The sequence below is a fragment of the Notolabrus celidotus genome, chromosome 11 (genome assembly GCF_009762535.1).
Source record: "Notolabrus celidotus isolate fNotCel1 chromosome 11, fNotCel1.pri, whole genome shotgun sequence".
NCBI classification, from domain to species: domain Eukaryota; kingdom Metazoa; phylum Chordata; class Actinopteri; order Labriformes; family Labridae; genus Notolabrus; species Notolabrus celidotus.
Window position 1 is genome coordinate 28,580,301 of NC_048282.1, and position 72,089 is coordinate 28,652,389.

A 72,089-nucleotide genomic window follows, 5' to 3' on the forward strand; every position below is an offset into this window, starting at 1 on the left:
AACAACATCTGCTGCAAACATCCTCATGCAATTTCAAACTTGTTTGTCACTTATTATGTCTCTTCCTAGCTGTACATTTGAAGAACACTGCCAAGATTCAGACTAGTTGTCCATTCCTGATGATTCTCAGCAGAGCATAATGGTTTCCTACAAAGAGATGCTACTTTTAGTTTTCCAGTGTCTGAGCAAAATCTTACATCCTGTGGTAAGGGCCAATCTACACCACAGAGTCTGGCAATGTGATAGTCTAACCCCCTCTGTTATTATACCTAAAATGCAAAGCGTAGGGTTGAACAGCCACTTGGTTTTCAGTACTTGATTGAGAAATGCTACTACATGTTTCCATAAACTCCAAGTCATTTTTCATTCATAAAGCATGTGTACTTTACTGAGTTAACCTTAAAATGCTAGAGTTACACCCTTAACTTACCTATGTTATATTTCTTTAGGTGTCAAGTGTAGTCTGGGGATGCTGGGTTGTTTAGTATAGAATGATGTTGTACCTAATATTGACAATATATTGTTATATATTTAGCACACAAAGTTTATTTTGGGATACTTGTGTAGGTAATGAATGTATAAACAGGTCATGTGATATGTTGCTCTGTCCCCGCTGCACTCCCACTCTTTGTTTAATGTTTATGTTTTGTTTTATTTACAGAATGGTATGTCATCCTATTTGTCCCATGTGTATGTATGTATGTATGTATGTATGTATGTATGTATGTATGTATGTATGTATGTATGTATGTATGTATGTATGTATGTATGTATGTATGTATGTATGTATGTATGTATGTTTGGTTGTTAAAAAAGAGACAACTTAATAAATAAAGAAAATTATAAAAAATAAAGCATGTGTATTTTACTGAGTTAACCTGAAATACTAGAGTTACACCCTTAACTTACCTATGTTATATTTCTTTAGGTGTCAAGTGTAGTCTGAGGATGCTGGGTTGTTTGGTATAGAATGATGCAGTACCTAATATTGACAATATGTTGCTTAGAGTATATATTTAGCAGCTGCATACCCACAAAGTTTATTTGGATACTTGTGTAGGTAATGAATTCATAAACAGGTCATGTGATATGTTGCTCTTTCTTTCATGTTTATGTTTTGTTTTATTTACACAATGGTATGTCATCCTATTGGTCCCATATGTATGTATGCATGTTTGGTTGTTAAAAAAGAGACAACTTAATAAATAAAGAAAATTATAAAAAATAAAGCATGTGTATAAATATTCTATCTCTTTTAATATAATAACGCGTTTCTACATTTAAAAGAAAGGCGTCATGCCAGAGCTGCAGCGCCTCTGAGCTGTTTTAAAAATTCAGTGTGGAGAAAAAAACAAAAAGCCCTGCTGGTGGTGTCAAGGTGAGGGGAGATGTGTTTTTCTTCATCCCGGAGCCTCTCTGTCAGTCACCGCCTCACAGCCAATGGTAAGTTCTCCTCGGCCGGACCGACTCGCCGCTTCTCCTCCAGTCCCTCCTCGTGCTGTCCTCGCCGTGCACGCGCGTGGTACCCACGGTCGTGAGGAGGAGGAGGATGTTGCGCGTGAAGGGGAAATGGCTGCCGAAAACAAGCCGGAAGGTAAGAGAAATATAATGGGATTAATTTTACTAGTATGACCGCTGTGCGCTTTTAGAACAGCTGTAACTCTGTGCGGAGATGACGCACACGCGAGGACAAGTGGAGAAATTTTGGGGTGTAGGAAACGGCTCCGCTATTTTTTCCCTTTTCGTAAAGGCAGCTAAAACGTGGAGACATCACCTAGCCAGCTAATATTAGCTTGCATTCTAGCCAGCTACTATTCCCATCGTAGCCCACATTTAAAGCACGCCACGGGGACAGACAGTCAGCGTGGGTAAAGTGACGCGTTTACGGTTTATTTTGCTCCGGATTCTTGACGAACGAAACGCCATTCAAGTTGTTAACAACACGGCTAAGTTAATGACAACATGTCATTGGCATCGACTAACTTCTTCCCTTATTACCCAGCTTTAAAAAGCGGCGTGGTTCGGATAGTTCACCTGTCAACACGGCTCTCTTCTTCACGCGTAATCTGCAGCTTGGATGTGATTTAGAAATCTGTTTCTGAATGTATTACCCTAGTTTTTTGTTTTTTTTTTCATCATCTTGAAGAGGGTCGTTCAGTTCCCCCCTCCTTGAAGCGCGAGATTTTTTCTCTTTGGTATTCAGCGTGATACTAAAGTAATGTAATACTCTCCAAATGAGCGGATGTTATGTTTTCCAATTATACCACTTGGCCTATATTTTGGTGTGAGACGCGCGGACATGAAAACGTTGCTTCGCTTGCAGTGCCCTATCGCACTTGAAATGAAATGCCATCACAGCGGAGGAGACAGGGAGGATGGAGAGTAGGATTTCAAGCAGCCCTGCACAGTGCACTACTTTACACATAGGGACCAAATAATGACTTTTTCACCCCCTCGCGTCTTATTTCATACGCCTCACTTACCCAAGATGAGTCGCACTTACTTATCTCCTCTTTAGTGGGATTTTTTTTTTGTCACTGAAAATCTTATGCATAAGAGATCTGTACTCATCCTGATATGCCCATGGATTTTTTGGGTGAGTAATTAAACAATGCATTTATGAATATGAAGTCTTAAAGGGACTATTTTTCTACGCAGATGTCAGCTGTTTACTGTTTAGAGCCTGGATGATTTATGTAGGCAATTTACAGTCTGTTTCAAATGTTAGAGAGAGAACTGTTCCCAGATTAGTGACTTTAAAATGCTTTTTATACCACCTCACTGGGTCTACCTGTTTAAGTTATATTCATGTTGGTTTAATCTACCTGATTATATTTGTGCTTTGCTCACACTTATGTCATACTTTTTTAATTAAGGCTTCTAATGAGCTGAAGTTAGTAAAATGACAGATCATCAATACAGTATTCCCTTGCTTCTCCCCTTTAATATTTGCTATGTTAATTGATTTAATTATAAAGCAAAGGCGTCACTCAAGACTTTAAAAATGTGCAGCAAAATTTGAGAAACAGAACAACCAGCTGTTTCTCAGCTTCTCAAAACAGATTTTTTTTTCACACCTAGAAACTGCGTCAAAGTGTGATGTCAGCATCCTCAAACGTGCTTTCTTCTTGATGTAGAATTACTTCAATGCTTCAAATGAGTGTAAACAAATTGCTTCTGTCCATGTGAGGGGAAACGATAAAAGACTTCAGTTATTTGGATGTCAGTGTGCCAACCATCAAACAGAGTCCCACCAGGGGGTGCTATTGAGCCACAGAATCTCCCTCCCCTATATGAAGGATGTGTCTGTGGATATGACAAAAAAAAAAAAGGAAGACATCTGGTTTTATGATAATAATGACTTCACTGTGGTGTAAAGTCCTATTGTATCCATCTACATAGCTGAACCTCAACAAACAGGCTCCAGTTGTAAACGTGGATGTCTCTCCAAAGCAGGGAGCTCTGAGTGAAAAACCCTGACTTGGAAGTCCCATTGCTGAGCAGGTTAAGTTATTTTCAGTGTTCCTGTGAGGCCGGTCAGTGGAAAAAGGAGGAGGAGGAGCAAAGGGACCATAGAAAGAGAGAGAGAGAGTGAGAGGGAGGACGAGGGCTTCTTACTTTCATATAAATGTGATGTCGTCTTGTGCATACCGGGCCTTTAAAGCTTTTTACTCACAGCTGTCATGCTGAATCTCTTCTCCCGTGTCCAAGTTTTCAAACTTTTGCTTGTAAAATGATATAGAAAATGTTTTTTAAAAGTAGATCACAGCTCCACAATGTTTCCTCGGTAGCAGCCAAGCCAGCCGGACGGTCTTCCCTTAACCTTTTGTCCTTGTGGTATGCAGCCATGCTGATCCCTCTGAGTTGTTTGGCAGCTCTTATGATGGCCCATAACAACTGAGGGTTACATCTTGTGTTAAACCCAGGGGCCATGACCCAGTCTCACTCAGTGGTGTAATGTTTACATCCCGGGGTATTTCTACCCGGCCTAAATGATTGTCAGGGCCCTTGAGGTTATTTTTTTTTCTTCACACTCATAAAAAGCACTCTGGGTCCGTTACTTTAAGTACAAGGCCTGGAGGGCACTGGAAAAGCCAGGCTTGATACGTCTTACACTGAGGCTGCTCATGATAACACTACAGCCAGTGGTCTTATGAGTCCACAGGAGCTCACAGTAGCAGAAATACTGCTGTACACGAGCTCAAATTTGTAAGATAAAAAAAGACATTTTGCAAGGAGAAGCTGCAGCATTAACACTTTGATGATGCTGGGATTCAACAGAGAAGGAAGCTGTGTTAAAGTTAAATCTCTGAGGTGGGAATCTGGTTGTAACAGGATGTTTTTCAGGCTTAGCAGCAAACTCAGATTCATTTAAAATTAGGTAAATGCAAGACAAGTGATGTAGACAGCTAACTTACACAGAAAACTCACACAGGTGGGTTACACAGACGACAAAGTGCAAGATTCTTCTGCACAGAGTAGGTCAAATGTTGCTTTCTAAATTGCAGTGAGTGATGCCAATAGCCTCAGCTGTGCAGGGAGAAATATTTCCCCTTTTATTGTCCGAGCGTTAAGTTTCCTGATGTTATCATTTCACTCAAAGTTCAGGGTGAAGCGGTAGCAAAACATCAAGTAAGCATGCAGTCAGCCATTAACTTACAAAAGTGCTTGTGCAGCAATGGTATAAATATTTCTGGGCTGTTTTGTAAAGAAGGATGAATTTAACCTCCTCATGTTGTCGGACGACTTGCTCTCCCAGTTTTGTGTTGAATCAGGCCCCAATTCCTCTTTTTTCAGCTCTCAGCATTTTAATTGAATCCTTGAGGTGAGGGTAGATGGGACACCGGTCCGGTTTGTGGTCGCTGAGACGACTCTCTCCTAAACTCTGCCTTCACTGACTGATTTGCATGTTCGCCGCTGGCTGATTGTATTGATCCCAACGGTTTACAGCTGATAAAATAGGGAGTGTTATTGACCCGTATCAGACCAGGCCAGGTGTGCATTGACCCTGCAGTTTCTCTCATAGGTCATAGACGAACAACAAGGTTTTATGTGACACATTTATTCATCATTACAGTTACAGTCATAACTATTGATATGCTTCATATTTCTCTGAACAGCTCCTGTATGTTTTAAATGTATTTCATACCCTCTGTTGATGTTGTTGCATGGGGACTTTGCTCAGCTATCACAGGCTGCGAGATTGCTTCTTTTCCTCGATTTTCTCTACTTTTCTCTTTGCCTCCTGAAGGACTGAAGAAAGTTCGTAATCCGGATCGAATGTACAGATCAGCAGTGTGTTATGCTGGCCACGGTCCACCTAAGAGTATCAGTGATGACACAGAGACCAACAGTAAGAGCCAGTTATTAATACTGCATTGCTGCTCCGAGAGGCCACTAGCTGGCCAATCTATTATTCATTCATCGATTCATTTATTTACTTCTTGATTTCATCCGTTCCCCCCATGCCCAGCCCCTCCCTCCATCCCTCCATCCCTCCATCCCTCCACCCCTCTTCCTTCTTTTATTCTCCTCCAACACAACACCTCCTGCGGGCTGCTCTGTTGATTGAAGTGTCTGCTTTACGGGATCACGCTGTCAATAGCTGAAGTGTTGTCGTTAACTAAGAGTGATTGTTTCAGGTTGAGGCCAGGGGATCAGGACCTGAGCAGACCCTCAGAGAGAAAGCTTAGATTTTGAGCCATCAATTATGGCCTCTGTACTTGCCTCTTTGCTGCTTTTTTCCTTAACCTGCATTTGATAGAGGGGAAGGAATCAATCAAAGTTAACAATACGGCTTCTAAATCTCACGAAAATTAAACAGCGTGTGATGTGAAATATGAAGAAAAAGTTGCATCCTGTGAGATTTTTTCCCCCTCCTAATGCATTAATCTTTGCCTTTGCCTCCCTCGCATTACATTTCTGCTCTGTGAGAGCTGTAGACGAGGGCCAAAGAACAAAGACAACACAACATCATAGCTGACTTTTAAAACCAGCTTCTGTGGGAATTGCTTCAGCGCACTTAGCAGTCTGTGTACATGTGCTATTTTCTGTCACAACCCAAACAAAGATCAGTCAGAAATATAGGTCAAACTCTTGATTTTGTTTGAGGGGGATTTTTTCGTTTCGTTCCTCTTTTAGCCTCCATCTGCCTTCACCCACTGAAAAAAAAACTGTCCTCTGTGAGGCAGATTGTTTCTCGGCAGAAAAGGAGCCCTTCACTGTTAATAAATACGCCCGTCTCTTCACTGCTGGAAGACTCTGTTGATCTAGACTAGAGACCGGGTAATTAAGTGTGCTCATGTTTTGTCATTTCTAAACAGAGAGACTGAAATCACCCTCTAACCTCTTGTTAGACTCCTCGCTTGGTATTTATCACAGGGAGAGCTCTTCTGCACCAAATATTTTTGGTGTTGTCCTTAAAGAGAGCATGTCTTTTTTTAGAGCTTTAATAGCAGGGGACCGCTCCAGCACATCTATGAAACAAGGATGCACACAGTAAAAGGGACACGTTGATAGACTTCCCCTCATGTGTGACAGCTGTGACTGACAATACGTTTTGCCAGTCTTGCTTTTTTCCCTCGTGTTATTGCGTGGTATTACAGTATCCTGTACCCGTGTCAGACAGCCTGTTTAATGCGTTCAGCCTGGAGCTTTTTTTTTTTTTTTTTCTCCCTTCCTCTTGCTTCGCCAGGACACACACTGTAGCAGAATACAGCAGCCTCGAAAAAGCGGCAGGTAAAACCATTGATCTGAGCAATCGTCTGAGTAATTGTGGGAGTAGTTATGACACAGAAGGAAGGGCTTTGTTTGTGTGCATGTGTAAGCGAAAAGGGAGAAAGAAGTGGAGGAGAGCAGGAGCCAGAGAGAGGGAGTGAGGGGGAGAGACCTCACCTCTGCTCTCCTTGAGATGGGATTTTTATGGATGGCTGAGCTCGGTGAGGGCTGAGAACACATAAAGAGTCATTTTCAGTTTGTTGCAGGCAGTTAACCGTGTGTGCATGTTTGTTGAACTTCCAGTAATAGGCCTGGGCCTTTTTTTTTCAGCTGTTTGACTTTTTGACAGTCTTTCCTTATTATGCTATACTAATATAACCTCATGGAGCCACAGTGAGTCTAAAGTGTAGCTGTGGAGGGAAAGTAAACAAAGAATTCCTCAACCCTGTCTCCTAAAATATTACATTTGTGTATCGCTAAACTGATTCCCCAATTATGTTGTGGTGACAACTTAATCGCTGCATGGATTATGGCCACAGATAAAGTTTTTAGAATGAATTAAACAGTAAATTTTGGACCCTGCTGGCTCGCATGGAGGTTGTTTGTTTGGATGGTGGGTGTGCAGAGTGCAGGACTGACACAACAGAGTCCACATTACAGTCTGTAGTTCAGTTTTGGCAGCAAAAGAACTTTGGGAGAGTTAGGAGAAGTGCAAAGTTTTGGTTAGATTGTTGTAAAATGATGTCCAAAATTCATGCTGACCACTTCAGGACTAAAACATGACAGTATGATAATTAAAACAAAATGCTGGAGTCACAAGGAGTGTCAACTTTTGTTGGAATAGTGGCTACTTTGGATAAAACAAATGAAACATTAAGTCAGTTAATGTTATTTTTTAATATTTTTGTTGTCAAATATTTTTTGTGAATTTTTCCTTTTATGAGGTGGGTACAGAAAAAGGAAAAGGACATTTTAGATGCACAACAATAAACAACTACCTAACTTAAACAACTCATTCAATCACACTCATTCACACCACAAAAGATAAAATGGACAAGACAGTACAATCAATTGTCCAAAAGTATTAATAAGTGGAGAAATATTATTATTATTATTATTATTATTATTATTAATAATAATAATAATAATAATAATAATAATAATAATAATAATAATAATACAGAAAAAATATATATAAAAAAATAAATAAATAATAATAATAATAATAATAATAATAATAATAATAATAATAATAATAAAAATAATAATAATAATACAAGATTTTTTTTAAGTTATATTTTTGGGGGCATTTTTACCTTTTATTTATTTATTTATTTCATTTTTAATTTATAAGCATATTAATTAACATTTTTGTGCCAGATTTAGCCCAAAAAGGTCAAGATTAAACAATAAAATAAATACAAATAAAAAAGGCAGAGGAGAAACCAAAACACAAACAAAAAAGAAAAGAAGAAAAGAAAAGAAAAGAACAAATAACACCATACAATTAAAAATGACTAGAAGCTACATAAGGAGATGTCATGACAGTCTCTTGACAGGACAGCTGTAGAGAGACAGGACATGCGGGGGGAGCAGAGAGAGGGGGGGAAGACGTGCAGCAAATAGTCAAACCGGCAACCTCTGCGTCAAGGACTATAGCCTATGTATGTGGGGCGCTTAGACCGCTAGACCACCAGCGTCCCCCCGGTTAATGTTACTTTGATATGTGCATTATCAAAAGTTTTGCAACTAGCCTGATAAATGTAAACCATTTCTCAAATTTGTAATAGAAAACATCATTCAGAGGCATTATCTTTGCCCTGAGCGTATTAGGTGTTTCATATTAGGTGAGCATGAGAAAGGGAGCAGTTGGATCTGTTTAAATGTTTCTCACTCGGAGGGGAAAGCACCTTTTGCGTCGTTTACACCAGCTGTTGTGAGAGTTTCAGGTCAGACACTCATCCTTTCTGTTGCTGTAATTTCCTTGTAGCATAGCAACACCACAGTGAAGTTCAGGAAGACTTTTTGTTGCTTGTGGGCGGTTGTTAATTTCACTGTATGGAAGAGTGTTATCGAACAGGCTATAGGCCAAATGATAAAGATAATTGGTTTCCCAGTCCTACACTTACACATGGCTATTTTAAGTCTACGCCTCTACACGTCCCCATCAGGAGCCTTCAGGCTGCGGGGATACCGGCCCTTGGACTCTGGGCCGGTCGCCGCTATTACTGCCAGGGAAATTTGACACTGCTTTTATTGTAGTGTGTTGTAATAAAGCTCAGCCCAGGATCTCCCACATGAGACTTTGGTCTAATCAAATGCTCCATTCACTAGAAGGCCAAAGCTGCAGTCTCCTTGTAGAAGCATTATAAAGTTAATAATATAGATATTCAAGGTCTCTGCAAATGTAAGCAGTTTGAAATGAGTGATTCAGACTCATGTGTGGGGAGAACTACAGCAGAATGTAAGATATATTTCACACACCCAATGGGGAAGTTGTGTGTAAAGATAAATATGAAAAGAAAAATGTGAAACTAACTACATAATGCACATTTTGAGAGATTAATGTTTGCTTTAAAAATGTTAAATGAGCCTGTAAGTCATGACATTTGGCTGGAAATGATAGGTGACGTTAGCAAGAATTTACAGGCCTGACTCAATCACAGGAAGATATCTTAATATCATGAGCACACAGGGTGCTTCCTATAAATACTAATGCAACAGTCCTCTGCTGGTTAAACCCCCCCTCACACCCCCTCTCTCTCTACTTCCACTTCACTGTCATGCCTCACAAAATTGATCGCCTGTAATTGACGGCATGTCATCAGCTGATCGGTGCATCTCGGCTGTCTTGGCGCATCTCAGCTTTTAACATTTCACCACTTCCTTTGTTCAGTCCCTTTCTTTTCATTCATCTGCCTACATCTTAAAAAATGCTTTCACCGCGTGAACCTGCTGCTGCACCTTTGCCTTTGGTCTGAGCTTCAACTCCACGCTGTCGCTTGGTCTGGTCTGACACCCCGCCTCCTATAGATCTGCTTATTATACTCTGAGCATGTCCCATCCCACACACTCCAGCCTGAATGTTTGAATCCAAAAACGTGTTATATTTCTCATCATGTCCCTGCATTTCACTGGCTACGATTTCACATCAGTTTTAAGGAAATTGCATGCTTTCTCTCAAATCCCCTGCTGATGGAAGTACAATGATTTAAAAATAACAAGTGATATTATACTGTTTCTGTGAGTGCATAAGTGTGTGAGTGTTATTTCCTTTTTGATATAATGCAAGGATTTAGTGATCTAATGCCTATTGCTTCTTTAAAAGTAAGCTTACGGAACAGACATTATCAGCTGCTTGCAGGGATGTAAGGATGAGCGGCACCACATGTGCAATAATGGAGCTTAAATAAACTGTGTTTCCTTTAGTTCACAATCCTCACTTTATTGAAAAGTACGCCAAACAGGCAGAAATTTAAGAGAGTGTAAAGAATGATGGACTGGTGGCCATCATTAGGGCGAGATTTAGAATTTCGAAGCATCACAGGGAGCTCCTCTTTGCATATCATTGAAGCATTTTGTGCAGCTTTTACTTTGTGATATCTCCAGACAGTATCATTCACTACCACTTAAAACTTGTTGCTCGGCTTGGATTTATGCACACCAGACGAAGCAGAGTGCTCTTTTTCCCCGGTAGCTCCACATTTCTCACCCCAGTTTATGAAATATGTCTGAGCTAAGCTCATTTGGCTAACAGAGCTAATTTTGGAGCTAAACTCTTAGGGGCATTTTTTGGTCCAGCCCAGTGGATGGCCGTCATCCAACCTAATGATAACAGACATTGCCACGGGCCTAATTCAGTTTCACAGCACTTCTTACTGGACAGAGATGAGAGCCAAATGTTTATCCACAAGTCTGCCTGTTCCTCTGTGATTCAGCCCCCTCATGTTTCAGGTATAGCTGCAAAACGCACAGATCCCATTACACTGCTCCACACATCCTTAAGCCATATTAGCCACTAAACTGTTGTGGAAAATACATTCAGACTGTTACTTTGGATATGCACCGCCGGCAGCGATTTGTTGAATGATCTATAGCCAAAACATTAGCTTGCAATTTCTCCACAATGTGGGCACAGATTAAAAAGAAAAACTGTCACTCCCAGAGCGCTCTGAGACAGAGACGGAAGAGAGAGGGTTTTGCGTTCAGGGCTCAGATATTGATTAAAGATTTGTTTTTGTCAGCCTTTCCAGTCTCATGACCCTCGCTCTTGTCTCTAGGGTGGGGCTTGAGCAAGCTAGCATGACAGATACCCTTAAATTTGGCCCAAGTGTTTGCTTAGCAGCCAGGATCAGTGATAATCCAAACATCAGCACACAGAAATATATATCTTTATCCCTATTTGACAGAGGAGGGTGTGAATTATAAAAAGTGCATGCACAGGCTGCCTTATTTCAGCAAGAAAAATGACCAGGCAGTGATGGCAACATGAAAGCTGCAGACCTGTAGCCTTTGGTTGAATTGAGCTCCTCGCCTTGTTTGGCCTTTTGTATGTGAGCTCGCTCATCAAGACAGAGAATGTAATTGGCTCCAGCGTGCCAGCTCAGCTCAGCACATCCTCTCATGTAACAAGCTCTGGTATCAGCCTGTCTTGCACTTTAGTGTTTTACAACCAAATAGTAGTTTTTTGTGTATCCCTTGCTTGGCTAATGTACAAGCAGTCATTAAGCTTGCTGTTTGGACTCCAAAATACATATTAAAGCTTACAAGGGAATCCACGGGAAATGCAAAGAAGTGCAGTTCCTCTAAGGCTTTGATTAGCTCTAAAAAAAGAGCCAGATTTACATTTTCAAAGCCAAATTTTTGCAGGTAATTTGTTGTTTATACACTGATTAAATCAGACAGTTTTTTATTAGGAGCGTTTCTGTATTCTGTAAACCTTTTCCAAAAACTTGTATCCAAGCCATTCCCCTGTTGGTTGTTTCCAACTGATGCACATAATGTGGATTTCCATGCCACAGTGGACTGATCTTAAATCACTGAGAAATACTTCTTTGGATTGCTCACAGAGCTGGAAGGAAGAGCAGACGTACAGCAGCTGAAACATTATTAGCGTAGATAAATAGCAGCTGAAAGAACAAAACGGTTTAGAGTTATGAGAGTGTAACGCCGTAGAAAAGAAACCTCAGCACTCGACAAATGTTATGTTGAGTCCAACCTTTGTGTTCTTTGAGAGGCTCGTAAGTAATGTTCTCGTGGTGAAACAAGGCCCCTCTAAAGTTAGACAAGGACTCCCAGATTACAGAAGGCCAAACCTGAAGATCTTAAAAAATACGAGCAACATCTAAAAGACATGCTTTATTTAACAGCACAAAGCACAGAGCACTGTTGAAACATGAGAGCAGTTAGCCCTGTTCTTCAAAGAAACACACTTGTTCACGTGGGCCAGATAAAAGACACATTAGCTTTCCACATCATCTAATGTTAATGTGTATGAGGCTGCCCATAGGTTTGAAAAGCTCTCATGCATGCAGACTGTTTTGAATATAAGACTCGACAGCTTTCTGATTTGCCATTTTGACTCTTCTTAACATATTTTAGTGTTTATTTATTAGACAAGGTTTAGTACATCCCCACCAATCTGTCTTCAAAAAACAGTAATATTAATCATTGCAGAAATAAACAACTGTACCATTCCAATGAACACAATTTTTCAGAGAGGTCTGGATTAGAGATAGACCGATATGTTTCTTTCAGGGCCGATACCGATACCAATTATTAGTAGTCAAGGAGGCCGATAACTGATATTTGGAGCCGATATTCATTTGCAGTAAAAAGGGAAATATTGGCGTCAAAATTTTGAATAATACAAACTCCGAAACTTAACCCGAGCACACACTTTGGTTTAGGTGTATACTCTACTTGGAGTTACCTGGTGGTGCGGCTGCCAAAATAACCCAGTTTTGAATTTATCTCTTATTGGCTGTCAAAAAGGCAGATGCCGATATGCGTCAAAATGCCGAATATCGGGGCGCTGGTGGCCTAGCGGTCTAAGTGCCCCACATACAGAGGCTACAGTCCTCGTCGCAGGGGTCACCGGTTTGATTCCTGGCCAGTCGACCATTTCCTGCATGTCTTCCCCCGCTCTCTACTCCCCACATTTCCTGTCTATCTTCAGCTGTCCTATCCAATAAAGACAAAAAAAGACAAAAATATAACTAAAAAAAAAAAAAAAAAAAAAGCCAAATATCGGCGCCAATAATCGGCCCCGCTGATAATCGGTCTATCCCTAGTCTGGATCCATGTTTCCTGACGCCACCCAAATGATACACTTTTCAAATAGGATACCCACCAGCCAATCACAGTGTTCCATGCCATCTAAATTGGGCTGCAGGAGAACCACGCCCCTTTTTTAGAACAAGTTTTGTCAAAATGGGGTAAAGAGTAAGCATTATATACATGTGTTAATCATATCATAACAGAGCATCATATATGTTTCAATTGTGCTGAGAGTAAACAGAACTGTGTGTGTCACTTACTCGTCAAAATACCAAAAGCAGGATTCAAAGCTTTTACTTTGGATTCCCTCCAAAACATCCCTCCATTGGGGTGGAGCTTGGATGTGAATGTCACCAGAGGGCACACAGGGAAATGAAAAGAGAAATGCACTTTTATTTAGTCTAATTTTTGTGATACATCATCATTTATGAAACAGTTTGGAGTAGAAAAGCAACATACATTTTTTTTGAGTGTGTAAAACACATAATTTAGTCTCGACAGGGTTAAGAACAGATGGCCTCTTTTGGACATTTAAAAAATGTTGCAGCAAAAAAATAACACTAAAACGCACATGTCGTAATTGAAATTTATGGCTCGGTTGACTAGATGAGTTTGCGTTCATTATATTAAATATTTGCAAATCCTTTGCACTCAATGACTGTCTGCAATCCATGAGTTATAGACATCAACAAACACTTGGCATGTTCCCTGGTGATTCTCTGCCAGGCCTGTACTGCAGCCATATTCATTTCTTGCTTGTTTTGGGGCCTTTTTGCCTTCAGTCTGGTCTCCAGCAAATGAAACACATGCTCAGTTGGATTAAGGTCAGGTGACTGACTTGGCTCATCAAGAAGATTTTACTACAGTTTGAACATACAAATAACTTGGTTGCCTTTTCTGTATGTTTAGGCGCATTATGTCTTAATGAAGGCGTGCTATGGACACTCAAGGCAATGCAATCTTACATCAACACATTTGGAGTGCCAAAGAATGTTCTCTATTATCAATCAATCAATCAATCAATCAATCAATCAATCAAGCAATCAATCAAGCAATCAATCAATCAATCAATCAATTAATCTTTATGTGTATAGCGCCAAATCACAAACGTTCTCAAGACGCTTTTACAAACATAGCAGGTCTAGACCACTCTATGTTAAATTATTCAACATCAAGACAGGGTAGGACCAAGCGGCAACCTCCAGTCTTAAACTATGAAACCCTGCCTCTTTACGTCACACTATGCCTGGTTGAGTTCCGCATTTCCAATATGGCTGCCGCCTTCGATTGGCTTCAAAACAGCGCTCAGGAACAGATGGGTGACGTCACAGATACTACGTCCATCATTTACACTGTTTATGGGTAGGACTCAGTCTAACCCCACCTTAATCCATCATGAGCATTGCACCTCACAGTATTTAGCTAGTTACAGCGACGAGGAAAAACTTCCTTTAACAGGCAGAAACCTCGAGCAGAACCAGATTCATGTTAGACAGCCATCTGCCTCGACCGAGTTGGGGTTGGAAAGAGGGATAGAGGGAGATGAGAAGAGAGGGAGAGAGAGCGATGGTAGTGATGAGACTCTATTAAAGTATTCTGTGTAAGATAGCAGTTTTCAGAGTACCTATGCGTGGTCTTATTGGTGCACAGTCCACACAGGAAAGGGATTGTTTCCATAACAGTTCAAAATATAACTACCGCTGAAATTCCCCCAGCTCTGAAATGTGGTAGTGGTCTCAAAAGTCCTATAGGTCCAGCTTTATATTGTAGTTTTTGTTCCATACCAGACCCCCTGTGCTGGAGAAAGTATTGCAACCGCACTGTTTATCCATTAAAGACGCTTCAGATTCAGCTCATTAGTAAACCAGACTTTTAGATATATATGTTGCTGCAGGGGGTTTCCAACTGTGAGGAACGTAGCAGGGGGCAGAGGAAGAGACCTGAGGCAAAGGCTGCATGAGGTGAACAGCATAGGTGCATGTTGAGGTTTTGAGGTCAAATCCAGGACAGACATGATGCACTTTTTATACATTTAAGACTTTCCAGAGACCTCGGATTCTGTAATGATCTACACAAATTGCTGAAGTATAAATTTGCATAGGATAAAAACATGAAGCCACAGGTTTCCAAAGATCCATTGCAAATATTTGGGGGATCAGATGTCTCGTTTTTTGTTCAAGGTGGCCCACAGTGTTTGAATTTCAAAACCTCTGTGTTACAACAACACAAACCTTTGTATGCAAGAAGCTTGTGACTTTAATTGGCTTGTTAACATAGCTCATCATCTAATAAAACAGGTGAAAAGTTCTGCTATCCAGAGCGTAAGTAATGAACCAATTAAAAGATATACTTGATTATATAAAAAGTTAAGTACTTTTAAAATGCTTCTATGTCACAACTGGCTGCTGTAAAAAATAACAGCCGAGCATATTGAGCTCGTATGAGAATAACTTCATAGAAGAGTTGTGTTGTTTCACATTCGGCATGTTTACACGCACATTAGTAATCTGATCAGTCCCCCAGTTTTGTCCGTAACCTGATTTCAGAGCCGTCCATGAAAGGTTAGAGGATTAAGAGAAACTCAGTTAACACCTTGTTAGTCCTGCAGGGTTTACACAGGTTGCTCTGTTGCTTTGGGGGGTTGTTAGCTAACAAATACAAGACTGGCATTTCAAAGTAAAATGCATGTTGCAGTCGGGTCCCCTTTTTTATGTGCACTGCATACTGAACTGAGATGTGTTTTGCATAGTAAAGGAGTCCACGGCAGGCAGGAGTTGTAGAGGATATAACACTTTGTACACAGAGATTTTGTGCAATGACCGGTGTAATTATGAGGTTGTGAAATTAATAAAACCAAGTGAGAGATCTCCTTGCATCTGTCAAGATCCTCTATGCTATATATTCTAATCCTAAGTATTTTTGCCTGCTGGCAGATTGAGCAGACATGTCCTCCTACGGTAGATTTCTATCTTGTCTCTCTCGGTGACAAAATCCTCAACATACTTGAGGCATATTCCAATTCAGCTCTGTCTCAATGGTGTCATAGGAGGCTGTGCCAGAGGGCAACACTGAATCCTGAATAATCTGTGCAGAGACAGATTGCCATATGTATCTGCTGCTGCTGCTGTCTGTCGCTTGCAATGAGCAGATCTTCAGAGCACATTCTGTAGGAGGGAGTCGGCCGCATGTATATATATATATTGTGTGTGTGTGTTTGAGTGGATCCACCATGATGTCACAATAGTGAGTGGGTTTCAATATTGAATTGCTGTTCTTCATCCTTTATGGAAAATTAAACAAATGAGGACTCCAGACTAACTAAAGGCGCTTTATTTACATGCGACCTGTTATGTATTTTAAGCGTTTGCTGTGACGTCAGTAAAAACCGTCACAGTTTATTTGCTGAGCTCTGCACATTGTCTTCTTTCCAGTAGCTGTCTCTGCTGCTCAGGTTCAATGCAGTACATTTTGCTATCATTAGACCGAATAATGAACTGCTTACTCCACCTTTACCCACTTCATGTTAATCTAACAAACATGAACATACTCCCTGGGTATGCTAGTTACCATTCCCTAGCAGTTAGTGTTTGCCTCTCTCACTCTATTCTACTTGGTGTGTGAGATGTTCAGTTAATCATTTGCCTTCTGAAGACAATACTGAATAAATCAAGTTTATTTTCAGGGGCTAACATACACCACATAAGCTTAATTAGTAGCTGCTATACCTAGCTAGCCCCCATGTAGCTTGATGTTGTCTTACCAAGCAACAATTCTTCAAGTGTCCACTTGAGGCTGGATGCAAGAGCTAAGGAATCCTTGTTGGTTTTAAGAATGTTTATAATATGCCAATCATCTGTTACTGCTGAGTTGACAGGCAGGTGGGCGCGATGTAGCTTTTTGCTACACAGCTGAAAGCCAGCTTCAGCTCCATCTCATAGCCTGTGTTTATGACAATCAGAAGTAGGGATGTAAATTTCAAGTATTTTCCATGATCGATCTTTGGAAATGTTAACGATCAATTATCATTAGAAAAACATAAAAGTTTGCCATGTCAAAATCAATGCCAAATGCGTTTTTTCCCCTGAATCAAATTTTCCTTCACAACACAATGTATATAGCTGACAGTATTGAATAGCTACGGATCATATTGAGGTGTTCAAAATGTTAAACATGCTGAATATCAACATGTGGAGCAGGCTCATAATCTCAGCGGACATACAGTCATAAAAGTGAAGACTCAGACTACAACATGTGGATTTACTGCAACAAGGGAACAGAACAGAAACATATTTCAGACTCACAGTGTCCAGTTTTCTGTCTGCTCGTTCTTATTGAGAAAAATAAGCATGTGAACATGGTCAGGTGTCAGCCGGGAGCGCAACCGGGTCATGATCAGTCCGGCGGCGGAGAAAAAAAGCCCTCATGGAGACCTGTCACTCAGCCGCAGCCCCTCCGCTGTGCGTCTCTGCTGTGCGCAACACCTTTAGTCAGCTGATTCACATCGAAACATGCTTTAAACGTAAAACACCTTCCTGATAGCTGAACGAAATATGAGACCACATGATGTTTGTTCCACGTGATATGAAATCAAAACAAACATCATGTGTTCGAGTAAGTTCCTAACAGTCAATTGATCGATAGTCGATTCATTGTTGACATCCCTAATCAGAAGTTAGGCTGAGTAAGCATTGTCAATATAGTACCCGCCCTAGATTAGCCTCAAAGTTTCTACTCAGAAAACAACAGGTGACATTACAGAGACTACGTCTGTTATACTATATGTCTGTCTGTCTGTCTGTCTGTCTGTCTGTCTGTCTGTCTGTCTGTCTCCAAAGAAGCCTGAAAGCCAAGACTTCTTTAATATAAAAACACATCTGCTCACAGAAACACCTTACTTGTTTTTTAGGTACCTCTCTGATCATTCAGTTGCAGCGTGTTTTCCAGTTCTGACAGTGAAACCGCTGTGGTGGTACCTGTGAGCAGATGCTGTATGTGATTCTTAATTGGGCAAAGCGAATGGTTACAGCTACCTGTGCAGCCCATATAAAACAGTGTCTACATGCAGAATTATAAGTACAGATGGAAATGGCAAATACTACACATCTACTCCTGTGTTCCTCTGGGAGCGATGATGTTCCACCTTACGTATTACACTTATGGGCTCAGTGCCAGCTCTATCTCTGTGGACCCAGTGTGTTCATTCCCATTGAATTTTCCATATGGACATTTTCTGTGCGGTAGCACTTTCCTTTTGCTCTGATGTACAACAAGCTACAAACACTTTCTATATCCTCATAATCAAGAGCTCCACTGGCTTATTTGTATTGCCTTTAAAGTGGTATTTTGCTTTGGTTGAACTTTTTCTCTTTTTCTCTGTAGTCAACCGTTGAACCACTACCCCAGGGATCCATAGTCAGCACTCATATTCAGGCTTTACTCTCCTCTCTCTCCCTAAGCCCTCCCATATTTCCCCCTCCTATCCTTACAAACAGCTTTGTAGATGAATGTGGAGAATGTTGTTTTCTAGTAGTAATTCATTTTCAAGCTAAATTGCATTTCATATAAATGCTTTATTTATCCTTTAGCGCATTTATTTACATTCATTGCACACACATAAAAAAACAAATGATAGATTAATTTGCACGTGCTGGAACATTACCTGGATTAACTAAATCTGCATTCAGTTTATGCAGTGCAGTTTGTAATAGGTGTGGTATATACAAAGGAAATTAGATGCTCTCAGTCTTGGTGCATAGAGGAGAGGAATCAACTAGACATTAGAGGCAGATCCAAAGACAAGAGGACTCATGTTGCTTGTTTAGTTTGTTGAAATGATGGTGACATAATTCCTCAATGACTAAGTGTAACATAACTCACCACTCAACCTTTTTAATGATCCATGCACCTCGGATTTTTCATTTCAATGCCCCTGATATAACTTTTATATATTTGTACTTTTTATAAGTAGCCTTGTTTCCAACATTTAAAGCTCTTGTGCTTTTTTTTATCCTCTTATGAAAGAGACTGAAAGTAAAAGTGATGTCTCTTTATGAGCTATAAATGCAAACAACACCATCATAATGAAGGTCGACTAGTCTATACTGTTATTATTAATGCCTGATACTGCTGCTGCTGCTGCTGGGGGGTAGGTGTCAGATGAAGTGATAAAGAAGCAGCCATCTTTTTTTACATTCACTAACACAAAGAATTTCAATAAGTGACTCACATAAGATTGTAGCTGTTATAAAACACCACTAACACAATCAAGCAAAGAGATAAGAGGTCCAGGGGGGTCACCAAAATTGACTTAAAGATATAGTTTGCCACAGGAGCTTTAAAATGTCCCTCCATTATGACGCTGTGATTAAAATAAATGTTTTTTTCCTTGATTCGTATCATTTATGATAAGATCCCTGCTTAGAATAAGCTCATTTTGTATGCAAATTACTGCAAATATTGCCACTTAAGCCTATATCTGATGTTCTGATAAAAATAACACTCCCAGTCTATAATGGGATTATTCTTTATACTACAAATTCAACATGTGTTAGTCTCTGACAACAGATGTAATTCGTTCTCTCTTAAGCCATCTACATATTTGAACATAAAGAAAGCAATAGACTGAGATGCACGTTGAATTTATCCGTGCATCTTTACAGTTTACTGCTGCAGTATTTATATTTAGTGCGAACAAAATATAAAATGTAAATCACACATTGAAGGACATGTGTTATGATGTAAGCATCGGGTCTGGTAATTGCGATTATTTCCCTGAATACTAAACCACACTCTGGCGTGTGGCACACAGATTCCCATGCTAAATCCCCATACACTATAAAATCACTCAAGGGTGTTTATTGTGTCTAAATAATGAATAGACACAGCCTTTACAAGTTGACAGTGAAAAATTTCCGGTGAAGTCCCCTGATGGAATGCATTTCACAGTAAAATAATTTAGCTGAGCACAAAGTAAAATGTACGCAATATTCTATTCTTAAATTAATTTCCTAATTCAGTCGGGGATAGTTCTTTTCCTGTCAGCGTTTTCCTGCTGAGAGACTGATAGACTGATAAAGAGGGAGACGGGTGAGTCAATAAGGTATGAGGCCTGTGCTAAATATTCTGCTTTGTCTCGCTCTTGTTGCAGATGAACATGGACATTTGAAAATATACCTGCCCAAGAAGCTGCTTGAATGTCTACCAAAATGCACCTCGCTGCCAAAAGAGAGACACCGGTGGAACACTAATGAGGTAAGGCCAGTGCTCACTGTGTCATACCACTTTCTGATCATGCTGTCCCTTTGCAGAAGTTGGTGTTTTATTAGTACTCACTTTCAAAACAACAGAACTCCAAGGTCCTGATCTGCAAACATCACTGTCAAATACTGTTTTTAAGTGCTCAAATATTTACCTGCTAACTTGTGACATGTAATATAACAATATATAATGAGACACAAGGTAAGAGCTACTGGGTTTAGTTAACTATTTGATGTTCTTGCAGCAACTGGAATGGAATGTTTCCCCTGTGCATTTTTTATATACGACATTTAAAGGTGCAGTGTGTAGTTTTTAATGTCACTTAGAAGAGCCGACTTGATATTCATAAGACTGTTTAAATTACTGCATAAATAGAAATCATATATTTTTTGTTAACTCATAATAAGCCTTATATACACTACTGGTCAAAAGTTTTAGAAAACCCCAATTTTTCATTTTTTTTTGTTGAAAATTATGCAGTTCAATGTCTTATTGTGCTCTGAAATGAAAACATTGAACAAATAAACAATTGAATTTCAAAAATAAATCATGGAATCAATTCATAAACCAAAATGTAGTCTAAACGTTTGACTCATCGAAGTAGCCACCTTTGGCAGATATAACAGCTGAACACACTCGTGGCATTCTTTCTACAACTTCCAAGGCTTGACTAACCTCAATTGATGCAGAACAGCAAGCCTTTTCTTGTTCCCTGAAAAAGGCCTTTTCGTATAGTTCTGAAATATACATTATTTTTTCAGTTTTGGTTAATCTTACCTTTTTTTTTTGTACCTCTGGCAGTTCACCACTTACCTTTGTACCATTTCAAGCTATTCAATGGACTTGAACTGCTTGGATTTCAATAAAAAGGTGGAAACATTGGGGTGTTCTAAAACTTTTGACCAGTAGTGTATCTACTGTACATAGGAGCAGGTCCCCTTCCACTGAGGCTTCCACCTTGCACCGCTATGTTTCTACCGTAGCACAAAACAGACAAACTAGCAAGCGCATTTTTGATTCTTGTGGGTGGCCGCTGAAAATGCACCGTTTGGAAGACGAAGAAGAAAAAGACGGTTGTTATTGAAGTTTGTTGCAGTAAAGACATGACAAATCTAGCATCATACCTATCATGAACCCCGGGAGCTTTTTGGCCTTGAAAGCCTCTATCACTTCAGGAATTTCACCAACGGATGGGGTGAGCAACCTTAGCGTTTCAGTCTGGACTCTGACCGCTAGATATTACAAAAAATTCCTGTCTTCGCACTGTGCCTTTAAAGTGCAGCTTCAGAAAAATGTCATCCTTTTCAAAAATGTAATTGAAAACACAAATATAGTGTATTAGTATTGACTCAAAGCTATAAAACTGCCATAAAGAATTCACTCCTCTGATTAGTATTTGTATGAATGGTCTGCACTTAACAGCTTCAGTACAGTCTTTAGTCCAACATAAGAATCATTTTCAGAACTAACAAAAGCCTCCTCTTGATATCTTCACATGTAATCTAAGTCCGTTTTAAAGTGTCTGCCTGATCTTGTAGTTAATATTTACTCTGGGTTCATTCAGGAATAAAAGCCCTGTTTGGTATGAATCAAAGATGATTGTCAATTGCATGTTGACTGTGATTCAAACAACTTTCCCCGCTTCCCTATTTAGCAAGCATCACAAGGAGCTCTCGATGTAAACAGTGTTTAACACGGGCGCTGTGAAAGCTCAAGGTGTCGCACATTTCATATATGCATCACATTAAAGGAGATAAACACACCACTTTACATTTTCATTCCTTTGAAAGTCAAATCCTGAAATGGTTTGCTTTTGAAAGAGGACGTCACAGATGCCCTTTGGTTTGGTTTTCCATTTTCCCATTTAAAGAACAGATTTTTTTAAATGAGTTTTTTAATTCTTTTTTTTTGTATACTTAAGAGAACATTGGTCTTGTTTGAGGTTTTTCTGGAATTGCAAACATAATTAAATACATTTCAGATAGGAATAATGAATCTCCTGGGAAAAAAAATGAGCTGCAGAATTAGTTACTGACTCTTCAATCTTTACCTAGAGCGGGCAATTGAAAGGCTTGAGCATCAATTTATTATTTAACCTGAGAAGCAATTTTCAGAATGCAGGAAAAATAGTTAAACGTTTGAAAAGAAGTCGTCTTCAGAAGTCATATTTTAACATTACTTGACATTCGATCAATATGAAAGTTTGGTTTTTCAACACATGGACCACATTACGGTGTAGACAAACATGCACAACTCTGACACATGTTGTTACAGTGTGTTTACACAGCAGGGACTCACTGAACGCTGCTTCATTTGCCTCAGAACTCATTTGCCAACCTGCTCTTTTTCTCAGGGGACAGCTTGATGAATCACTTTTACTCTCCATTATTGATAGATGAAAAACTGTTTTTTTTCTGTCTCTGAGAAAAACTGTTTGTAATGACACCTAAACACACACTATGACAAATCTTAAAACCAATATGCAAAAACCAACCATCCGTGCTTTTGATTAACACATTGTGACCATTTAAATATAGTCATCTGCAGTGATGAAAGTTAATTGAGTGAAAAACAACCAGATGATAAGGCACCAGACAGTCTCAGATGTAACAGGAGATCCAAAAGACAATCTGTCACTGACAAACAGTTAAATATTATTTAACACAGGCACTTTTTATTTTAGATAAAAGATGAAGGGATTTATTTATCTCTGGTTTCAAAAATTACAGCCGCGATTGATACAGTGAGAAATACAGATAGTCTGTTATTGCTTTCTGTCTCCATCTGTCATATTTTTCTTACTAGCCTTGGCCCAGTTATCAAGAAATGTCTCACACTGGTGTGTTTCTAATTGGCTGATGTTGTAACTTGTTTGCCCTGTTGTCTGACCTGCATTGTGCTGCTAGCCGTCTAAATTAAACACTGTTTTGAAATTGATCTCAAAATGTAAATCCAGGCATTTAAGGATTGGATAAAACACTATCAGCTATGGTTGTTGTTAGAATGTTTTGTCGCTTACTACCAAATGTAATCATAAGACAGACGTATTTCAGGAAAAAGCACCGTGTTGTGTCACCAGGACGCAGATTTGCTGATATTCAACGGTCTGACTGGACGCTGGGAAAAGTAAGCAGAGGAGGCGGGGCCAGTAGTGTAGCGGTTTGCATGCCAGTAGTGTTTCCAGGGTTGTAGAGAGCAAGGCAACCTTTCCCAAATCAAGGACGTTCCTTTTTTATGCAGACCATGCAAATCAGAGTGTTTGTGCCTCATTGGTGGCAGACAGGCAGGAAGGGAGGGATCACAGAGGCTCTTGTCGGTGCATTTGTGTGACTCTTAGTGAAAGTGACACCTCATCAATTCTGGGCATATTTCTGGCACTAGCTCAGCATGCTTAATGCACTAATTTACCACCTTTTTATGTTCAAGGAATCTGAGTAGTCCTCAGTAGGTTAAGGCTGCTTACGTTCTTGCAATCTTGTGTATTTTACAAACAGTTTGTTTGCTTTTCTCACACAGTTACTTTTCGTTAGCTATAAGTTCTTGACAAAGTATTCTGGAGATTAATATCTTTGGGCTGTCTGTTTTTGTGCTTGGGAAGTTATCTTTCTGTGATTAACTGAAGGGTGAAATTATTGACTATTTCCAGCGTATGTTTAATTTGCAAAGTAGCCACAATCCCTAATCCAAAAAATGAATTCACACAGCGTGATGAATAAATCAAAGTCAGGATGAATTTCAGTTTTTCAGTTTGAACATGAAACGTCCCCTCTTTTGAAATGCATGTCTGAAAATCTGCCAGAAAGATTAGGAAATGATTGTATACAGCAATTCCCAGCCAATCAGGGCTGTAAAATCAGGATGGTATTACCTTTCTAACTTGCTTCTATTGCACAAAAGTATAAAAATTGTTCTCAGGTAAAGTTAATTTTTTTGCTGAGGACTGTGACTCTCTGACAAAACAACAAAGCAAACAACTTTCTGTAACAAAAACTCACTTCCTGTACTGCAGATTAAAATTTAAAACAGCCATTAGTAGAAAATAATCTTTAGCTGGCTTTAAAATAAACAGCCTAACCCCCAGAGCTACATTTATTTAATATTTTAAGGCTATAACATTCTTAGAACCGTGGGTAGATGCAGACCTTGTTGATTTGGGGGACCCAACTAATGCACTTAAAATTTAAAAATGCACAGCAATTCTTTACCAGGGATGGGTAATGATTTCCAAGTTTTTGAATTTTCGAATATTCGTTCACTTTGTAAAAATCGAAGAGTTACTTCAAAAATGTTTGTATCTATTTGAATTATCGTTGAATTGATGCCGATGATTATGGGATAGTATTTTGGCTTGAAATGCCCATCCCTATTATTTACTCTATATCTCTGCTATTCATATGTAGATTGACTTCTAACATTGAAGTATGTGAAATATGCTAGATTCTTGCCTTTTTCTTTACTTTAAAAGTAACCCAACAGAGCGGCGACATTAGAGTCCTCTAAGCTTAACTCTTTAAGGTCCAACAAGAACATGTTTGTTCTAAGTCACAATTTAAAGCACCATTAAAATACATTTTGTGGGATTGAATTGCAGAGCAAGCCTCTAGCAGACATCACAGTCAAAATAGCTGATTTTAACACAAGACAAATAGCAAGTCACAGTATTTTCAGGTGGCACTTGGGGTGGCCTATCAGATTTTGATAATAATAATAATAATAATAATAATAATAATAATAATAATAATAATAATAATAATAATAATAATACTTTATTTGTATAGCACTTTTCAATACAGGTAACAAAGTGCTTCACATTGGGCTTAGAAAAAAGACCCTTAAAATCTGTGTTAAAATGAAATAAAATCACACAATAAAAGCTTTCCTGTAATAATGCGTCTTGAGTAATAACATAAAACATGGGACTGACTCTGCAAGTCTGATCTTCTCTGGCAGGCTGTTCCAGAGTGTAGGAGATCTGACTGCAAAAGCCCTGTCCCCTTTAGTTTTCAGTCGGGTCCTTGGAACAGCGAGCAGAGCACTGCCAGAGGATCTCAGACTGCGTCCAGGTTTGTAGGGGGATAAAAGCTCAGAGATATAGAGAGGGACAAGTCCATGTTGTGCTTCAAAAGTCAATAAAATAATCTTAAAATCAATCCTACGACCAACAGGGGGCCTGCCCACCCTTGGTCAACCCATTGGATCCACCCCTGCTTAAAAGATGATTGTTTATATGCACATGTCCACTAGACCTCCAAGAGGCAGTGCTGTGTTTTTGAAATAGCTGTAAAAACTACTTGAGTTGCACATACTGTGAGGAGGAATAATGAAAGTGTCAATTGTTCCTTCCTGCTTTTGAAAACTTTTCGCAGCTATACATCATCCCCTCTTTGTTCAAATCTCTGATGATTCTGTGGATGTTTGATTCATGAAGAGGTACACACTTCATTTTACTTTATGTGGAAATGATGGAGAACACAACTTGCAGCTCGGAGTGGGAGCTGTTGTGTGTCGAAGTGAAGCTAATGCAAAACTATTAATTTCTATCTCATTCTCCTGATTCCCCTGTGTGGTTTCAAGAGAGGAAGGTGTGCAGGAATACATTTCAAGCATTTACTGGAAAATTAGATAAACCAATTGAATCAAAATTCAAGGGAGGGGATGGGAGTTTAGAAGGTTGAATGGTGCTCTCGTCATTGAATTATGAGCAGCGTGCAGGGTACGGATATGCTATCAGCCTTTAAATTAACAATGGGAGGGAAGTACCTGGCAGTGCTTGAGAATAAAGAGAGAAAAAACGAAGAAGTACTCAAAGAAACACAAAAGGAGGTCATAATTAGAATATAAAAAAGGGAACTAATCAGTGATTTCTCATCTGTAAATACAAGACAAGATGTCAGCCCTCTTATCTATATATACCTTGTTTTTGTAGCTGCTCTTTCAGCCATTGATGTCCCCATATCTCCCAGGTGAGACACAGAGAGAAACAAATCCTTCCAGAATTCCTCTCAGGTCTTCTGCCGGGTGCTATTGTCTGCTGGGTGCTCTGACACCATGACCTCTATTTTGCTAGACATTTCGGTTGAGATTAGAATCTTTTTAAAGAAGGACATCTCACGCAGGAAGGGCTTTAGGCTTATATCCCTTTCAAGATCAAACAGAGTCAGCCTGATGTTTGGTTGCGCTGGGCGATGAAGGTTGCAGGACTCGAGGTGTGCTGGAGAATCGCAATTTTACCTGCGCTATTTTGAAGATGGACTTCTTGCACTTTGGTTCACTTTAGAGCTGTGATTCAGGCCGTGTATTATTACAGGATTCAAAGCAGAAGTGTCATCCTTTGGGAAAGTACCAGTCAAAAAAAAGGGGATGATTTTATTTAGGCTTGTCTGACTTTTCAGTGTGAGTTTGCCCCTTAACTCTGTACTTTCTGCAGCAGCACTCATGGACATTTTGTGTGAATGACAGCATTTATGACTCACTGCTGGAGTGCTGAGGACAAGAGCAAGCAATATTTTCTCTGACGCAACACACAGGATTAGACGCTGAGAGTGTTTGCCCCCTTGTAGGCATAAACCTCTCTGACTTTTAACAAGTGGCTCAAATTTGACATTATAAAGCATTGACAAACAGAGAAAATTTGCCAGTTTTGGAGACGAGAAAATGCAGAGGAGTACAGCATGAAGCCTCGGTTGATGGAGGACACTGCGCCTAAGCTGGTGTGACACCCTCAGCCTTTAATGAACGGCACGATGCTCTGAGCACTCCGAGGCCTGTGAGCTCCTGCTCAGCTTAGAGGGCACTGCTTCTGAACTGCTGCTGAACCAAAACAGACAAGAGAGCATCAGCTCAGGCCTCCACCGGCCCGCTACACATTTAATGCCCCTGTCGTCAGGAATAATCCTCTCTGCCTCACGCCAGCGCCAGCAGCACCACAGCATGGTGCCTACATGCAATATGCCAGCACTCAGGACAGAGCAGGAGCACCAGCAGGAACGCTTAGTGGACTCACCGGGCAACCGGTGTAACAGTAAGAGAGCAGCGATCAAAACCGACAACAAATGATATTAAAGACGAGATTGGAGAAAAGCTAAGAGGTTGTCACTGACACTGTAAGACAAGGTGCTTTAATGACGAGCACTACTGCGTGCAATGTGCTGTAGTCAGACTCGGCTTTGTGTTATAATTTATGATATCCTGCTCTGTGCCAGTGTGTTATCTTAGATCTTACTGTTATGATTTTGCACACAATACACTCTCTTTGATACAATAAAGAGAGAAATGAACATCTTTTATCCATTTATTCTGCCTTTGGAACATTAATGACTCATTTAGAGTTTTTTTTTTAGCTATATTTAAACTTAATATCCAAAATGATAAAAAAGTCTCTGCGTCTAACTTCAGTGTAATGGAGATATTCCTCAATTAAAAGATCATTCTTGACTTTTCATAACATTTAAATCCACTATAATATCTCTAGTGTGTTTGAAAGAAACACAACAAACATACGGAGGGAAGGCTTTTATCTCTTCGGCACTATACTCTGAAACTAGTGAGTTATGGTGTCACACAGGAGCTGAAGTTTCCCTTCTGAGTTTGAGGAACTTTTTCTAGTTTTATTGTTATCCTCAATTTATTTTTCAGCTGCTGTGCCATGTGAATCGGATCAGAGCATGTCCTTCACAACCTGGGCTTGTAACAAAGCTTTGTAAGGATGGCTTTGAGTGGTAGGAGACTGTGTGTCCTTCTGGTTATTATAATGTATTGTAATGTATTGTTCTTATTGTTTCTTGAGTGTGTGAACAGACTTTTGTAGCACCTGAGTTTCCCCCCCTAAATAAAGTTCTTTAATCTAATCTAATCCAATCTAATCTGATCTAATCTGATCTAATGTATAACAATATGCACAACACACTTTGATGATACAAGTCCAACTGGTCAGTAAGAACAGTAAGCTTAACACTAAAGAGCCGCTCTGATTGAATTACTGAAAATCAAATGTAGGATCAGAGCTGAATCAGAAAGATCACGATCCTACTAATCTTGTTATTAATATGGATTCTGGACAACAGTTGAAATAATTGCTTCACTCATTAAACCCATGACTTTTGCTGCTCAGTTCCCCCCAAAGCTTAGTAATCCTAATATTATATTTCACATAAATATAATGACTTCTTCTTGCAGTATCTGGGTCTCTTTATCTCAGGCTATAGCAGGGTGTCTGCTCTGTAAGAACACAGGGGGAGAACCTCCTCCACCTCCTTTTGATACATGTAGTATTAATGAACAGCATTTATTTACAGGTCTGTATTACTTTTAAGGAAGGGCAAAGATTTTGGCGTAACATCCTGACATCAATTAAACTCTAAAAGCTAACTCATGAGGATTAGAAGTGTTCCTGGTATCTGACTCTTCTTCGCCACTTTTGATTCATTTTTTGTTGCCAGATTTGTTTTTATAGATTTCAGTGCACAAAGAATCCACCTAACCGAGCACAAGGTCATGCTTGATAATATGTTTATCTAGGTTTGTGCTCTGTTCCGTGCATGACTCTCTCTCTCTGTGGAGAGTAATTAAAATGACTTCCACCAATTGCAAATGTTTGCAGAAATGTTCATTAGTTCTCAGCGACAGCCAGTGGAAATTAAAGGTCATGTTTGGCCATCCATCTGTTTGTCTCTTTGTTTGTTTGTTGTCATTCTTCTTTTTTTGTATTCCGGGTTAGAAGCACGCGATGTGTCTGCGGTACCAGGTAGAGGAGAGGATGTCAGTGAATGAACGATGTGCAGGAGCGTCCTGTGGGGATCTTTTTTAACCAGGGTTCAGATTTTATTTATATCAGCTCTTCATTGAACCACTCAGTTGAGGTTCCGATGGCAAAATGCCTGCACAATTTATTCTAGCTGCTCCGTGAGCACAGTTATTCAGCCACAGAGTTGCACTGACAACTTTCACTATTTCTTTTCAAAGTGTTTTTAATAGCAACACCCGGGCTAATTTATGTCCGTGTGTTGCATCTGCACAGAGTGATCATATACTTTCATCTGACTGTCGTTTCCACTCAATTACAGTTTACTAAATATATTTTATGTCTCTCTTTTCATCATTTGGCCTGTGAAAATTGAAGACAGGAAGATAAGGAATTGGCAGAGTTTCTTTTTGGATGGCTGACTTCATAGAAACTTCCTGTGAGCTTGATAGCTTCGCTGATTGCTTTGCGTTGTAGCTCACTGTGAAGTGTCAATTGCGACAGCGCGGTGTCATGAGGCAGTTGTAATAGGAACCCACCAGTCAGGTCATTTCAGGGGGTCCGGCATGCTACAGGGTACCCTTTTGCTTTTCCTCTGTATGCGCACATCAAGGCGGGGGTCCTGAGTATCCTCTGAAGACGGGGGTATCCACTAAAAATTGCATGACCTCTATTGTGGCGGATACAGGTCACTCCACCTCCTGTGGGAAGCCTCTAAATTGAACCCAGCTTGTGTCTTCGATTTCCTTCCAGCTCCCTCTTCCTCTGGTTTCCCCCCCCTTTTACTTTTATCTCCCGTATCCCTCTCTTTCTCCCTCATGTGTTCACTGAGCTGCAAAGCCATTCAGGTATAGACGGAAATATTTCTACCTTTCTTTTTTTCTCTGAATTGCTTGGTCAGGATTTTTCTGTGCGGAACCGTTTCGTGATAGAGTTTAACTTTGTTTACTAGATAAAGGAAAATGAGATGTGCATTTGATGTGTGCGTCTCTGCTTCAATAAACTGTTATATTGTTTCTTATACAGTAGATGATTATATGAGTGAGTACCTCTGTTCTGCCAGCCTTTGCAGGGAATTGAATGGCAGGAGTCTGTAATATAACATTCACTTCCATAATCTAAGCATCCTCTTGGAACTTAAGTGCATATTTGCTGCTAAACATGTCTGAGCTCTTCTATAGGTGGAAAGTTTGTCCTTAAAAATAACTTGGTGGGGTATAGCTTCCTTTACATTCAAGCTGGAGACGTGATTCAGTTACATTTATATGTACAAACTTTCTTAATCTAATAAAGTATCTTTTCTCTTTGGGATTTAGCAACGCAGTTCATCTGTGTCGGCTGCACTTATATCTTTTAAAATAAGTTCCTTAAAATCCCCAGATGTTATAATATTCATAAATAGCCTAACAAGTACAATTTGTATCATTTTAATCTCCTGCAGCAATTAACAGATATAAAATTAACAACCAGCAGCCTCCAACAATTCAAATATAGATTAAATTAAAGGGGAATCAGCCTGAATGGAAAGAAAAAGAAAATCAAATTGGAGCTTTGAGGAATATCTGCAACCCACAAAGGAGATGCATCAGAGGAAACATATAATAAAAAGGAAATTTAGTATCACAATGACGAGACAAGGCAAAAAAAAAAAAAGATGCATGGAAAGAGATTGCAAACAAAATTAATGCCAGCCTCACTCTTGTCTTGTTGCACCCTGTGGAATACAAAAAAAGTGGTTTAACATTCTGTCAGAAGGGTGTCAGGAGATTGCAGCTTACAAGAAGGCCGCTGCTGCAACTGGTAAGCTATAAAATTACTCTATTCTGAATTATGCATATTACCTCAGATAACGTATTGTTCATGACCAGTGCTATATTGTTCAGCGAGTGTGCTTAATGCTTTGGGACCGCCGCCTGTGCAATCAAGTTTTTTTCAGGCTGACATCATGTCTTAAAAAACGATGAGCGAGGAGAGGGAGACGTAGTTCGATGATCTGCAGTGTGTCTCAGGTAAAGTAGCTCTTGTAGGGAATTAAGTTTCCTCCCCTTACATCACACAGAAAGAGGGCAACAATATTAATAACTTTTAAGTGACGTGGACACAATGGATCGCACGGTGCAGAGGGACTTGTGTGGTTCTTTGCAACAGAACTGAATGTGTGACTGTACTTAACAATATTTCCCGACTGATCTATTCTCATCACCTGACACTCCAGTTTCCAGTCACATCCCATTTAGAGGTAATCTGCTCATAGTTTAGGCTGATTTAATGCTCTTCCACATGAGTTCAGCTCATCATGAAACCTAACAAGAAATAACAAATTACATTATTCGCTTTAGTTTCCACACTTCCTATTTCCTTTCTACCGTCTCTCTGTGTTGAAAGCTTTATTCTTCATTTCTTAACACAGGATTTGAGGACAGGGGTGTATCCAAGGAGGTGGTCAGGGGTGGCATGCCCCCCTGTCCCCCTGCAATCAGACCACCCAGGACTTATGATGTATCACATTTTGTGTTGAAATTGAAATTGTCAGTCAATCAATCAATCAATCTTTATTAGTATAGCACCAAATCACAACAAAGGTTATCTCACGACGCTTTTACAAGCTGGTCTAGACCAGGGGTTCCCAAACCTTTTGGTCCGTGACCCCAAAAATATAGGTGTCAATGACTCACAACCTCCTGTCCCTTGAAGTGATTTAATGTGGCTTCATTTAGCTGGTCTGCAGAAAATGAGCCTATCTATATGAGCATGTGGCTAGGTTTCTTGTGCTGTTATGAATTAACCTGCTGCTACTGATGCTTTTGATAATTAACTGTTCACTAACCCTAAACTTAGGAGTCATCCGGCAATAGAGCAAGGCAGAAATGTCTATATTTTTTTATTATGATGGATGAAACGTACTATTTTTAGATAACTTGAAAAAAAAAAAAACATTCTGGAGGACATCTCACGACCCCGCATTTGTGTCTCGCGACCCCCCAGGGGGTCCCGACCCATACTTTGGGAACCCCTGGTCTAGACCATACTCCATGTTAAATTATTAACAGAGACCCAACATCAAGAAAGGATAAGACCCAGTCTGATCTCATGTTAATCCACCATGAGCATTGCACCTTGCAGTGTTAGGCTAGTTACAGCGACGAGGAAAAACTTCCTTTTAACAGGCAGAAACCTCGGGGAGAACCAGACTCATGTTAGACTACCATCTGCCTCGACTGAGAATTTGTACCGAGAAATCGTAGATACTCCACATCTGTTTCAAAAGACAGGTAGGCCTATGTAGGAGAGGAATAAGCCCATTACAAAAAAAAACCCAACTCCTGCAGAATGTTTAACAGTCAAAAACACATTAATAGATAACATTTGTGCACCAAAATATTGCCCATATATATATATTTTTTGGCTGTAAAGTACTTTACTTTGTGAATTAAGACAATAAATTATTTTTGAGTCCTTAAAGAAATATCATTCAGGCGCAGACTTAGCCTAATGGTTAAGTTGCGTGCCCATGAAGTGTTTGACCTGGGTTCAAATCCAGCCTGCGGCCTCTTTCCCACATGTCATTCCCCTACTCTCTTCCAGTTTCCTACTCTATCCACTGTCCTCTTCTCTATAATAAAGGTGTAAAAGCCCCAAAAATATAGCTTAAAAAAGAGTTATTATAACTCTGTTGTGTTTCTTTTTTAATTAGAAATATATATACACAGGAATTTAACCCTTACCATACATTTTATAAGTACAAGCAGATAACAATATTGTATACATGCTATTCATTTGTGTGCGTGCATACTTCAAGCAGCCCCAGCATGAGCAAGTGCCCCAGTTGGGCCACCCCAGTCCCAAAAGTCTGGACACACCCCTGTGTAGATCACAAGTGCAGAAAAAGCAGCTTTGCCACACTCCAAGAGAGCCTCTTTCCAGGACTGCACTTATATCTACCATGTGTTAATGATGGGGATTTCAAGCACTGACGTACATACATCATTATTTTGTTTTTTGACATTAAAACCTGAAGTATGCTCCAGCCTTACATTCTTCCATTTCTCAAAGTCTGTCTTTTATTGATTTTGTTTTGTTGACATTGGCCTTCGTATTGGTGATCCCATAGACCCTGGTGCTGTAAATTAACCAAGTAATAGTAGAAGCAATCCTAAAACCATCACTATTTTCATTTTGAATGTATATTTTTTTCACCTTGCCATATCTTTAAAAAAAATACGAGGGTGCTGACCCTTTTCTCTGCAACAAACTGATCTTGAATATTGGATGAAACTGACAAAACACAGATAGGACGATGAAAAAATCATGACAGACTTCTGAGAGAGACAGCTGTGTAGAGCTGTGTGCATTTTTTTGAGTGTTAAGAGACTATTCCTTCTGAAAAAGAATCTTTATGGTATCCCTGGCTGTAGTCAACAAACCCTAACACAGATAACATTGTGTACATTGTAAGATTAAAATCAAAACCTGTGACGAACATTAAACCTAATACTTACATATAATAGGTTTTCTTGTGTTTATTTCACGTCCCCCGTGTGTTGTCCATCATCTGTGGTTACTGACCATGTTGGATGTACATTGCACACCACTCTCCCTCTATATAATTCTGATGTAGTACATCCATCATGACAAACACCATCTCGCTTGAACTCCTTGAGGAAATCTCCCATTAAATAGTCCTTTGCTTTCCTGAGCCCAGACCGAGTTCATATTTGGAAGGCCTGCCCTTTCATATACATTTTTGTTGTCCATTTTTAGACTCTAAGTTGTATTCGCAACGCTTCATGAAGCTCAGTATTTGTTCGGCTCTGCTGCCTGTCCCATTTTGTATTTCACCAAGGTTAAACAACAGCGCTGGCCGGCAGAAGAACACCATGTATCTTTTTTATTTTTGTTAAGAGAGTGAAAGCAGGGAGAGAGGCTACTTCAACTATTCCTCAGAGGAAAAAAGAAGAGCTTTTTATAGAGTATCAAAAGGAGCACATCATTTCCACGCTACAAAATATAACATGTTAGGATGGAGTTGAGGTCGGAAGATACTTCATCTAGCAGCGGATAGAGGATGCTGCCCTTCCTCGCAGTGGATGTGTCTCTCACGTTCTCCAGGAAATCCCTTTGACGGTTCCTTGGGTTCAATAGGAGGCCTTTGGTTTGGGTTATCACTAGAAGGCCACATGGGTTCTTCTGATTCATGGCATCCTTCCTGCCTGCCTTACTCACTTTCTTTGGTCCATCTCTCCCTATCTCCGTCTCTCCCTCTTGCCGTCTCTCTTGTTGTGTGTTGGTCTTTGATCTCTAAAGGTCCTTGAGAATGAAGAGCCAGCAACAACAGCAGGCTGGGATTCTCTGTGGGCCTGTTTGGATCCCAGCCCATCATGCCCTTTTCTATCTGATGGACAGCTCCAGGCATGGCAGTGCCTCTGTAGCCCTTCTGCATTAGGGCCTTCATCTGATTAAAGCCTCTCTCATTGTCAAAGGCGGGGAACTAGAACTAGGGCTATCATTGACCTTGTTTGCAAGCAGCAGGGACGGCCTTAAAATGCAAGTGTTTATCCATCCTTTAATGTCTTTTAATAATCTCATTTTTTACTGACCCTAACTAGAGTTCAGCTGAGAGTTTCAGCTCCTCCCAGCTTATGTGAAACCAGTGTTTAATGTAATGTAGGCTTTTGTTTTGGCTCCCTTTCTCAGCAAATATGATACCTTTTATGAAATTTGCAGACTAGGACCCTGAGCAGTTCACATGTTGTGTTCTATTTCTTTCCTTCTTATTTAGCCCTGAGGGTTATTTTACCCTTTATTGATATGACAGCTGAAGAGAGACAGAAAATGTGAGGAGTAGAAAGACGTGCAGCAAAGGTAGTGAAACCAACGACCACTGCAACAACAACTACAGCTTCTGCACATGGGGCGCGCCCAAACTGGCTCCCCTGTGTGCTGTCTTTGTAGTGAATTGCTCGTTTGGGAGTAGAAAGAAAAGTGAACTCACCTGAAATGTATGATGCAACCGTCCTTCAAAGAACAAAATCCAAGGCACACTAGGATTGTAGAATAAAAATACCTTTTCTTTTAAAAAATAAATAAAAATGTTTTTGCCACATGAAATAAAGGCACTTGTAATCTACAAATATATCCTAGTGCACCTAGTGTTGTTTCTTAGGATAGCTGCATTTTACATTTTTATTTAGTTTAACTTTTTACCCATGCATTTACCACTTCACAAATTGAGTAGTAAATATTTCTTATTTAAAAATCAACATTTTGAGAGTTTAGGGGTTGCAATAATTCTTCAAGATAGTCGACAAAAAATTAGTTGACAAATTTAAAAGTGGATGAGTCGTTGGCGATGTAATCCAACATGTTTTCATGTTCTGAGGACATACCATCAATCAATCAATCAATCAATCAATCAATCAATCAATCAATCAATCAATCAATCAATCAATCAATCAATCAATCAATCAATCAATCAATTAATCAATCTTTATTTGAATGCCAAATCACAACAAACTTTATCTCAATACGCTTTTGCAAACATAGCAGGTCTAGACTGCGCTGTCAAATTATAAACAAAGAACCAACATCAAGACAGGATACGATCCAGTCCTCTCTTACAGACAGGACTCGATCTTATTTCATCTTTCTTTTTTCACAGACATTTTGTTAAATGCAAACAACACAAAAACAAGACAGCACACAGACAGTGACACACAACAACAATAATAGTACATATTATATTACAATTTAAATTATAAAGAGAAGGGTATACAAATCAATATGTATAAACAAATAGCAAAATAAAGTAAATAAATAATTAAGTAAATATGTAAATACTCAAATTAAATACAATTAAAATACATTTTTATTGGTCAGTCTGCCGTCCTCAACATCACTTTTGAAAATTGATCTTATCTCATCTTAATTCACCATGAGCATTACACCTCGCAGTATTTAGCAAGTTACAGGCAGAAACCTCGAACAGAACCAGACTCATGTTAGACAGACATCTGCCTCGACCGAGTTGGGGTTGGAAAGAGGGATAGAGGAGAATACTTTGGTTTTACAGAGTCAAATTAGCTGAGGAGTGAGACATCTTGCAGCCTTACTTTCTTTGCTGAGAGAGGAGCATGTGACACTGCCATATGGACAGGTTTAGAACAATTTAGCCAAATAAATTAATGAGGAGTGAGTCATCTTGTTTTTGTACTATCTTTACTGATTGAGCACGTGTGAAACATCGAGAGGTGAACAAAATACATAAACTTGGCAGCAACCGGTGCTAAACCATCACGTTATACAACTTATAAAGTCCTGTAGCTTTTGACTCAGAGCTGCAAAGAATAAAGACACCATCGGGATATATAAACCGGAACTTACTTTTCATTGGAGCACATGAGAGGAACGTTCCATGTGAGTTTACATTTCAGTAAAAATCTTAAAATCTTTACTTTTCTCCCTGTTTTTTTTCTCTCTTTCTCATCTTTTATTTCATGAATCAGTGAAAAAAATTCACCTTGTGACACATTAAAACAATTTATTTTGGGGCTTAAATGAATTAAGACTTTAAATGATGTGCTTAGAGTTTAAAGGGTTATGTTATAAAAAGCTCATGGCTAAATAATAATAATCATTAATTCAATATCTGATTTGTTGAATTATTCCACAATCAATTACTTTATTAATTTAATGTTCCTAATTTATCCTGAACACTTTTTTCTAATTTTCCTGATCTGATGTTGTCCTCTTACTCTGAAAACCTCTTTTATTGTCATTTTAATGCTTTTATTTACTGATCCATTTGATTTATTTATCCATTTTTATTTATTTATTTTTATTTATTTTGATTCATTTATTTTGATTTATTTATCCTTCAAAAACCTCTCAACAACGATTTACCGGTCTATTGTCCCACCACTTAATTATGTTTAATTGACGTGTATTCCTTTTAACCTCTTGCATTGCATTGTTGAAATTCCTCCTCCCTGTCTTTGCTATATTATTCAAACCCTGCGTTGTTTGTCAAAGCACTTTGTAAACATTTGTTTTTAAAGGTGCTATATAAATAAAGTTATTATTATTATTATTACTATTATTACTGGTCCACTATCAAAATAGTCCTTAGTTGCAGCCCTCATACCAGTCAAAGTATATATCATACTAAGGTAACATTCCAACATAGGTTGCCATGACCTTTGGGGTTATGTATTTGTTTTATAGTGAATCTCAGTATCAGAGGTTATTCCCCATCAGTTCATTGTTTTTTCTTATCAAAGCTGCCCATTCAGGCAGCTCGTAGGATCCCGGTCCAGCAGGATTCAGACGTCCTTTTGGTTGGATGTCCTTGAGCCCTTTGTTCATCTGGGCAGTATGTGAAGTCCCTTTTCTCTTGGAGATGTTTACACATCAATAAAAGTGGCTGAATTTGAAAAATACAGCTGACAAGGACATAATGATCCGTCCCACAGGTCCCAGATCCAGGACTGAGCAAGTTCTTAGAAACCTTTTTAGCGTGGATAAAGTTGCAGAATAAGGACGCTCTCAGTAGGTTTGGCTTCTAACAGCTCTTTAAAGTGATAGGTCATTTGCTCTGTGTTTTTTTAACCCGCTATTCTTCTTTGAAGTCCAACATTGAACAGAAATGACACAATCCCCATTGTGCTCCTCTTCTGTTTTGCTCGAGTGGCCTGAATGTCTAAAAGTTTCTGTCTTTGCAACACTCTCTCCTATCCTTCTAATAAATAGGTCCAGAATAAGTTTATACCTATTAAAAAGTTGAGGACAGATCTGCAAAATGAATAATAGCAAACTTGAAGGAAAATGAACACCGTAGGATGAGTGACAGTAGATTAAAGCGTTTATCTTATTGCTTAGGAATTCACCTTTGATTAGATTCTTCTTTTTTTCCTGCGATATTTGCAGCTTATTTGAAAAGCACCTAGTAGGTGAAGTTAACAGATTCGCTGCAGGGGAGCTGATTATGAGCTCCTCCGTTTAGGTGCCAGAAAGTTAAAGCAATACTACAAACTTAAGTGTATGGAATCTGCAGAAGTATATGCTACACTGAGAGTAAAGTGGGGGAGAGTTAGAAACAGGGAGATGAAGTAAACCTTTGAATTAATATGAAAAAGTGTGAAATAAAAATTATTATTGACATGATTTTCACATTGAATATTTCCAGTGCATTACTTCAAGATATGCAGCTTATTTAATCCCCTATAGTTCAGAGCTTGTAAAGCACTGAACCTGAAACATATTTGGATGAATGTACATTGCAGATAGCAAATGCGTCTGACGCAGCACTCTGATTCTCATGTGCTTAGCTGTGGTTTTTCTGATCTGTTACATTTGTTTAAGCTTTCTTTTTCAGCCTTTTCATTTTAGTTTGCTATACTGGAGTATTTTATTTGGTGTGAGTGAATGTCCTGCTTTAGTGTTTGAGGCAGTTTCAGAGTTCCAGCTTTACAGAGTGTGTATGGAAGTTTGTTGTTTGACCCCTTTATGTTAGTCATTGCTGATTTTTGTTAAAAGACATCAGCACTTGCTTTCCAGTTTGAACCCAAAAGGTTGAGGTGTCAACTTGGTGTCTTTGGAGAGTCCATAAATACCTGTCCTCTTCCTTCCCCCTTTTCCTTCCACTCCCCTAGCCTGTCCTTTTGCAGAACCTTGAAGCACCATTGAAATTCTGCACTGCCTTTTGAAATCTCTGTTGATGAGGCAACATGGACCCACAGTGGCTCTACTGTTCTCCCACTGCAGGATATTTTTCAAAGTCATGTTTATACACTTTAAGTAGAAAGGAGGGAAAGTGCTTTGATGGTATCTTACAATAAAAATGCTTAGAAATCTCCCCTGAACTGGAGGCATGAATGCTTCATCTGGGCTGAGTCTCTCTCAGGACATGTTCACTTTCTCAGTGGGGCGTTCTGGCGGCTTTCTTCTCTGTATTTCACACGGTGACTCTTGGGTTATTATACACAACCAACGATGTGTGACACATTGCAACAAAACATACTCATTATGAATTTGAAATAGCTGATTAGATAAAATAGTAATATTTGAGCTATCATGTCTCCTTTGTAGAATGTTTGAATGTATTTTTCAGTAGGGTTTAGGTTTGCCGTCTTGCAGTCACTATAATTACAGTGTGGACAATTTCCTCTGACGTCAGGCTCAGATTGGTTAGCTCTAACACTGTTATCAAAAAAAAGAATGTACCATTGCTTTCTAAGTTTTAAAGGTGACATATCATGCAAAATTGACTTTTTAATGGTTCTTTACCTGAAATATGTGTCCCTGGCATGTCTACAAACCCCCCGAGAATGAAAAAAATCCATTCTGCCCCTGTTTTGATTTCTACACCTTTCTGTAAATGTGTGTGAAACGAGCCGTTTCAGACTTCCGTGTTTTTGTTGCGTAACAACAATATCCGGTCTGTCACGGAGTCAGAGCTCGGAGCTTGTTCAGCCCATAGACTGTATAAAATAATACTGAATCCCTCCCCGTTTTTCATTACCTGCACAAATGTGTGCTAACAAGGAGCTTAGGAGGGAGGCATGCTAGTTGTAGGCTGTCTTAATAAACACAAAGGTCGGTTTTACTCCCCACGTCTGCAGATTTGAAGATCTAGTGGATGATTTTTATTTGTCATGGATAAGTGCTAGCGCTAATTAGCATAGCCACATAGCTACATGTTCATAGCTGTAACTGTAGCTGTAGCTGTAGCTGTGTACCAAGACACACGTCGACATACTGACAAATAAAACAACAAGAAACACTAAACCTGTGACCAATCCTTCATAAAAGGTCCTGCTGCCTTTCTGGCAGAGGTCGGTTTTACTCCCCACGTCTGCAGATTTGAAGATCTAGTGGATGATTTTTATTTATCATGGATAAGTGCTAGCGCTAGTTAGCATAGCCACATAGCTACATGTTCGTAGCTGTGTACCAAGACACACGTCTACATATTGATGAATAAAACAACAAGAAACACTAAATCTGTGACCAATCGTTCAGAAAGGTCCTGCTACAGGCGCCTCTCCGCCAGGATCAGATTCAGAGGGTTGAAGTAACGCGATCTCTGAGCAGCCGTGTATATTCAGCCAACATGTAAACATTAGATCAACGTGCTGGAGAGCCGAGGCACATCCATTTCCGGAGGGGGCGTGGTCAGAGGGAAAACAGACTGTTCTGATGAGGAATGAAGAAGAGGACTTTTCAGGCATGCCAAAATCTGATTTCAAAGTGTTTTTTTGAGCATAAACTTTAAAGACATGTTTTGGGGACCTCTTAGACCAATATATATTGATGAAAAAAGCGTGATGTGTCCCCTTTAAATTGTACAAAGATATAAAATATACTAAGCTGTTATTTTCACTTCACCCAAGTCTTGATCAAATTCAAAGGATGTTTAAGAAAAAAACCGAAAACATTTGGCCATATTTCTAGCAACATAACATCTTTGACAACTCCTCAGCGAACCTCAAAAAACATACAGTAGCATTGAACATTTCCTGGAAAGCAGCACTATTGTGAAGTGTAACATGATACACAAAGAAAGGCCTTCGTTTCATTTTCAAAGTATCTTAGCTTGCTAACAATTGCTAATATTAGAAGCTTAGTTCAGTACTAAAGCTGCCGATGTGCTTTTTACTCCCGGGAGTGACTTGGCTGACGCGCTGTACTGTCATATGTAAGTCAGTACGATACTGCTTGCTGTAGGTTTTCAATAACAGTTCTGCAGGCGTGTTTTTGGTTTGCAGGACAATACAATCCTTTTATTGCAGCATGGTGCGAAGTGATAACAGTCCATCAGTTTTCATTCATTGAACATAGGAAACAAACAAACAATTCAGCCGCGGTTTCTCCATGATGCCTGCTGCCACAGCGGTCAAAAACCATCTGTCCTTCCGGGTCAAAACACGCATCTGATACCTTAGCAGTGACGTACCTATATACCTGTGCCCTAAGAAACGAGACAGCGACACCCAGTGTCACAATAATGAATATGGTCCACATCTTGACTCAAAAACATGAATATGGCTCTTACATTAGTGGTTATATTTTCTGGGAATTAGCTAAATACTAACAATGTTTTGACTTTGCTAACGGCATTCATTTCAGAACTCCTTAGCTAACGTAAAACAACAGCAAATTTAGGACAAATATTCTCTAGCCTGCAGTACTGTTATGTAGTTTAACATGGAACAACAAGACAGGCTTTAGCTTGAAGCTGAAGATAGCTTAGCTTACTAACAGTAATTTTGAGGTTTGATAGAAATTGAAATACGTTAGCCAGGGCTCTCAAGTCTCACACATTGGCCGTGAGACAAACACATTTCAACCTGTTCACACGCTCACACGCAACACTTCGTATTTCTCACACAGAGTAATTACTAGGACAACGGCCACCAAGTTGCGACACTTTACCTTACTGTGGAACAGGTAGGAATCAAGTGGGCTTCCCGTAGAGTTCAGAATGAGCTTGCCACGCACCAGCTAATAAAAAAAAAGAAAGAAATATAGTTACTCAACAGCCAAACAAACAAAAAATAGCATCACCCCCCCTTGCTGCCAAAATCTTACTCTGAATTGAGTTCAAAACTTGAGAGCCCTGATGCTGTTTTTTAATGGTCCACAGGATTTGTGTTGAATTATTAGATTAGCTATTTTCTCACACTTGCAAATCTTTAAACAGCAGTCTGACTTTATAGCAGCATTGAAGTGTCCTGCTCTGAGCATGATGTCCTGTAAAATTATCATTTTTTACACTAAGTGCAAACCCCACCAAAAAAAGCTGTCTGTTGTTTTTTTACTGTGTGCCTACGTTTGTAGATACAAACACATTTTCTTCATGGTAGTATTTTAGTGAAACACATTTTTCTTTTAGCCCAAATTGGTCTTAAATTGGAAGACAGTTTTCTCTGCGTGTTAACTGAGAAGTGATTGGTGTTTATGTTTGTGTTTTCTCAGGAGTTCTCTGAAGCTTTAGACATATCTAAAGGCAAAAAAATATCCTCAAATTCAAATCTGATCTTGTTTCAAGTCTACTTTGCTGCTATCTTTGAGATAATGGTGCTTTTTGTGAAAGTGAGCCGCACACAACTCTTCATTTAATGCGGGTTGATAAACCATTAATCCATTCAAGCACCGCTTTATTCCCATTTATTCTTGTCCTCCTACACAGTACAGATAATAAAGAGAGAACACTCCCTCCTGAGGATTTCTTGACCGAAAACAAACTCATGGTGTGGCTCTGATGTCTCATGATAAAGAGCTTTTTTTGTTGATACCACTCTGTCCAGTCACTCCTTTGACCTTTAAAGAGACAGTCTACCGTATTGAGTTTCCAAGTATCGCATATGGTATGTGAATTGATCATAAGAGGAAGAGATATGTTCCCGTAACATTTGCCACAATGTGTGTACATTGTTGCTCTTGTGTGTGTTGAGCTGTGCCGCTATTGCCATTCGTGTAGTGATGGGGTTAGGTCAATATTATATTAGCACTGCCATAGCATTTTCCACAGCCCCATGAATAATGTAGGACCCTGATATCCCTTCATATAAATACAGCCTATTATTGTCCTGTATCCTTGTAGGACTTAAGACCGTTGATAGCTTATTCCGACACATTTCATGAACCTTAATTCGAGGTGTCATCAAATGTTGGCTTAAAGTTGTTGCCTCAAGAGATATACCCCTTTCAGTGGAGACAAGGACCTTATAGTGACCTTGTAGGAGACAATCAATGGCCTTTATCTCCTCCAATGCATAATAAATCCTACCAAAGAGTTGGTCCACACATCCCTGTAATGTATGGACCTGCACCGCCAACATTTATCAACTGGACTCAGTGGCTAAATAATTTAGGTTTTGAGCTTAGACCGTACTTAGTCAATGGCGCCAAGACCAAGTTCAGGCTGCCGAGTTAGATTGATGTGGTGCAGAAAGAAGAGAATAGAGAAAAAAAGAACTTTGTTAAGCTCATCAAGGGGGAGAAACTTGAGTTTGACCTTTCAATTGAACTTTGTTTAACAAAAATCACAAAAAAACAAAGTAAAAAAACTGCATGCTCTCTTTTTTTGGATTGACTCAAAGCGGTACTGTTATCCATCAATCAATCAATCTTTATTTGTATAGCTCCAAATCGCAACAAACGTTATCTTGAGACGCTTTTACAAACAAAGCAGATCTAGACTATGTTCTATGTTAAATTATTAACAGAGACCCAATACCAAGAAGGGATAAGACTCAGTCTCATGAGCAGAGCACTTTGCAGTATTTAGCTAGTTACAGCGGCAAGGACAAACTCCCCTTTAACAGGCAGAAACCTCGAGCAGAACTAGACTCATGTTAAACTAGACTCATCTGCCTCGACCGAGTTTGGGTTGGAAAGAGGGATATCAGAGAATAAGAGAGAGAGAGAGAGAGTGATGATAGTGATGAGACATTAGACTATCAGTCTCACACCTTGAAAACTTAAACCAGCTTGTACCCAGAATTTAACCTTTCTAAATTGGCTTTTTTATTCCTCTTGGACCAACACAGAAAATCCCATACTGCTTGAACATAAGGAAACCGAGCAGTTTGTCCTATAATATTTTCCAAACTATGCATTTGTGTTTCCCATTCCAAGGACCTCAAGTCAAGCACTCCTGAGTCAACACCAGAGCTTAACTTACTGTTGTCAGCAGGGAAAAAATAGCTTTTATTTAGAAGAGCAAACTATAGATTTTGTGCTTTGACTGCGAATGGCAGGTATTTTAACAGACGGCTTACTTTAGATCTCAAATCGGAGTAATTGAATTGTTAAAAAATGTATTCTTTCTCACGCCCCGGCAGGCTTTTGAAAATGCTGAATATCCTTTGTTGGTATGAGTAATATTCAAAGTTAGCCCTGCAGTCGTTCATTTGTCAAACCTTTTTCAGATCAATTGTTGAATATCATTTTACATGCCTTCAACAATAAGAAAAAGACCATCCAATTCTTTAAATAATACAAAGAGAAAAAATGGATCCTGACTTGTAAATTAGAGCACCACAGTAAGTTTAAATTCATTGCTTCACTCACTCACCACACTCCTGATTTGCTCAGGCACAACTCTCTGCTCTTGGATATTTGCACCCTGTGTTAATAAGAAATTGATGTTGCCGATGACTTTTACTAAAGCAACTTCAGATTACCATACTCAGCATGAATATTAAACAAGGGAACTGGACGTGCTCAGGCTCCGGCTGAACCTTGATCCGAAATCTCCCTTTAACCAAATCATACTCCCCAGGATGAAAGAGGGAATTGTTCTGATAGGCTGATCAAAGCGCTGTATCGCTGCACTATAAAGGAACACCTGGAAACCTAATGGAGAATTCTGTTGCAGCAGTGAGGGGCACTGGGCAATACATAATGTATTCGTACATAATGTTTATGTAAACATCTGCTTGGGGGCGTTCTAACTTATTTATTTGATTTATTTCACTCTCCCTGCCGGTGTGGCTGATGATGTACTAATCTTAATGGCCAAATCCAGGGACGTGAAGACTGGTTTCCTCCTGTCCTTGGCTTTTTCAACTGACGCTTCAGTAAACATGCTGCAATTTGATTGGTGTGGCTGTGATAAGCTGCATTACAGATGGTCAAGGGCACTCAAGCGGACCTCCATTACCTGCTAGCTAAAAAATATTCTACTTGAATTAATTGGTTACTAGATTAAAGATAGTTTTATCAATAAGCATTTATTTTATTACATACTAAGGAAATAATTTCCCTGTTTTTCCCCCTCAGGCTCACTAAATAAATACTTTTAAAAATTACAAGGTAAACACATCAAACACCGGCCTTTTCAGAAGCCACAGTCAAATATTCTGGTTCAAATACTGTATTCCAAATATTCCAATTTTAAGATAGTTTATAATTTCTTTAATTCATGGACTTTATACCTGTTTTTACTTACAATGAGGATAACAGTTAAGTTTTTGTAAATAATTAATGTATATTTTTAAAATTGATTGTGGTTTGGCCATATACATTTTTTTTTTTATAGTTATATTTTGGGGTATTTTTTGCCTTTAATGGACAAGACAGCAGAAGAGAGACTGGAAATCTGGGGAGCAGAGAGTGGGGGAGGACATGCAGTAAATGGTCGAGGCTAGAATGGGCTATAGCCTCTGTACATGGGGCGCACCACGCTTAGACCGCTAGGCCAACAGTGCCCCGGCAATATACATTTTGAGTATGTTCCAAAATGTCTAATTTCCAAGTTGTTTAATCAGATATTTAAATTCCAACTGACAGCCTTGTTTAAAGATAAGAAAATGCTAAAAAAAAAAAAAAGTCAAAATTGGGTACAATGGATTTAACATGGTGAAATACAGGATCAGAGAGTCTGCTGACAAAGAATCCCAAATTGATTTACAGAGTGTGGCCAAGGTTAGCAGAGCTAGCACCACCAGCCGTCGGTCCTCCTTACAGTTTAACACCCACATGCCTGTGCTGGATACACATTGCTTCATTTGAGTGGTTATATACCAGTTTAACCAGACAGCCTACATACAACCTCAATTTGCTAGATGTCAAGCTGCGACACGCTACAAGATGCCATCTGTCATCTTTGTTTGTTTTGATCCAGGTAGTAGAGCATTATAGTAAGGGACTCAGCAACCAGAGCTAATGGTGGTAACAGAATAGACAAAACGTGACCAGAACTTTTGGCCTACAACAACAACAACAAAAAGAAGTTAACTCTTCTTTCACCAAATAGTAATTCTAGTGCCGACTAAAAAGGACGACAATGTTTAACCCAGTCGACTTAACATGCACATCCCTAAATAAAAACAGTTTAATTAAGTGTAACGTCTTCATGTTGGAAATGTCTTGCATGTAGTAATTACTAACACACAGATAGGGGTTGAAAATTTCTGGTAAATTTCCAAAGGAAGTTAAGCTGGGGAATTTTGGAAATATTCCAAATTTGAAATTATGGGAATTTAGGGGAATTAACTGGGAATTTAATGGAAAGGTATCATATCCAAGCATAAATAATTGTTTTGTAATAAGCAGACGTCCATTCAAAATAATACAATTAAAACAGATTTAATTGTAAGTAGAACTTTATCAAGTGTTAATTATTTCATTGAACAATCAATTCTTTCATTAAAGAACAAAAACATGAATGTTGAGTTAAATATTACTCACCACCCTGACCCAACCCATTAAAAAAATTAACAAAAATGCAATCCCAACAAAGTCCCATTCAAAATGTTAAATGAAAAGTGCACGTAGGGGGCGTGGTCTCAATAGCCCTGCAGTAAGCAGTGTGGAATAGGAATAGCATAGATATTCAACTGTACTTGAGTGAAATCTGTTTGTTTTAGTCAGGATTATGCTAAAATGTATTTTCCCAACTATATTTCATTTCCCTATTAAGAGCCAACCTTCAATTTAGCAAATTCCTGGTTTATTCCCATAAATTCCTGTTAATTCCCATGCAAAGTTTCCAACTTTGAAAATTCCCAGAATTTTGTAACCCTACACACAGACCGGTCACTAAAATCTGATAATACTCCATGCTAAATGTTTGTCAGCTAACAAAGACATCTGTAGAAACTTATCATTTGAACTGAAGGATGGCCCAAACAAAATCTGCTCTGACTTAATATTTCTGCACTACATCCTCAATGTTTTTCAAAGATTGCATCATCATGTATAAGCCAATAATCACAAGTATGCTGATGGAAGCTTAAGATATCAGACTGTAGCAAGAATAGTGTCTATATTAGATAGAAAGAAAAGCAGTGACATTTTAATACAGATTGCCTTGGCGCTGTGCAATAATGCATCAAAGAAGGGATGTATATTGTCACTGCATAATGAACTACATCGAGCTCTCGCTGGTGGACTCCCCAAACCTGTTAGCACAACATGCGATCTACTGCCAGTGTGCTGACATGATGGCTTTTCCAGTGAGTGAGCAGGGCTGCCAATAGTGTCTGGGCTGGAATGGCCTCCTGGTGTAGAGAGGAGGGGAGAGCGAGGCTCAGTCCTGCTCTATAAATACCCCCTGTCACGCTTATATCAAATAAGGCCGGCACACTAAAGGGCTGGCGTGAGTGCCCAGGGAGTTTTTTTTTTTCTCACACATGTCTTCAGAGGTCCGGGGGGTCCGGAAAGGTCAGTGTTACGCTCAATAGCACATTCAAATGAATAGGTTTGTGCATTGATGTTTATAGTGATGGCTGTTGCAGATAAAAAGTATCATTAGAATTAATTATCCAGGGGGTTATGGGATAAGGCTGGGAAATTGCCTCATCCAGCCGCTGTTATATTCATCATCCTCCACATGGCTGTATGGATGCTAGATGAATGACTGATTTAGACGTAAACCAAACAAGCATTATTAGCATATATTTCATTCAAAACACTATCAACACTGTCTGGTTCTCTCTCCTCAAGATAAATAGCACAATGAGGTTTGATGTCAAAAGCATCTTCAATTGGAGTTCAATTTTCGAGCCAATGAAAAATGATTCATTCTGTCCTTTTTTACTTAAATGATAGCTTCAAGCCATGCTCATTCATATTTACAAGTGCTCCAAATTAAATGGCAAAATGAGTTGTTTTTTTTGTCTCTGCCCTCTGCAGAAGGACACCATGCAAGCTTTTCAACGCTAATGCCATACCAACAAAACATTATTTACCAAATCTATTTGAAGAAATTATCATTTTTTGTGTCTGACAAAATGCAAAAGATACGGGAACAATTTGAGTAAAGACTGCAATTTGATCAAAGAGAATTCTCACTGAGACAGAAAGAAAGGGTCCGACTGTAGTCCGGAGACTAGAGATGAGCAGCGTTTCCTCGAGTTAAAGTGCAATGCATTGTTGCCCAATCAATCCACCCCTGCCTTCTCCTCTGCAGACCTCTGCGCTTCTTCCTCTTTACTGTCAGATGGTCAGGAATGTTAATTCCTCTGGCTGCTGGAGGTCTTTGCCACATAAATGTCCCTTTTAGTGATTTTCTGAAATGAGTGATGCTGCTGTTTTCCTGATTGTACAGACTTCCTCCTAATGGAACTATTCTCAGGACTTTCATAATGAATGTTGTTAGTTATAGTATTATAACCCTCTGATTTGTGCCCTCGTTGGTCAAAGATCCCTTCAGCCTTTGGTGTTGGCGAACCCTTGGTTTTAAAAGTCCTGCGTGATAACACCACGAGTGCATGTACCGATGCTGATGATGATGGTGATGATGATGACGAAGTTTCCAGGGGACGAATGATAATCCTGACACTGCATCCTCCTAAGTCAGTGAGCTATGCTGGATAGATATGGCTGTGTCGCTGGCAGATTGGGAGGTAGATTTCCCATCTACACCTCCTGCCGTGGCTGGGGGCCTCGGGGGAGCAGCTATGTAAATAATGAATGCCTGTGGGTGTGAAACATGCACAGATAACCTTCAAGACAGGCGCGGATCAGTGCCTTCACATTAGCTGATAGGATTAAGGTTAAAATCTACAGAAACCTCTCCATAAGAAAACACACATCTAGGCAGAGCGAATAGCAGGTTACATGGGTATGCTGTGTTCGAGATAAGGACAGGTACAGGTAATCATGGGGGACTGGTAATAGTGCTGCAATCTGATGATGGGAATGACAGAGCTACATATTGTATCTCCTGCCTTTCTCCAGGTGAAAATGAGCAACCTGGTCCAACTCTCGAAATGATTTCAAAAAGCTAGCTGTGCCACAGGCTCTGAAAGGATTTACAGCTGGTTTCTTATGTCCAGTCTTTGGTCTCAGTATTCAAAAGTGTGCAAACAAAGATCCTTCTCTGTCAGTCTTTGTTAAAGGAAATCTCATTGAGCATATGTTGGCGTCTATAAAAAAAAAAAAGGAAAAACATGTTGGGAACACATCTCGCTGTTGTCCCATCTGTCTGCAGAAGACTTAGTGCACCCAGCGGCGGCCTTCTAGTTTCCTCTTTCACGAGTCTCCTCTCGCTGTGCAACAAAAAGATGCCCCGCAATTCTCTCATTTCTGTCACGACACCCCGCTTCAGGTAGAGTGACATCACCGAGTCTGCTGCGTGAAGGTACGGTGCTAATAGCCAACCTGATGAACACATCTGAGGAAACGCAATCCACCATGAATGACCCTCCAATTACAAGAAGGCAGTGTTGTTTGACTCTGATGAACACTTGGAAGTTGTAAGATGGAAATGATGAATCTGGAAATTAGCGCCCCTGCTTCTATTATTTGGCTGTGTGAGCGAATTACACCTGGAGTAATAACTCATTAAAACTGGAGTAATTAGCATAAACAGCTGTAACACAATGACCCCTATTCATCAAAAATATTGGGACCTGCATGTTTTATAATGTGTATCTATCCGTCTCTCTGTCCCTCTATACCATCAGTCCCTCTTTGTACTTCAGCAGTAGTGCTTTACTGTTAACAGTACAACACATTGCATGTTGAATTGTCATTGCCTGAAGGTCAGGGACTGATGATGTCCATCTGTCTTTGATTCCTATCCCCCCCCAGCAGAATGTTTATGGTCTGAGTTGGAAATGAGGAAATGGAGGATGAGTGAAAGAGAGACTGTAAAGAGATGAGGAGGGGATGGGGCGTCATTGTTAAGCCGAGCTCCAGGCCCATCCTGAAGGACGGTTCAACTCAGAGTCCAAACCGAGCTTAGAGAGAGGGTTGGAGCTAATCCCTCTTCCTGAGGCAGGTGTATCACAAAGGCTAAACATATACATAGGAAGACCGACCAGGGGAGAAAGTTGGGATAATTGAAGTCCGCTAAGAAATGAGCATGTGCACCCCTTAGGGTGAGTCAGCCCCTGCTTTGTGGTATTACTTCTTAATGTTATCAAGGTAAAAGAGATGGGGGTTTCATTGCCCAACCTTTTTAACATTGTTTATTGCTACCCAGCTTGGGAATTTAAGAGTGTATTGGAGGCGATACAGCATTAGTGGGGGAAGTATAGCTGAGCTGCATGTTTACATTTTTAGTAAAGCTGTTGCAGTCAAGACTGGAGCAGCTCTGCCTCATGCCAGTGGCACTACATGCTCACCTATCAATCGCAATAAACTTTGAGTTTAAAATTTGAGAGAAGTATCGATCAACATTATCAGCTTCCATGTCTATTGACGAAAAGGAAAGGCATTTGTGCGAGCCTTTGCTGACCCAGCGAGAGGGAGGATGGGTGATCATTTTCTGTTCCACCAGCCTTAATCATTCATGACACCACCCGTTGTCTCTACAAGGTGTCTTTGTCTTTGACTGTCCTGATTCCCCTCAGCAGCAAAACAGCCAAAGTCAAATTGAATCCAGAAAGGGTGGATTTTAAACGGAAAGATAAGGGGGCAGATATGCCTTAATCATCATTTGCTCTTGATTAGAAAATCAATGGCCTTTGATGCCAGAGTGCATGTCTGCCTTTGGAGTTAAGAGTGTGACAATGACAATGTGGACTGGAAAATTGGCCGTTTAAACAGCTACCTTCTCTTTGTTGTTTGGAGCCCCGTTCTTTAATGCAGTGAAAAGTCTCCTCTATCACATAATGTCTGCCTGTCAAAGAAATTACTTTTTCTCTCGCTCCTGTGTGAAACTTTGTTAAAGAAATCCTTCGAAGCTTATAGAAAGCACAGGGAATTTCTTAGTTTGTAGAGCTGACTTTCACAGTTATTTCCTTGATTTATGTAGCAGATGAGAAATAAAGTTGTCACTCAATTCTCTGTGGCAGTTTTGAGATATGCCAAAGAGAGAAAATCTTTGATGCCTTTCCAGGTTTACCTGTCAAAAAGGTTTAAAACTGTGAGTCCCAAGTTCTAGCACAGCAAGACTGCTGGAGTCAAAAAGATCTTTGTACCTTTGAACTGCATAACAGCTCCTGCTCTGTGTTGATGTAAAGAAGAAGACAAATACAGTACCTGAAGAGTTAACTTACTAAAGCTTTATTTTTTAAAAATGCCCTTTGGCAATAAAGGTAGTTGTAGGTTTTGATAACTTACATTTATAGCTTCTTTAAAAATGTGTACCACCAAAACATATAGTAAACAACTTGAGAAAACATGCAGCACTATGAACCATCTGTAAATATACCGTCTCTTTTACTACAGAGCACATATGAACATTTAATGTTTTCTTGAAGAATAACAAATACGCAACAAAATTGTGAAAACAGAATGAATTGAAGGAGGTTTGTAATCTGTTAACAACAGCTTATGGTGCCTTTTGTCTGTTTTTATTAAAAAATGTGAATAGCTGCAAAATGTAACATGAATGAGGCTGACGTAACTTATTCTTGGAAACCAGTTCTAATAGATCCCTCTTTCATCAATGCAATTTAATAGACAAGGCAAGTTTATTTATAAAGCACCATTCATCATTCACACGAAGAGCAATTTGAAGTGCTTTACAGAGTTTAAAAAACAAAAAACAAAATAGTAACAATCAACAAAAACACACAAACACATAGACATGGATTGTCAGGAGGAGCTGCCAGCCGAGCCGCTGAGAACATTGTTCACAAGGTTTTTACAAGGAGTTAAAAGAGAATTATCCACATTTTTTCTTTTTCTCCCAAAAACAAAGACACCAATAAAAACACAAAATAAAGCAGTTAGAAGTACAAAAGAAACCAAACACAAAGCAAACAAAAACTACTGTATTTCCAGCACTATAAAGCGGACACAAGATATCTGGGGAGGGGGCTGCTAATCGAGCTGCTCCTAGCATATGCTAAATTAGTTTATTGGCGCTTAGCTTGTTTTTTGAGTTCCAATTCCTTTAACATTCACTGTTTACACATTTTTTTGGAGTAGCTGAATACTTCACAGAGATGCCCCACAAAAAAGGAACACGTCCAGAAGTTAAAAGCAGCGCAAAATACAAACAAACAAACAAACAAAAAACCAAACAAACCAGTGAACGAACCGAATCAACAAACAAACAAATACATGAATAAATGAATAAATAATTAATTAAATGAATAAATAACTAAATAAGTAAATAAATGAATAAATCAACAAATAAATGAATAAATAAATAAATATGAGTAAATAAATAAATTAGTAAATAAATAAATAAATAAATAAATAAATGTATGAATGAATTAATTAATTAATTAATTAATTAATAAGTAAAGCTGTTGAAAGCATATAAAATAAAAATTGACTCTACTTCACCATGGAACTGGATTTCTGGTGAGGGGGCTGCTAGCTGAGCTGCTACTGACTTCAGTAAAATCGTGAAAAATCAGGGGTAAAAAAACCTTTAAAGGTGACATATCACGCTTTTTTCATCAATATATATTGGTCTAAGAGGTCCCCAAAACATGTCTTTAAAGTTTATGCTCAAAAAAACACTTTGAAATCAGATTTTGGCATGCCTGAAAAGTCCTTTTCTTCAGTCCTCCTCAGAACACTCTGTTTTCCCTCTGACCACGCCCCCTCCGGAAGTGGATGTGCCTCGGCTCTCCAGCACGTTGATCTAATGTTTACATGTTGGCTGAATATACACGGCTGCTCAGAGATCGCGTTACTTCAACCCTCTGAATCTGATCCTGACGGAGAGGCGCCTATAGCAGGACCTTTCTGAAGGATTGGTCATAGATTTAGTGTTTCTTGTTGTTTTATTTATCAGTATGTAGACGTGTGTCTTGGTACACAGCTACGAACATGTAGCTATGTGGCTATGCTAACTAGCGCTAGCACTTATCCATGATAAATAAAAATCATCCACTAGATCTTCAAATCTGCAGACGTGGGGAGTAAAACCGACCTCTCCCAGAAAGGCAGCAGGACCTTTTATGAAGGATTGGTCACAGATTTAGTGTTTCTTGTTGTTTTATTTGTCAGTATGTCGCGAGTGTCTTGGTACACAGCTACAGCTACAGCTATGGACATGTAGCTATGTGGCTATGCTAACTAGCGCTAGCACTTATCCATGACAAATACAAATCATCCACTATATCTTCAAATCTGCAGACGTGGGGAGTAAAACCGACCTTTGTGTTTATTAAGACAGCCTACAACTAGCATGCCTCCCTCCTAAGCTCCTTGTTAGCACACATTTGTGCAGGTAATGAAAAACGGGGGAGGGATTCAGTATTATTTTATACAGTCTATGGGCTGAACAAGCTCCGAGCTCTGACTCCGTGACAGACCGGATATTGTTGTTACGTAACAAAAACACGGAAGTCTGAAACGGCTCGTTTCACACACATTTACAGAAAGGTGTAGAAATCAGAACAGGGGCAGAATGGATTTTTTTCATTCTCGGGGGGTTTGTAGACATGCCAGGGACACATATTTCAGGTAAAGAACTATTAAAAAGTCAATTTTGCATGATATGTCACCTTTAAACTGTCTCCCTATTTGAAGACTTTCATTGCTTACAGCCAAACAACTGCAGTTTTTTGCAACTGTACCATCTGTTTTTGCTATTCTGCTAGCTACCAGTACGGTAGTTGAGCTCAGTAGAGGTAACGTTTGTTGTTGTGAGGTAACAGATGAACCGTGCAAGTAGGGTGCACAAGCATTATCCATTAGCCGAACCAATTCGCCGAGACTTGCGTTCCCCCTTTTTGCTTGTCATTTGTTGTCTCAAACTGAAGTCTTTTCAACCACACCATCACTCCACAAGGTTTATTTACTAAAAGGTATACCACTGTTTCCTCTAAATGCGTGAGTATGAGCTAATGAGGGAGAAACGTTTTTAATAACTGGCGCTGCTAGACTCGTCTGTCTCACCATGTATCCATCATGTTTTGGAAGCAAAGTGGTCTTCTTACTATCCTACTTTATTCCTCACAACATAACAAAACAGTCTTTTATTATTGTCTTGGTCGAGATGGTAGAAATAACATACTGCTCTCGTTTAATAAAGGACTGAGAAACCTAACTTTCCCTCATTAATCGGCTGTGCATGATCATTTTCAAACTCAGCTTACCAGGCATCTCTCTCTCTCTCTCTCTCTCTCTCTCTCTCTCTCTCTCTCCCTCCCTCCTTCCTTCTCCCTCTCCTGTCCCCCTCCTGTCTTTGCTTTTGTGCCATGCTGTTGTACTCGCTGTGTTTTTACCAGCTCTGCATATCGATCCTGTTTTATCACCACCGGCTCCCCTTGCAATAAGCCTGGAGGAATATGGATGAGGTCTGGTTGGCAGGGGATGCACTGCTGATTAATATGCTCTGCATGAGGATATGATGAAAATTCACATTTGTGTGTCGTATATGAACACTGATCTCTGTGTGGAAACATCCGTAATGGTAAATGAGGACTGTTTCTGTGAAATGGTGATAAAGGAGAGGCTGTTCATGGAAATCAAGAGATACTAGTGGTTTGTTACTCGCCATTTGTCCTCGCCTGTCAGAGATATACACTGTGTGTACTGGTGAACGTAATCTATTGATTGCTCTTCAAATTAAGTACTGACAGTTTCTAATCACTGTGAAGGTATTTGCTGTTGCTATATGAATGGAAATGTCAGAAATCAGCCGCTGATCCATTCTTCCCAACACTTACATGTATACTCATCTATACTCTTCTTCCTGAAGTGATCAACAGAGGTGTTTGTTGGCCTCTGGTCTGATAGCTTGCATATTTTCATTGCCTCAATTTCTTATACATTTTCCTTTGTCACATTAAATACATGTAATATATGCAAAGAGATATTTTTTAATAAGGGATCTATTTTAATGAGAGCGGTTCACTTAAGTAGCAGAATATGCCATTTGCTTGTGTTGTTTGTGTCCATGTACTGCAAGCTTCTTCTGTCTTCTTGCGAAAACAAATGATTTAAGTTTTTGTCACACACGTTGAGTGTGTGTGTGAGGTTTCCAACCTCCTCGATTGGATTTTGCAGGGAAACTTTGGCAAACTGTACAAATGATTCCACAGTTTTCACCATTCTCCACCCATGAGAATTTAGTGTTCCTTGATGGTAGAAAGCCCCTCATTCTCTTCACCTCAGTCACGGACATTTTTTCAAGTCGCCAGGCTACTGCTACACAACATTTCGCCCATCTCCCCCCCGTGTATTTCAGCAAATCCTGGTGCAGTTCATCAATCGGGTGTCTTCACAATGAAGACATCTCAGACTCTGATTACATAAAAAAAAAAGAAAAAGATTCTGATTGATGAGGAGCCAATGAACCTAACCTGCTTAAACTCTTACTGGCCTCGTACCATCGGGTTATAGGTTATGTCGACCCTGTCCTAGAATTACATGTGTAACCCTGTTTTGGAATTAGAGTCTTCTAACGGAGAAACAAACTGCATATTCCTATTTTATAAGTAGTATCAATATATTTTAGATAGAGCTGGTGCTTTGCCATTACACAGACTTCAGACTCAAATATTCATCCTAACAGAAGTTCAGAAAAGGTTTGGTTACAAAAATATTCATGCAAACGACCAAATATGTATCCTGAAAACAACAAGCCACGTCTTGCTTAAAACAACAGTTTAACTGTTTTGTTAATATTAGGTAGAGGCTCCCTTATTTATTTTTAATTTTTTAATTTAAAAAGACAGTGCATATTAATGAACATTTCAGCTTAGCATCCATGCAAATATGCCAGAGTTAGCCATAAGGCTTATTTTCATCTGTAGTCCCCGGCAGGTCAAAATAGAATTCATAACAAACGATTTCAATTCAATTCAAATTTGCTTTATTGGCATGAACAAAGAGATGTTATTGCCAAAGCACATAAATTCATACAATACATTATATATATTCATAACACACTACACTCATCACATATACATTAATCACAAACCATATTCATTACATATTATATTCATCACATACATATCAACCACATATTACATATATTGCATTTTCTATACGCATTAATGAACGATTACCCATACAGCATATCTCAATGTCCTCACCCGATGCGGCACGCTCACAAAACCCCCACCCAAAATCAAACACCATGGTATGGTGTGTCCCTCAGGCTCATAACAAACGATCAAGATAAATATCAGATAGAAACAGCACATCATGATAGCATGGCAATGAAAACAACAATACATCACAAGAACATATACAAGTTATACAAAAGTGCCGTTCAGCATAATCGAGAGGTATGTCCGGAGTTGGGCCAAATAAAAATGGAGCAACATATCAGAATATCACACAAGTACAAATGATACATATTTCTCCATGCTCCTTTTGGCTGTAAGTCAAAGCTTACATATATTTTAGTGAAGCTTGTTTTTTTGAGTCTATGAACTTGTGTTTGCAACATAAGGAGGAGAGGTGTGGGGACTCTAACAACCATTCTGTTTCCACTTTGATGTGAAAAATTAAAGGTATTCAGGGGGATGGGGATGAAAGCTCATGCACACAGAGCTCTGGATTAGAGCGCCATATTTGCAGGGGCAGTCATGCCTCTGTTGCTGCATTAGTAACTCTTATTGGTTGTGTTATATATATAATAGGTCGGGACCTTGAGGTGACACACAATCTGAACCTCAAAATGTGTTTATCTTGGACTCCTTGTTTGGGGTATAGGAATTGGCTGATGTGACTGTATTTCGGCAGTGACATTATTAGATTTTTTTTTTTTTTTTTTTTTAAGTTATATTTTTGGCCTTTTTGCCTTTATTTGATAGACCAGTGAAGATAGACAGGAAATGTTGGGAGTAGAGAGCAGGGGAAGACATGCAGGAAATTGTCGACCGGCTGGGAATTGAACCGGTGACCCCTGCGACGAGGACTGCAGCCTCTGTATGTGGGCTCGCTTAGACTGCTAGGCCACCAGCGCCCCTCATGATTAGATTTTTGGTCACTGACTTTACGTCCATCTTTGGATTCCTTGTAAGTAGGAAAAAATTAGTGTCCAAAGTAAAGTGGGAAAAATCAGAAATTTGATGAAGAGCTGTTTTGATCTTTTTAAAGTCATTTTTCAGGCAACAATCCTAAAAGTTCTCAACTGATATAAAGATATGTAGCTTTTACTTGTCTTTTGTGATATTAAACCCAAGTTGCAACATCCGGCCACGAGAATTGAAGCCAATGCGGAAGTGTTAGAAACTGCAGTTCTTCGATTGTCTGCTTGAGGCTGGCTCCAGAATTACCGGAAACCACATACACACAAATTTAAAAGAAAGAAGATCTTTACAGCAGAAATAAACATGTTTACAGCCTGGTACAAAAACAAGTGTAGTCTGGATTGCTCATTTCACTATCGGCACACACTGTACGGGGGGTGAATTTTTTCATAACGCAGCAATTTAGACGATATTAAGATTACCAGTTTTCCATGATGCTGACTTGATTGACAGGCGGGAACACTGTATCCGTTGGTGAGGAGGCCCAAAGCCCGCCTCTTTACCTCGACAGAAGTTGGGTTGTGTTCAGCATTTCCAATATGGCTCCCGCTGACGATTGGCTTCAAAACAGCACTTCAGAACTAGATGGAACGGATACTAGGTCCATTATTTATAGTCTATGATTAAACCTCAGATCAGTAGGTTTTGGGCCGGGGATCAGCACCACTTATTTAAAGATAATGAGAGCAACCCTTCATTCATCTTGCACTGCTTCAGACAGTTTCTTTACAAAAATCAGAGGATCAATACGAAACGTAAATAACGAATAACTGTTTTTCATGCATAAAGAGAGATTTCAAAACCTACCCTTTGTGGGATAAAAGTTTAAAATTTTTGCCTCATTTCCTGAAACTAATGAACTTCAAGATAAATAAAAAATGTCAAACCAAACACTAATTCACCTTCATCCCGGCTGCATTTCAAAAGAGAAGTCAGTGAACACGGATAAAAGCTGATATTCTTTTGAGTCTTGCAGGGAAACGCTTTAGCAGCTCTGCCCTTGACTTGCTTCAGTTGGTTTTTGCACTGAATAAAAGCATCATTTTAAGATAATTACGTAGCCATAACAACCATCTGAGGCACGGCTTATTGTGTCAGCCGCAGTGGTTGAAAGTGAAGTACTGGCTTATTCTCCCCGGGGAATAGCCACATCAATCAAACAGCAGTGATACGTTGCTCATTTTTACCTGTAATGGCCCTGTTTCCCTGTTGTGCCTTCCAGATCAGATTAGTGATTGAACACTTAAGAACTGTGGACCACCTTCTTGTAAGCCACTCAAGTACCTTTACTGATAAAAGTCACCTTAACAGCTGCTCTCAGCAAAATGAGAACCACAAGGAATCAGGCTTGTACTGTACAGATACACCAGACCTGTACCGTATATACACATATATAATACACAACAATATGTGGTGCACATATTTCTCCTGTTCTGAATGTAGATATCATTCTGTAAAAAGGCTTCTAATGTACACTCTTTCTATGGATGAATAAACACCATGCATGTAACTAATTACATGCTATTGATTTCTCAGCTTGATTGCAATTTTAAGATTGATTTTCAATGCTTCTATTTTCACCTCTATTACAATTTTCATTGAACATTTTAAAAACATGTAGCCATGTCACATATGTACATGTCAGACACCAAGTATGTTTCTGTGTTCAGGTTTAAGAGCTGCCACTAACAAATTTAACAGCTATTGATTAAACTGTTGATCATTTTCAAAGATTACCTGATATAGTGTATAGTCTTGTCGATGCAAGGCAAGGCAGCTTTATTTGTATAGTGCATTTCATACACAATGGCAACTCAATTTGTTATCCATTACAACACTAAAAGCATTGGAAACATTCAGACAAGCACAAAAGAACACCATTAAAATGAGAAATATAATAAAACAGAAAAGAAAAGGAAAATTAGAATATATGAAAAATTACAATAAAATTTGCATTTTAAGTGAGTTAAAATAAGCTAAGATATGAATGCAGTGGCAAATAAAAAGGTCTTAGTCTTTGATTTAAAAGAGGTGAGAGTTGGAGGTTTTCAGAGATGCAGATCAGAAGTCCAACGGTTTTAAATACAAAATGACAAAAGGGAACAAATACTTGCGTTTAATCAATCAATCATTCAATCAATCAAGCTTTATGTATAGAGCACCTTTCATACAATTCAAATGCAATTTAACCTGCTTCACCACGATTGAAAATATACATTAAAATCAAATATATAATGACAGAAATTGATTTAGAAGTAAAGACTAACACACAGAAATAGCAATCAAATGTATATAAACAACAAAGCAAAATAAAATCCCTTCTTAAAACATACTTTTATCGCAGAGCCTTTCCTGATTTTATCTGACCTTTAATTTAGTTTTATTTGAGTTTAACTGTTTTTGAAAGATATATTTTAAAATAACTATATTACTTTGGAGTTCTTTTAGGGGAATTTCATGTCTTGTAAAATGTGTTGTTTCTTTATCTTGCCTTGAGTGATTTTTATGACCTGCTTGTTTTATTTTGCTGCCCATGTAAAGCACTGTTTTATTTATTATTTTTTTTTAAGTTATATTGTTTGGTCTTTTGTCCTTATTAGATAGGACAGCTGAAGAGAGACAGGAAACGTGGGGAGTGGAGAGTGGAGAGTGGGGGAGGACATGCAGGAGATGGTCGCGACAAGGCCACCAGTGCCCAAAGTACAGCACTTTTCAACCTGTTTTTTTTTGCTCTATAAAATAAGAAAAAATATTATTAAAATAGTTAAGAAATAAGTAAATACATATAAAACATCACTAGTTAGACAATATAGAAGGTAAAGATAGAAAAAAATATATACATATATATAGTTTGATGATAAAAATTGAAGAGTTAAAGATCAATAAAACAATAGAATAAGCAAGGCAAGGCACGTTTATAAAGCTCCATTCATACAAAGAGCAATTCAAAGTACTTTAAAGAGTTAAAAACAAAAACCAGAACAGAAACAATAAACAAAAAAACTGCTCTGAAGTCCGTAACTTGCAGAGTCTAACTGTACGGCCGGACACAGAATCGCAACTGATCTTGTCTTAACAGAAACGAACCCTTTAAAATGAAAATGAAAGTAAAGAAAGACAAAAAAAAAGACATTAAAATGATGAATTAGATGAAGTTATAAAAACCCTACATAAAAGCCAGACTAAATACATGTGTATTTAATTTACTTTTAAACCACCAAAGTCTTGACCTTTTGACTTTAAACTAAACCAGTGCTCTTCATTTTCTTTTATTTAGTATTGAAATCGTTGCAGAGAAATGGCATGAAACCTAGACAACTCCCATTTAGTTTTTGTATTCTTAGACAATGCCTTGTGGCTCTCTACTCTAATCCACACAACCTGCTATGCTCACAGCATGACAGTGTGTTCCACTGAGACATCCCTGCTGTGTGACGGTAATGATTGCAGGTGTGTATGGAAACCACTTGTTGGCATGACAGGATGCTCGTTGCAGGCAAACAAAAACATAATGTTTTTTTATTCTGAATGATGAGTCTATCCCACCCCCTGGAGTTTGATGCTTCAAATCCCACCTGCACTGATGTTTGGCATCAGTGGCACTCTCTCATTCCTGTTATTATACCCAGACATCACCTGATAAACATATGTAAATATCATTTATGTTGTCTAAAAACTCAGCAGCCACTTCGCAAGGTTCACTCGTATAATCTAATGTGATTTACCACAACAGCTCTGTTTGAAATCTTTATTTACAATTAGAATAATGTTCAGTTTGAAGACACTGTCAGAGAGATGATGTTAAACTGAACTGCATCACATGGAGAGGTGTTCCCTTGGGTTTGTCAACCCATTAACTTGTGCTTTAAATGTCTGTTGATCAATCTTTCCAAACATCTTTCAATAAAATTCACTCAAGTACACCCCCACCACCACCAACAACAACGCCGCCACCTACTTCCTCAATAATAAACATAAAGTAGAATTATTACCTTTCTGACAGTGTCAACAAAAACTGAAAAATTATGAGCTTTGTAAAAGTAGAATTTATAGCACAGCTGCGATGTTGAATTGAGTTACATTGCACAGGTGTGCCTTATAGGCTGGCTAGTGACTGTACCAATGCATATTTGCATTATTCAACTATTTAAAATGTCTCCTCTGAGGGAAAGACGGCAGAAAAGTTACCTACAAATACTATTCTTAAACTATATTTGATGCTGCCTTGTGGTTGAGAAGGTATAGACAAGGCTGGAGTTTCTGCATTGAGTAATGCAAGCCACCATGTTGGATTCTGCAGTGAAAATTAAACAGCAGTTGCTTCTGTGTGTTTCTGGGTCCTCCTTGGCTCTGGTGTTTAATATGAGTACTTCTGTGACCAGAGATAAGGCCGTTATGGCCATGACAAGGCCTTGTCTTGCTCTGCCATGATGCTTCTATTGCTCCTAGCGCCTGTTTGCTCCCAGGGCCAAAAACAATATGCTGTAAATTGCGCTACGGCCTCTTCAGGTTGATATGCTGCCTGCGAACGTGATGTGATTGGGTATCGATTCACACCACGATGCTAAAATTGCCTCCCTCATGGCCCCAGACACCGATAGTGACAGCTTCAGTACAGGATGGGAGGAGTGCCATGGCAAAGGGTCCGTGACTTGGAGAGGATACCTTCTCTCTGCTCCCCCAATCTTCACCCTCTCCTCTTGCTGCTAAGAAAAACAGAGGATTAGAGATTAAAACCACAGAGCCCCCTACTGCCAAGCATGAATGTATCATAGCTACATTTCCAGCAGCACAACATGCCTCTGAAGCGGGGCTTGTTGGCATTTTGCAAACTCTCTTTCACAGAAGGAAAAAAAACAAACATGAAAACATCTTCTTTTCATTAAAATGCCAGTGATATTTGGACATAACAGTTTTTTAATCTGTTTAAGTTTAACAGAGACAACACGGAACAAAGATTTGCTTGCCTCTGTCTTTTCCACTGGAAAGTAGTGGTGACACAGCACTGTCAATCTGCATTCACTATGATTAAAACATGCCCTGGATCCTGTTGGAAGATGAATAATGCAGGAGAAATTGCTTGTGTAATGAATAAATGGCAAATAATCCCACCACAATTAAGTCCCCTACATACAGTATGCAAACCGGTCGTGCTCAGGAAGGAGGTGTCCAGCTGAGGTAAACCCGGAGATAGCCTTGTACTGGTGCTTATGCTCACTTTTTCAGTGGGAGGCATCATATTTTTTAGATGTATCAGGAAACCAACCAGCCTTGAAGGTATTATTTAAGTAGTGCAATATTGAACTTTGTTGTTTTAAAGAATTTAAAACTTAGTTGTTAATCACAAAAAGCCTTCAACTATCCTGGTGCTCAATTTGAGCCCCTGAATGCTGGTTTTGGTGAATATAGTAGAGTTACACAGTTAGTTAAAGCTCCTGTGAGGAGATTTTAGCTGGTAGGAAACAGACTTGAAACAGATGTTTTTTAACCTTAAAAAGCAAACAACACTGTCAGCGACAAGGCTGATAGTTTATATATTGTAATTTTTAAAGCCTATGGTCACTGCAAGGGGGTAGGTGTCAGACCAGACAACAAACAGCATGCTAAATAATAATCCCAGTGAGTGATACATTTGACTGTTTGAAGAGAACAGAGTCAGCTTTTTGTCCTGTACTGACACATGAACAGGGAAAAATAGTGAACACATGAGACATTTCTCTTCATCCACAGGAGGCGCTAAAATTCACACAAACAGGAAATTTATCACAGGAGCTTTATAGACTGACAGTGCACTTGTCGTTAGCATCTTACCAACTAGGGATGGGCATTTAAAGCCAAAATACTATTCGATTATCATTGGCATCTATGACGATTATTTGAATACACCCCTCCCCACCCCCCCGATCGACGATCAAGGGATTTGTTGTGCAGGCTGCTAAAAAGACTGTTACAGTAGTCCAGGCGTGAGGAGATAAAAGCATGTAAAATTGTCTCTGTTTCTTTAAAAGTTAAAACAATTTATGCCAGTGTTTGTGACGCGGCGTGGTGTGTGTGTTTACATTTTACAGCCATGCTCAGTTTCTGGTAATATGAGTGTCGTAGTGTGAGATTCAGGGGAGAAAATCGCAGCGACTGTCGCTAATGTTACGTAATGTTATGTTCTTCTTCTTTTGCTTATTTAACGCAGTTAGCATTCTTCTTCTTCTTCTGTTGCTTGATGCGGTTAGCAAACAGCTTTAAGATGCCCTATAGCCACCGTCTGGCGGGAATACCATATCAGAGAAGGTGGAAAGGATGACAAATTGTACTTTTAAAATGAGAAAATATTCACATTAACTCTTAGATTTTGACAAAGTGAACGAATATTTGAATATTCAAAAATCATTGCCCATCCCTATTACCAACCTGCTGAATTGCATTGTGGTACCATTTTGACTCCAGCAAGCTCATGTTGGCATTCTTCGAATCCATTCCTTAGAAAACAAACACGTAAACATCTTTTTATTAAAATACCAGATATTTTGACACATTTTATTTTATCCTCTCCAGACAAAGCTCCATGAAATATCCTGTTGCGAAATATGTCTTCAAAATAAGGATCCGAAGAATGTAATGCAGTGACTCACGTTAAAGTAATCCAGCAGAGGTGCAATAGGACAATCTTCCAAATACCCTAAATAACTCACAGGGAATTTAAAACATAATAAACTTCTTTATGATAAATGACAAACCCTAGTTTGACATGAACAGCTGTGTATTTTTAACTTATCAGATATGAGCCTGGTGGATTTGGCAGCACACACATGCTCCCTTTAGTTATCACCTACAATGAATAAACCTTTTAAATAAAATAACTGTTGTCTATTCCAAAGAAGATTGTGATATTCATTTTTCCTCTCTCCTTTCAGACATCATGTTCAGAATGGGGCCTGTGATTTTCACTGTAATAGCCTACATTTATTATAATGAATCTTGATATCACCTACGAACTGTCAAAGCACGAGCAAACTTAAGGCTAAAACCCTGTGAAGATTGCAGAGGACACAGCGGAGCTTCAACCAGCTGCAAGCTGTTTGGTTAGACTCACTTATGATAATATCTGCATCGAACACAATCATTAACCACCTGGACCGGGGGAATTGCTTCCTCTCCTGATGAGATTATACAACGGTAGAGTCTGAAAAGATGTCAGAAAATTATGTGAAACCAGTTTTTAACACAAGTTAATAGAAATGATGGGTTTTGCGTCAGGCTTAGCACAATTTTATCTTCTCTCCTGCTCATTTCAGGGAACAAAAAAAGCACAAGATAAAGAAGTTAATGTTTAATAGCTTTTAATTTCCTACCATTTGTTAAAGCTCAAACTGCGCAGTGAAACCACCAAAGCTCTTCTGCTGCATCCCTTTTCTGCGGCTCAGTGGGTGTTGAGGTCCAAAGCCGAGGCAGTTTTCCTTACACACAGCAGAAAAAAAAGCATGATTTAGGGAAGAGGGAGGGTAGCTGTAGTTGATATATGTGTGTTTTGCTTCATAGGTGAGAAGAATGATGAATGGAAGGAAGTCTACAGCCTCCATAATGGTACTCTTGTGTACCATGGCAGAGGGAAAAGAGGAAAGGGGTGTACTTGAGAGAATAAAAGTCAGCCTCTTCAATCAGGACTAGCTAAAATAATTCTTGACAATATATCCTTGTTGTGCTTTCATGATAAGCCTTTTGCTGGAGGTGGTGGGGGGTGTGAGGGTATGAGAGCTGAGGGTTGGAGGGTGTCAGGGGGGCATCAAATGAGCCGTCAGTGGAGGGTTTTTTTTATTGAAGAACTGAAGGAATAAAAATCTGTTTACCTGACCACAAATGGCTTGAATAAGGTCGGCTGCCGCAGGTGAAAGTCACAGTGGAGTTGGGTTTCTGTTTCAAACAAGACTCTTCTAATAGAGGAGCCTTTGAAACAAAGCAACATGGGTACTTCAAAGTCTTGTTTCTTCACCTTCACGTTACCCCTTGTGACATGCAAGCCCTGGTAATTCTGAACTCTGTTGCATTTTAAAGCAAACATTAATGTAGCTGTGTGTATAAGAATGCATGTATTTATAGGTGTAGGGGTAGCTTTGTGCAGGGGCTTGAATATGGGATGGCCTTGGATGGCATGGGCCCCCTATGAAATCTATGTAAACATCAAACCATGACAAGCTATCTGCTCAGTCAGAGGCGGGGCTTATCTTCAAGTTATTGTCTGTAAATGAATATGGACTTTGCGTCGCCAGGCTCCTTCCACTGGGAGATGTGAAGGCAAAATATTGCCTCAATGGGTGCTGACTTACCATGTTTTTTTTGTTTTTTCGTGGGGAGCAGAGAGTGGGGGGAGACATGCATCAAATAGCCGAATCAAGGAATCGAACCGCGACTGCTGCTACGAGGACAAGAACCCCCATATATGGGGCGTGCACTTAAACTGCTAGGTCAACGGCGCCCAAAGTCAGATCGAATGTTTGAGGAAAATTTGTTTCATGTCTCTTTAATTTTCTAGTATGAGCCATGTTCCATCTGTTAATAATGAGTAGGCAGGCTTTGAGAAATGTAATAATAATAATAATAATGATAATAATAATCTGTATTTATAGATCACTTTTCAATGTGATCAATGTTACAAAGTGCTTTACAATGCCTCTAAGGACATGTGCAAAATAAAGAGCATTTTAAAAGGCCATGCAGTTAGTGCAAATGTCATAACCATTAAAAGAATACGAAATCATAAAAACAAATTAAAAACAAAATAAAAACAGGACCTTGTGCAAGACACCTTGATCAAATAAAATCAGGAAATGCTCTCCGATAAAAGAGCGCTTTGAGCAATGACTTAAAAGAGCGCACAGAGTACTGTCGCCAGTCACCAGGGGGAGCTCTAAAAATAATGGCTTCAAATAGGATGATGTTATTCTGTCCAATCTATATACAATCAATGGTTTGAACTAGTTGTTCTCCCACTCTGTTTTAAATTAAAATGACCTCTACACAGATTTGTTATGTCCCATGTATCTGCATGATACAATCTTTTTAGAAGTTAAAGCCCCTGTGAGGACTTTTTAGCGGATTATGGAACAGAACAAAATTTAATCTGAGGTGTCTTTTATTAGCAACAAAGGCAAACAAGGCCATCATCATCACGATTGGCTATTTCTTTACAGCTTTATTAAATGTTTAGATCTCTGCCACAAGCTAAGGTGTCAGACAAGGTGATTAACCGCATGGTGCAAAAACACTCACGTTTTATACATTGACTACAGCAAAGATTCTGATCGGGTGATAGTTATGACTAGAGGTGAGCCCGACTAAGGATTTGCTTAGTCGAATCTAATTCATCAGATTTTGCCCATAGTCGACGAATAGTCGAATGTTTGTTGTTTTTCCTTATTGACCCAAAGTCTGCATGATGGTGACCGCATGGCAATATCACGCATAACCATTTACAATTAAAAGACTCGTTGCTTAAAGTAAAAGGGACAACAGAATATTATAAGCATAAAACTTAGATTGTTTAAATCTATATTGCAAAAACAACAAGGTGATGAAGAGAAAACTCAAATAAGGCCACCATCCGTTAAACATGGAACAACGCGCCGTTATAGAATAAGGAATCAGGAGATATTTAAACAGTGTTCACACAGAGGAGAGCAGCGCTGCAGAGGGTAGTTTGTCCAACTTAAGGCTAAACATTTGTACAATGTTCATAATCAAACCTGAACCAGCTAGAGGGTTTTTAAATCTCTTAACAGTACCTTTTAAAACAGTCTTTCATCGCGTCTTTGCTCGCTTGAGTCTTTTCAAATTGTACGCGAGGAAAACCATGGTGTTTACGGGCAGAAGTGCGCTCCTTGCTTTGTTAAACTGTAAATCCTGTCTTTGAGAATATCCTCTCTGATGATGTGGAGGTGGATGTGATGCTGTGGATTGTTTTTGAGGCTTCAGACAGCTTTGGGTATCCCTGCTCGTTCGTTTGGCCCCGTACAGTTTTTGTGTGGTCCGGTAATCCTTGATCTCACAGCCCTCTTCATGAAGCTGCTCCTCATCTTCATCACTATTTTTTAGGATCAACTGAAGTTTTATTTCCTGACATTTTGAGCTACCATGAACGTAGAAAGATTTAAAGGCCAGCTGAGGTATGTCTGCTCCACAGGTCCCGCTAAATGGTCCACCTTTAATTACCAGGGGAGATTTAATTACCACTTTAAGGAGATTTAACACTTCAAGAGCTGTTCTCAGAATTACATTAAATAAGTTTATATTTATATAAAAATAGGATATATGAGACACTATTTTTATGGGAAAAAGGAAAATAATGTAAAATTAGATATTGAGCACTCCCATGTTTTGAATGGAATGATCCACGTTTCATATGCAAATATTCGACTTTGAGATTGGCAGTCGACTAAGGCTCGTTAGAACCAATCGTCGAATATTCAACTATTTGGGGTCACCCCTAGTTATGACTGAAAGAAAAAGGAATGAGATTTTTTGAACACTGCTTATACATGTACAGGACAAAATAAGCAATGAGAGAAGAGGTACCACTTTGTCCACAGGGGGCGCCAAAGTCAACACAAACTCCTCACAGGAGCTTTAAAGTCCATACGATTAATGGAGATAAAAATAATACGTTAATACTGTTTGGACATGCAAGTGCACACAGATACTTTTTATCCCCCTCTGCTTTTGCCCACCAAAGTAAAAAAAATCTACACCCCTGCTTTGTGCGTACGTTTTTAAGCCTCTTTGTCTGTCTGTGTGTTTGCACTTGTGCTGTCAGGTCATTTGTAGCCGCAGCTATTAATTCCCCTCAGTCCTCTGCTCCCGTCGTGCTCTCATTTACTGATATACTCAGTCTGTCATTAGTCTATATGCCTACACTGCATGTTGGAGAGAAATATTGACATTGTCGAAGCACCGCTCATCGCTCCCGAACAAAAGCCCTGCTTTTACATATCAGGTGTCAAACGTAAAGGGTAAATTCATCAATGTATTCACACCTCAGTGATGTGGCAATTGTGCTCCCCTTGGAAGTAGATTGGGAGAGGAGGCACTTAGAGGGAGAGAACAGAGCGAGCCGCGAGATGCTGGAGCTGACCCAGCCATTTTGATGCATATGTTGCACAGAAATATTGACCAGCTCTTTAGTCTGACTCCCCCAGGACTGGGTAATTGTCTGTCTGTGTTTCTATTGTTTAAACTAACTGCTTTTTGCCAGTCTACCTCCCCAAATGGAAACCTCGGCAGAACAATGATGGAAGGCATCGGTATCCATACTGATCAGAGGAGGTAGCGCTACAAATCAATATCTTTTCATTTTGCATTGAACAGTCTCAAAAATCTAAATCGGATTTCTCTGGAAACGCATTAAGATTTATTTCCTTTTTAGTGATTCAAAGCCAGGTCAGGCAACTCTGCAGAAACCTGCAGGAGTAAGCCCGGTTTTCAAAATTTCCAACAGTTCTTTTTAGGCCCCCTCCCCTTAAGAGGAAGAGGAGCACAGCGTATTGTTGTCATCCCTCCAAATATTCTTCTTTTCCATTCTTGTGCGATTAGCATGCTAGCCTTGGCTTCTGAAAGATGCCAGTAATACCCAATGAGTTGGAGATAAGAGTTTGTGCGGCAGATAGGAAGACAGACAGGTATGCCACGACAATATGTTATTTAGCCTAAATGAGACGACTAGATGGGCTGCTGAAGCCACAAATACCAGATGTAGAGTGTTTCATGAATTGATTGTTGTCTGGATATAAAGAGAAATTCAACAAATATGACAAATAAAGCTCCTAAAACAAATTGTTCCAGTTTTAAGCAGCTTTGGAGGGATTTTTCAACATTTTTGGACTGCTGCTTATTAGCTCCCTTGCTGAGCGAGGGATGAGAAAATCACAAATCTCACATCTATATGCCTAATACGAAGCTACAGCCTGTTCCCAGCATAAAGACTGGAAACAGGGGGGAACCAGCTAACCTGGCTCTGGCTGCAGGTAACAACATCTGCCTACCAGCACCTCTGGAGCTCACTAATTAACATGTCATATATCATTTGTTCAAAATCCGTACAAAAAAAAAACCTCTAGTGCGAAAACGATGACGCCAGGCTGAGGAGGACAAAGTTTTGGAATGCTGTGCACAGCAGCTCACATCTTCAGCTTCCCTGCATAGTATATTTTCATTTTTATTGCACTGCTGATGATGCTGCAGTTGATGTGCAAAGGATACAATTAATGTCGCCTATTGACCGCACTGTTCTCTAACTCATCAGCACAGTTAGGATGAGCTGCACAAAATCTAGATCACTGAGAAAGTTTGCACATAAAAAAAACCCCCACAAGATAAGTCATTCATATGTTCATGATCTCAGCGGAAATTACGTTATAAATATGCATAATAATATCTGGCGTTAGATGTTTTGCAAAGCAGAGAACAGTTTGTTGATATGTAATCAACATTTTACAGAACAAAAGCATCGGGGAGATGCTGTTTTGCAGACGGACTAAATTTAGATGTTCTTATGATTTGTTTATCCTCAGGTGAATGTGCGTGTGTGGCTAGAGTATTGAAAGATAGTCATCAAAAATACAGTTTGCATGACAAACTAATCCAAGAATAGATTACAGACAGTAAACAAAATTATACATGTACACTGTGACAGTGATCAAAAAAGAATAACTCCCAGTCCAACAGTAGTCCAGATTAAATTCACACAAATCGGCATTTTTTTGTCTACATTGCTTGCAGCCGTACCCTTTGCACAACAATCAATCCCAGCACACCAGTCTAATTATAATCTGGATTAAGAAAGTCAGGCACAGGAGACCAAAAGTACAAATTCATGTTATTGTTTACCAAAAGTTAAATGTCCATGGGAAACAAACCCCTTTAACTTGTGTATGACTGAGTTTAATGGGACTGGAAACATGTTTTACTACTGCTGCTCTTAATAACTTCCTATAACACAGATGTCCTCAGCAGAAACAAAGCCACAGAACAAAGTATGAGTTCATGGTTTACAAAGAACACAAACAGGGATTGAGATCATACTTAGTATCCCACTTAAATGAAGGTGTGGCTCTAGATTGTAGCACTTAATTTTGAAACTTTACTTCGTCTCTGTTTTATCTCTCTTTTGCTGATGGATAGTCATGTCAGGACATGGGTACACATGTTAGAAACTAAAGAAGCTCTGAGGCCCTTAATTCTAAACTAATGATAAATAAAAGTGGAACAGTTTGCCTCATCCTGACTTCCAGTTTTTGCAACATTTAAGCACAAACAGCTGTAAAACTAGACAGGATCATGGAGAGAAGAGCCCTCCGCCAATATAAGTCTATGATGGGTAAATCTGCAAACAACAAACATAAGATGCATCTTATATATATATAATCATTGCTTTATTGCTTTACATTTATTTATCTTATTTATTAATGGTATTTATCTGATATTTTTGCCTTCACCTTATTTTATAGCTTTTTTATACTGTTAGTTATTTAATTAATTTTACTTTCTGGATTTTATTTTATTTTTAAGTATTTTATTTATGATCCTGCCTTTTATAATTTTACCATTGCTGTTGTTTTCTGTCTCTGTTCTTTTGTGAAGCACTTTGGGCTGCATGCTTGTATGTATGAAAGGCGCTATATAAATAAAGTTGAGCTGAGTTCAAAAACAATTAGAACAATATCAAAATGTGGCTGTTATTCACTTCTCTGGTGTTCCTTGTGCATTTACCAATTGCTTCTAAATTGGACATTTTCCACATACCTCACATACGTTTGTGAAAACCAGGGAGAAGTCTGCAAAAAGTGGCAAATAAAAAACATAGACATGGCTGTTTGTTATTCAAAACTGCAATATCACAAAAGAAGTTTTACTTGATCATGACTCAGAGCTGCTTCTTGAGGCACTTATGTCACCTTTTGTCAAATTTTATTGTGTGTTTATGAGTCTTTGCAGAATCAAGTTAAATATGTATTTGGTTCTTCATTGGCTCATGCTAAACCCTTCCACCAATTCTTTCTGTTATCCTGCTAAAACAGACAAACGACTCTGAAACTGTAACCTTGGTGGTGGAATTAAGATTTTGAGCACAAATCAACCTACCGGCATCTAACACTGTGTTTTCCAATTCAGTTTAATGTCTTTAGCCCAACATCCCAATTCAAAAAACGTACCTCAAATGGCTTCACAATCCATACAACATACGTCACACTCTGCCTTTACGCCTCTGAACTAATAAGTAAACCCCCCTCAGGCATGGAACTCAGCATTTTCATACATTACCTCCTATATCCATGTATATTGTGTTACCAAAACGTATATCTCCACATCCACCTTCATCTGTGATGTCAGAGTCTATTTAAAACAGCACATACACTTGACTGTGTTCAAATGCATCCTTGTGTAGATGAATGCTCTTGGCCTGGATGGAGTTCATGTTTTTTCCCCCCTCCACATGTAGGTATTAAAACCTGCTCTGAAAGCAGACATTTTCAATTTGTAGATGCAAAATATCGCAATACTGATCTTTTGATGACTTGCATCTAATTTGGAATTAGCATATCCCAGTGAAGTGTACTGTAATTTGTCTTTGATGATTGGTTCGCCCGTAATAGATGGGGGGATTGCCTGAGCTCCCCACTGCCCTCTCTCTCTCTCTCTCTCTCTCTCTCTCTCTCTCTCTCTCCTCTTCCCTCTGCTGGAGAGGCACACAGAATCTTTGAAATGTGCTTTGACCATCAGAGCAGTGAGAAAGCACTAATATTTTACTGACCTGAAATGAAAGGGATTAGGTGCAAAAAGCCCCTCTGCAAAAGGCTATCTCGACTTACAGGTGATGTTTTTGTTTGTTTCTTTTTTTTTTTTTTGTCCTCCTTTAAAAAAGAAGAGACTTGGATATAATCAAAAGACGTATTCTGAAGCGTAAAGCTTTCGGGCTTTGAAGCTTTTCGAATGTTTTGTTGGGAGAGGCGAGACGCTGGAACAGCATGTCTGCACTGGGAACGTCCATGAATCCCTGTCATCAGTCTGCTCCCATCTCCCTTCCCCTCACTTTTGAAAAATGTGGCTTTTACCACAAAGCAGATACAAACACTGGATAATGAATGAGTAGAAGACAGAGAATACTCATTGGACTTTTTCATTTTCTCATAATATTACACAGCACATAGTATTTTCAGTGTTATGAGTACAGGTTGCACAAGAGCTTCGAAATGACCGGCACAATT

At 39.2% G+C, this 72,089-nt stretch overlaps 1 protein-coding gene across 2 annotated transcripts; it reads left to right on the plus strand.

Annotated features, from left to right (window-relative positions):
• Window positions 1–1,434: 1,434 nt before the first annotated feature.
• On the plus strand, window positions 1,435–33,495 carry LOC117821074. 2 transcript variants are annotated; one of them, XM_034695099.1, is made up of 4 exons: window positions 2,164–2,596; window positions 5,252–5,353; window positions 20,144–20,247; window positions 32,796–33,495. In XM_034695099.1, exons 1-4 carry the CDS (start codon window positions 2,578–2,580, stop codon window positions 32,943–32,945), a joined length of 375 nt encoding a protein of 124 aa, XP_034550990.1. In that variant the 5' UTR covers window positions 2,164–2,577; the 3' UTR covers window positions 32,946–33,495. The 2 variants fall into 2 exon arrangements, with proteins under 2 accessions (XP_034550991.1, XP_034550990.1); XM_034695100.1 differs by lacking the exons at window positions 2,164–2,596; window positions 5,252–5,353; window positions 32,796–33,495 and adding exons at window positions 1,435–1,594; window positions 27,889–28,878.
• Window positions 33,496–72,089: the final 38,594 nt, after the last annotated feature.

What these genes read in the sequence shown, in the direction of transcription:
- LOC117821074 (XM_034695099.1), top strand. An exon ending in TGATGACACAGAGACCAACA is followed by an intron (nt 5,354 to 20,143) that starts GTAAGAGCCAGT and finishes CTCTTGTTGCAG; the next exon opens with ATGAACATGGACATTTGAAA. An exon ending in ACCGGTGGAACACTAATGAG is followed by an intron (nt 20,248 to 32,795) that starts GTAAGGCCAGTG and finishes TACTTCAAGCAG; the next exon opens with CCCCAGCATGAGCAAGTGCC.